General features: G+C 48.2%; 1 protein-coding gene and 1 long non-coding RNA gene across 2 annotated transcripts; both read left to right on the top strand.

Annotated features, from left to right (window-relative positions):
• The first annotated feature begins 14,251 nt into the window (after positions 1–14,251).
• Positions 14,252–17,983, top strand: LOC119086310. Its single transcript, XR_005089563.1, has 3 exons — positions 14,252–14,330; positions 15,684–15,818; positions 17,798–17,983. It is a non-coding gene; the product is annotated as an uncharacterized LOC119086310 (long non-coding RNA).
• A 17,719-nt stretch (positions 17,984–35,702) lies between these two features.
• LOC114699182 (thymosin beta-4-like) lies at positions 35,703–35,871 on the top strand. Its single transcript, XM_037197276.1, has one exon. The coding sequence runs from the start codon at positions 35,712–35,714 to the stop codon at positions 35,844–35,846; it is 135 nt and encodes a 44-aa protein (XP_037053171.1). The 5' UTR covers positions 35,703–35,711; the 3' UTR covers positions 35,847–35,871.
• The last annotated feature ends 36,218 nt before the right edge of the window (positions 35,872–72,089 follow it).

Below are 72,089 nucleotides of genomic sequence, written 5' to 3'. Positions count from 1 at the left end.
CCCTTAGCTAAGGACCTGAGGTAGCTATTCCAGAAACACTCATGACCTCTTCGACAGGCCTCCAGCACTGACCAGGGTACCAGTCACACATCATATCTCCCCCTTCCATCGGTCCTCAGCCCAGGGACTGTGGTAAAACACAGCTTTAAAAAAAATGAACCAGAACTAGGGATATAGCTCCATGATAGAGCATTTACCTCCCACGTATGAGGCCCTAGGTTCAATCCCCAGCTCAATAAAAACCACAAAGAAGTCAACAGAGCAATCAACCCTTCCCTCGACAGAGCCCTGTACAATCAAGGCTGAACCAAGAGGAGCACCTTGTTTCAGGGAGGCACCTTGACACCCTGGGCCTCACTCCCTCCATCTGGCCCAAGCCCTGACCAGCCAACATCACACCCTGGAGTGTGTGAGCCTCCGGTGGAATGTGGAACAGTTATCAAAAGCAGAAATCCTGGCTCAGACCCCAACCTCAGCAGAGTGCGCTTAGCAGTTTGCACTGGATGTTGGCTGCAGGGCTTCACTAACAGCGCTGATGTCCCAGTTTCCTGCGCATCTTTATCTCCACTGGGTGTCAAATCCCGTGACATCCCCTTTCTGTGTCCACCAGGTAATGTGACGACTCTTTCTACTTTATTTCCTTGTGGTAACAAATGACACTGATTTTGAAAGGCAAAGCAAATTTACTTCCTGAGATAAGCCCCACTTGTTTACAACAGATTGCCGTGAGCGGGTTCGATTGGTTAGAATTTTGTTGAGCTCATCTGCGCTCACTGGAGAGGCTAGCACGTCTCTGCCATCTTGAATGCACTTCTCCCGAGTTGTTACTGCTGTTATACCGGCCTTAAAGAGAGAGTCAGCCCGCCTCCTGGTATTCCAAAAGACATTGTGTGTTGTTGACATTATTTCCTCCTTAAATATTAGATAGAATTTACTAACAGCCGCCTGGGACTGAATTTTTTTCCTTGCAAATATATATGTTTGTGTGCGTGTATATGTATATGTATGTATGTATTTAGGTATGCAATTTCTTCAATCAAAACAGCACAATTTAATTTTCTACTTTTGCCTTATGAGGATTTGAATAATATGTGTTTTTCAAAAGTCTGCCTAACACATCTATGTCTTGGGATTCAATAGGAGAAATCACTCCTGGTGTGTTTTCGTGAGGGGATTCATCACCGGCTGGAATTTTTGTTTTCTCTTTTTTACCCCTTGGTTCAATTTACCAATAGTTTGCATACTATGTGAGTCTCCTTTTTAGAGAAAAATTCATATACTTATTTTAAACTAGAGCCTCCTACATGTCAGGCAAACACACTACCTTTAATCTTTACCGCTCATCTTTAACCCTAGCCCTTTTCGTTTTTATTTTTATTATTTGTATTTTTCCTAGAATTTATTTGTTATTGATAATAGCTTTTTTCATACAATATAGTCTATGGCTTCCCCTCCCCCAACACCTGTCAGATCCTGCCCGACTCTCCACCCACCCAAACCCATGCCCTTTCTCTCTCTCGCTCATTAGAATAAAAACTGGCATCTAAAGTAATAATAATAATAAAAGATAAAATAAAATATAAACAAGCTAGAACAGCACACAAGCTACCAGAAGAAAAAGAGCCAAAGAAAAAGCACAAGAATCACACACACAGAAGCAGAGACACACACATTCACACACATATAGGAATTCCATAAAAACACAGCACCAGAAACCATAATATGTGCAAAATACCTATAAGGGAAAAGAAGAAAAAAATCCAGACATTATGAGGCAAGGAAGCTTCAAAAATGCCATTGGGTTTGTTTGTGTTGGCCATCTTCTGTTGGGCACAGGAATCTGTCCATCAGAGTCCTTTGTATACCCAGTGAGGCTCCATTGGAGAAAACTAATTTTCCTTTACATGCGGTTATCAATTAGAGACAGCTTCTGGGTTAGGAATAGGGTGGGTGTCCACTTCCCGGAACTCTCAGTGCTGGGACCCCATCTGGCTTAGACCCGTGCAGGCCCTGTGCAGGCCGCCACAGTCTCCGTGAGGTCGTAGGTGCCTCAGTCTTGCTGTGTCAGAAGGCCTTGTTTCTTTGTGTCCTCCATCCCCACTGGCTCTTGCAATCTTTCTGCCTCCTCTTCCTAAGGGTTCCCTTAACCCTGGGCAGGGGTGGAGGGTGACAGAGACATTCCATTTAATGTCTAGTGTTCTAAGTTCTCTCACTCTGGCAGTATTGTCCTATTGTGGATTGCTGTGGATATCACTCTATATAAATAAAACACTGATGGCCAGTGACCAGGCAGGAAGTATAGGCGGGACAAAGAGAGAGGAGAATTAGGGAAACAGGAAGAAGGAGGGGAGACACTGCAGCCACCACCAGGATAAGCAGCATGTAAAGACTCTGGTAAGCCACCAGCCACGTGGCAAGGTATAGATTCATAAAAATGGGTTAATTTAAGATAAAAGAACAGTTAGCAAGAAGCCTGCCATGGCCATACAGTTTATAAGTGATATAAGCGTCTGAGTGATTATTTTATAAGTGGATTGTGGGACTGCGGGGCTTGGGGAACCTGGAGAGAAGCCCTCCAGCAACAGTGGATCTCTGTTCTTGTTCCCATCTGCTGCAGGAGGAAGCATCTCTGACCATGGCTAAGCAAGGTACTGAACTGTGAGTGTAGCAGAAGGTCACTAGGAGTCGTTTTACTGCTAAGTTCCTTCAGCAGAGCAGTAGTATTTAGATTTCTCCTATGTCCCTGGCTTGTCCAGTCTCAGGTTCTTGGCCAACGGAGCAGCGTTGGGTATGGCTTGCAACTCATGGAGTGCGCCTAAATCCAATCAAACCCTGGTTGGTTACTTTCACAAGCTTTGCGCCACTGCTGCACCAGCAAATCTTACAGGTAGGTCACCATTGCAGACTGAAGAGTTCATAGCTAGATTGGTGCTCCTTTTTTCCTCTGGTAGCATGCAGAGCGCCTTCCAGTACCATGAACTCCTGTCAGTAGGGGTGAAGGCTCTATGTAGGTACTTCTCTGTGTTCAGTGAGTTGTGTAGGTATTGTCTTCAGCAGTCGGGCCTTACCATAAGTTCTCACCAATTGCCTTGGCAATAGCTATTCTACACAATTACATTCAAACTACCACAATTATTCCTTATATTTTCTTGGAGGTGGTAGCCTTCTTCAGATTGAAGTTTCCTGCTACCACCTTCAGTAGAGCTGGATTTGCAAATAGATACTGCCTAAATCTGGTTTTTATCATGGAAGGTGTTTCTTTCTCCATCTATGGTGATTGAAAGTTTTGCTGTGTATAGTAGTCTAGGCTGGCTTCTGTGGTGTCTTAGAGTTTGGAGAACATCCATCCAGACCCTTCTGATTTTTACAGTCTCAATTTAAAAGTCAGGTGTTATTCTAATATATCTGCCTTTATATGTTATTTGGTTTTAATATTTTTTTCTTTGTTCTTTATGTTTAGTAATTTAATTGTTATGTGTCATAGGGGAATTCTTTTCTGGTCCAGTCTATTTGGTGTTCTGTATACTTGTCCCTTGATACACAGCTCTTTCTTTAGGTCAGGGAAATTTTTCTTCTATGATTTTGTAGAAAATGTTTTCTGTGCCTTTGACCTGGGTTTCTTCTCCTTCCTCTATTCCTATTATTAATAAATTTGATCTTTTCACAGTGTCCCAAATTCCCTGGATGTTTTGTGCCTGGATTTTTTCAGATTTAACATTTTCTTTGACTGGGGTATCCATTTCTTCTATCTTGTCTTTGATGCCTGGGATTCTTTCTTCCATCTTTTATATTCTGTTTGTGAGGCTTGCCTGTGAGGTTTTTGTTTGGTGTCCTAAATTTTTAATTTATAATTTTCCCTCAGTTTGAGTTTTCTCTAATGATTTTAATTCTACTTTCATGCCTTGAACTATTTTCTTCATCTCATTCCACTATTTGTATTTTCATAGATTTTATTATGGATTTGTTCAGTTCCTCTTTAAGGTCCCTGAATATATTCAGAATAGCTGTTTTTAGTTCCTTGTCTCCTTCTTCAGCTACTTTGCACTTCTCCAGGCCTACTGTAGGGTAGGGTCAGCACTCACTCAGTCTCTGGTGTACCAGTACGTTCTATAAACTGTTTAAAGAGGGCCCGAAAATCTCCGACTTTGATTTTAGGCTTTTCTATTTCTCCCTTGATTCTATTTTTACTTCTCTGTATTTGAAATGTCCGTTGTTATGTGTTTACATAGAGGAACCGCTACCTCCTTCTGTCACTTGAGGCTGTGGTATCCTCTCTGCAGAACATGGCACAAAGACACAATCTTAGAAGCAAAGAGAAGTCTTCACCATACCCTGAGCCTGCTAGCACTTTTGGCCTTGAACATCCAACCTCAAAACTGTGTGAAGTAAATTCTTGCTTTCTACACATTACCTTGTTACTTCCAACCTCAAAACTGTGTGAAGTAAATTCTTGCTTTCTACACATTACCTTGTTAAGGTGTTTTACAATAGCAGCGCACAACAGACCAAGATGGGTGGTGGTGACATGAAGAAGACAGTACAAATCCAGGTAAGGAAGGTCAACACAGCCAGGGGCAGGACTTCCGACAATGATTTGGGCTGTGACTGGCAGGAGCAGTGGGAGAACGGCTGTGTGTGTGGTATAGGAAGTCTCCTTAGGGTAGGACGTGCGGACTGTGACCTGTCGTGGTAGGTTTGTGAAGAGCCTTGAAGTCAGCACAAGCTCGGTGGAGAGGGCAGGAGGAGGCCATCATGGATGAGTGGGGTAGGCAAGAGGGGAGGGCAATACCCAGAGACTTCAAGGTTAGCAGAAGTCATGATAGGAGACAGGAACGGGCGCCAGGTCTGCAAAAGGAAATGCTGTGACCAGATGAAAGCGGCACCTGGCACGCTTTGAAACGTCTTAATTGATATAACACCAAATCTGGGGACAGAGGAACTTGCCACAGCTTGTGAACCCCTTCCCTTATATTAATTCTCTGCTCACAACTTAGGCCTGGAGACATTCGTTGAAAGCTGTCACATTTGCTCCTGGGATGCTATCTTCTGTAGTAGGTTAGCTTGGAGCAGAAATTTTATTGCTACTTTATAAAGTCTTTAAAATGGCATCTCCATAGAAGCATTTGACAGTAGCCACAAAACTTGTACAAGCATAATAACCCAACCCCAGTCTCAAGGCATCTTAAAGTCGGGAAGCCGCTCTTCCCTAAGCTGTTATTTTCATTTCTCTTTAAATAAATGTTTACGTGTCTCGTGAAGCAGGCTCCCATGCAAATGTTCACATTTTTAGCTGTGGAAGATAAACCGTAAGGAATCAGGACTCGGGCAGTGGGTGCCGGGTCACCGCTGAGTCAGAGCAAGGTGACCTAACCACTGTGCAGTACTTCCCTGCTGCTGCTGCTGCTGACACCAGCTGTTCTCTGAACTCAGAAAGACACGTGTCTGGGGAGACACGGGCATGGCAGGAAAGAGGTGGTTAAAGGGGGCATCTGTATCCAATGAGAGGAACCGAGACACCCTCTTAATACCCAGTAAGAGATATGGGTGACTTTAATCTTATCACAAGTGTACTTTTACATTTAATGAGTCCTGAGAGTGAGGCACTGAGAGCCCATTATTACTGGTAATTTTGAGAAATATAGATGACGCTCTGTGGCCCCCCGAGTCTCTGGTTTTCTCGAAGAAATCCGTCTGTTTCCTTCTACATCACCATCACACCATCATTATCACTGACATTAACCTCACTGATGCCACTGTCCTCGTCACCAGCATTATAATCAACACCATCAGGCAATATCACAGGACCAGGAGAACCAGGTCAGTTCGTGCAGCATGTGACTATCAACCCTGAGCCTGGACAAGGTTTATTCACACGTGTGGCCCCCAGACCTTCATAAGGTGCCCACTGTGGACAGATTCTAGGGTGAGTGAGGCAGGAGGGTCACATTTCAGGGAGGCCTTGGCCTGTTCAGACAGGCACCACCCCTGGGAGATCACTTGCAGAAGCTCTAGATGCTGCCATGCGTGCACAGCTGCCATGTGGATGCAAGGCCTCCTGTGAGCCTTGCACACACAGGCCTCCGCTCTCCTTGCTGATCCATTTGGTGCAGACAAAGCCCCAGAGGGAGCTCCCTGATCCTGTGTCCCACTGCTGAAGACAAAACTTAAGTCACCGTGTGTGCCAAAATACAGACTGAGGTGGCAATGGCTCTCCTCGACTCTCAACCAGTTGTCTGGGAAGTATGCAAGCAAAGAAAGCAGGTTGTCAGAAGTGAGATGCAATTCAGCAGCTGTGCATTTCCAAACCCCAGAAGTGGAGTTGTGGGGGCTGGTTTTGGGAGGGAGTCTGGTTCTACCCATACTGAGAGATGGTGTGGTTTGGGTGCTGCTGTGGGGGTCATAGCCAGCTAGAGCTCAGGGCTGGATCACAAACCACTCCACCTGGGAGCCAGGAGACCACGGGGTGACTATCACCCCATCATCGGCTTTCCTTATCCCTGGTAGTAATTACATCATCACTCACACAGAGGCTTATGGGAAAGGGCCCCACAATGCTGGCAGGCCCTCCAGTGTGGGTACAGGCCCGAGATCTGGTTCTCATACAAATTGGCAAGTCGGTTCCGTTGTCGAGAAGCTTGTGCAAAACGGAATAGCAGCGTATGTTAGTTCTGTGTTGATCTTATTTCTTTCCTGTTTTTGTTGTTGCTGCTGCTGCTGCTGCTGCTGCTGCTGCTGCTGTTTTCACTAACTTATTCTTCCCAAAGAAGTCACCACACATCTACAGGGGCCTCTGGCTAACGAAGAGCACCATTACCCCTGACACACCACTCCCACCCTCTAGTCTGACTACATGACAGGCATGAGCTATGGCTGGGATTTGATGCCATTTTCCTGTCTCTCCTACACTGCCCAGCCTGTTCTCAGGGGTTGGGACTTAAAGATGGCAGCAAGAATCAAGCCAAGTCTCACTGGCTGCTCGGATTTATCGCCATCTTGGAGGATCAGGGAGTCTTGCACTAAATAAAGGCCACCTTTAGTTCTGCTTCCACATGGGATAAACGCAGACTATCATCCCACCCTGATGACAAGAAGAGCAGGTAAACCACAAAATTTCACTTGTTCTGACCACTCCTGTGCTGAGTTCTCAGGGAAGCTACATAAGCTAAAGTGTACAAACACAGGCTTTCCAGAGCACTGGCAGCCAGGGATACAGGCCTCCAGGGGCACAGGCCTCCAGGGGCACAGGCCTCCAGGAACACTGGCACCCGGGATACAGGCCTCCAGGGGCACAGGCCTCCAGGAACACTGGCACCCTGACAGAGCCATGGGAAGGGAGGCAACTGCCAAGGAAAACAAAGAGACCCACTGACAACCTCAGCTAGTGATGAAAGTTGACTGTGGCTATGGCATGGCTGGGTCCTCAGGACCAGAGGCAGGTAACACTCACAACTGTGCTCTGGTGAACACAAGAGACCTGGACAGGGTGGTGTGATGGTTAGTATTGCCAACCTGGAAGAATCTCGAAGCACTTAGAAGGCACGCATAGACGCAGTCTATGTGAAGAGAACACCCAGCCTTGACTTCTAACCAGCCTGGTACCTCCTGGAACCTGGAGAGTGTGCTGGGGTGAGACAGAAATTGGGCAACAGCAGAAGGAAATGCAGGCCAGGGTCATGGGGCCACAACAGGCAATGTACACCAGCACACAGAGGCCAGGCCCTGCTCAGGAATGACTCAGCATCTGTGCTTCCTGGCTGAGAACCAGTTTGTAAAAAATAAATGGGAGGGGCACTAGAGATATATCTCAGTTGGTAGAATACCTGTATAGCATTTATGAAGCCCTGGGTTGGATTCCCAGAAACTCACATATCAGGTATGATGGTACATAAAGGAGACCCCTCGAACAGTGGGGGTTTCCTCCTGGACCCCTGACAACCCAACCCAAATACCTGTTTTCATGGAGAGATCCCTTATTAAGTGAGGAAGAAAAGTTGAAGAGGCCGCTTTCTGACTCAGGCAGAAAAACAGCAGCAGATGACCTTGCAGGTGTAATTTTAGGAGGAGAAGAAGGGGAGGTCTGTGTTAGAATGGGCTGGGATGCAGTGGAAAAGCAGGTAAGGGACTAGGGAGAAGGGGACAGGGGTATTTGTCCTGGAAGAACAAAGGACTGCCTTTGGATAGAGAGGAGACAGTAGTGGCACACGGGAAAATGGTGGTTTATAAAGGTAAAGGGGGAACCCCATGTTAGGATGAGGTGTTTAATTTTAATTGGGCATGTTAATTAGGTGAGCCAAAGGGGGCTTCTGATTGCTGGACCTTGGTAGTCAGCGTCAGGAGGAAGTGACCAAATAAGGGACTAGACGTTGGTGGCTAGCTTTAGGAGTGCAATCTAACAGATTTCAGCAAGGCAGAGGGAAGTGGGGAGAAGGGGAAGGCCAGCCAGAGCCACACGCTCCAGTGGGCTAGTATTCCTTCAGTGCACATCTATAGTTTGAGCACTCAAGAGGAAGAAGCGGAAATCAAACATTCTAGGTCACCTTCAGCTACATAGGAAGTCCAAGGCCAGCCTGGGCTACTTGAGACCCTGTCTAAAGAGCTAAGCAATATGTCAACCTAAGCTCACCTAACAAACTGACAAATTTTGTATAGCTTAAGGTGCCAATAAGCAGGGTTTCATAGATGTCTTAGTTACCTGTTTACTGCTGTGGTGAAACACCATGACCAAGGCTATGTATGAAAGAAAGCACTTAATGTGTGGCTTATGGTTTCAGATGGTTAGAGTCCATGATGGCAGTGCCAAGGCGTGGCTGCAAGAACAGCTGAGAGCTCACAACTTGAACCACAATTAGGACCACAAGCTCTCTAGCACATGAGGAATGGCATAAACCCACCTCAAATGACACACCTCCTCCAGCAAGGCCACACCTCCAAATCCTTCCTAAACAGTTCCACCCATTGGAGACCAAATATTCAACCTTAAGAGCCTATGGAGGCCATTCTCATTCCAATCACCACACTAGGCATTCTTCACAAAGCAATAGGGAAGAGGCAAGTGAACCCAGGCCCAGCCGTCCTAGGAGCCTCCATCCATGTTTGATGGATCTCGGGGAAGGCCATACTATAGCCTGGTGCTGTTCTCAACACTGAGGGCATGGTGACCCTGTTTCTGTACCAGGCAGGTCTCCCAGCCAACCTGGAGCTTCTGTTCAGTGTCTTCAGCAACCCACACAAGAGGTCTCCATCTCAGAAGCTGGAAGTCCATAAAGCGATGTGGGGGAGTCACTTCCTCCTGGAGGCTAGAGGAGCCAATCCACTCCTTTCCTACCTCTGTCCTCTGCTTACGGTCCCTTGACTTCTAGCCACGGCACTCCAATCTGTGTGTCTGCCTTCACGTGGCCTCCTCCTTGGAGCTCATGTAAAGAAAGTCATTCATCATTGATTTAGGCCTCACCCACATCCATAATGATCTCATCTCGAGTCCCTTAACATAATTACCTCCTCAGAGATCCTTTTTCCGATGAAGGTCACATTCTCCAGCTCTGTGTGTTGGGCCAGCTCCTCAGGGGAGGGAGAAACAGGGGCCTTGAAGGCTCTGGGAAGATTTCCCTAATGTGTCAGCCAAAGGGAGACCAGGGGACCCACCCTGGTCCATCCTACTCCTCAAGGGTACTAGAGGCTGGCCCCCAAGTGATCATTGGCCAACTGAAGTCTCATCGTGAAGACGACAACAAACTCACTCTCTGTGACTGAATCCCAACAGTCCCATCTAGAGGAGTAGGGCAAACTTCTGAAAATTCGTAAGTTTCCACTTCTTTAAAGATACAGTTTAATTTGGGGAATGAATATAATTTTGAAATATTAATTGAAGTTCTTTAGTAACTAATGATGTTATTACCAAATGAAATTGAAATGGCAGCATGCATAGGCCACAAAACGAAGAAGACTTGCAAGTGGCTCTCCTGGGGGTGGGGGAACGGCAACGGTACTCACAGCTGAAGAATTGAAATCAAACCTGTATATTCTAAGAGTCCACTTCGTTGGCTAAGGAAACACTTCCTTCAGCTGATCCTCATTTCATAGTTGGCTGTGTTAAGACTACCTGCAAAAGGAAGAAATGTCTCCAGAGGGAACAGCCTTCTAGATTCTCCCCTGGTGGGTCACTGCCTTATGGAGGAAGGTTATTCCCTCCTCGTTGTGGGCAACATGATAGATGAATCATGAGTCAACCCAGCTGGGCCATGTGCCCAGATATTGAGTCAAAGATGATTCTAAATGTTTCTGAGAGGGTTTGTTTCTGCCTGAAATTAGCATTCATATTAGTGGTGTTTCCACAAAGCCAGTGGTCCTCTATGGTGCTAGTGGGGGCCTCATGTAAGCAATGGAGAATAAACAGAATGGGTGGAACCATATCAACAGGGGCACAGGGACACCAGCACAGCTCGTCTGTCTGCGGTCTATCCGAAAATGCTGGGCTCTCCACTATCATTCCTGCAAACACAGAACAGGCAGGTGGATATGGCCTATTTGCTCATTCATGTCTCCTACAGGTTCTGTTCTCTGGGCCACTAGGACTAACACAGAAGAGAGGGGACTCTGCAGGCTCTGACCTGTAAGACATTCCCCTGATAAACAACTCTCCAGCCACAGCCCAGGCTCCCACACTGCCCTGATTTCCACCTGGCCACCCAACCTACAGCATGTACATAGGAATTCAAGGTGGGCAGCATTGAGGGAGAACCTATATATTTCAGGACATTCACCAAGATGCCACTGTAGGTCTGTTTTGAGCAGAGGCCCCGGGCCTACACGAGTTCATAGCAAGACACTCTGTCTAGGCCCTTCATCTGGGGTGGCAAGTGATCCCTGATGCCTCAGTACCCACTTGTACCAGTTAGTTTTTATCAACTTGACCCAAACTAGAGTCAAGCTTGAAGGAAGAGGGACCCTCAACTGAGAAGATATGCCCCCCCCTAGACTAGCCTGTGGGCATTTTCTAAATGATTGATGAAGGGATGGGCTGTTGGTGGTACCATCCCTAAGCAAGTGATTCTAGGTGGTATAAGAAAGCAAGCTGGGCCGGGCGGTGGTGGCGCACGCCTTTAATCCCAGCACTCGGGAGGCAGAGCCAGGCGGATCTCTGTGAGTTCGAGGCCAGCCTGGGCTACCAAGTGAGCTCCAGGAAAGGCGCAAAGCTACACAGAGAAACGCTGTCTCGGAAAACCAAAAAAAAAAAAAAAAAAAAAAAAGAAAGCAAACTGGCCGGGCAGTGGTGGCGCACGCCTTTAATCCCAGCACTCGGGAGGCAGAGGCAGGCGGATCTCTGTAAGTTCGAGGCCAGCCTGGACTACCAAGTGAGTCCCAGGAAAGGCGCAAAGCTACACTGAGCAAGCTACAAGAGCAAGTTCCCTGTGGCCTCTGCTTCAGCTCCTGCCTCAGCATCCCTCAACCAATGGACTGTGAGAGGGACAGACAAGCTACACAAACCCTTTCCTCACCAAGTTGCTTTCAGTTGTGATGTTTATCACAACAATGGAAAACCAGCTAGGATACCATCTGGCCCAGGACTGTCCTAAACTATGCCTCAGTGGGAATGAATGAAACCTGGTCAACACAGCGTTCCTTCCAGAGAGTAAAACCCTATACGTGGAGAAGCGTCCAAACTGTGGGATTCGGGGACCAGAGTGAAGTAGTAACCAGATGTGAGTGTTTTGTTGCGGTTTGTGTGACAGTTAATATTCTAATGTCCTTGAACATGTGGATCTTTTTAACTCCAGGCAGGATGGCGGTATTTCCTGTATGGCTCAAAGGGGAAACTGAGGCAGGGAGAGGGCAATCTGTATGAGGTTCACCTGGAGAGATGGGAGCTCCAGGACATGGGGTCCACACACTCCTGAGAACTCCTTGCCAGGCACCTCTCCTGCCAGCTGCCTGGCTCCTCCCCTGCCAGCTGCCTGGCTCCTCCCCTGCCAGCTGCCTGGCTCCTCCCCTGCCAGCTGCCTGGCTCCTCCCCTGCCAGCTGCCTGGCTCCTCCCCTGCCCTAGGAGTCTCCTTCATATGAGAGAGCCAGATGGGCCATCATGGCCCACTCCTGGCCAGGTTCTTTCCATCTGTCACAAAAATCTAAATTCTGTGACACCAAGGTGACCTGCAGGGCCTGAAGCCTCAGCATCTCCCTGGACAGTCTGTCGTGGGCCAACTGGTGGCATGTTTTCAAGCCTCTCTGAAGCTGTGCTCTGGCTTTTTGTTGATCACGGTACTATGGAGGGACCTATAGAGAGCAAACTCCTGGGGAAATGGCCAGGGAGGGAGCAGGCCATGGCCCTCCAGCCCTCTCTAAATCTTTAATCTGCATATGCCTTGATTCACTCCACATCACTGTCTGTTACGTACACAAACATTTGATTGTTTGACCCATGAATTTTTTTTTTAATCTATGAAAGTTGTTTCAATACCTCAAGTTGAAATGAAATATTTCCCTTCTGAATTTAATAAAATGTTTTTCTCACTTTGTGGTTTTCCACAGAAATCCCCACTGTGGGGGGATTTCAAGGTAGAGTCTTGGCAAAGGAAAAGGCCCAGGAAGTTTTTAGAAACCAGGCAGAGGTCAAGAGAATGGTGTGGCTGTCCAGGAGCTCAATCTGCATACAGGAAAGGGACCTGAGCCCCTGGGGCAATTGCCAAAGCAGAGGTGACCTTGTGGCTAGAAAGGAAAGATAAGATTGAATGTCTGCCTCTTTTACCTTAGATTTGTGGTCCAGGAGTTGGTGCTGAATTGATGTCTTAATGGGAACTGTGGTTCTGGGTAGGAAGGATGCTGACCCCAAGAACAGAGGCCAGCAGCAGGTCTGCAGCTGAAGTCTGGCCCTTGGGGAACAACCCAACCTGGTGAGCCATGCCACGTTCACTGCCCAGCCCAGCCAGGCTTCTCGGAGTCTATCCATCTGCAGACCTTACAGCATATTCTGACCTCAAGCAGGGAGGGTAGGATCTTTTGCCCTGAGGTGAGGAGGATTGTTGAGGTGGAAGAAGACCGACCGGGTCACATCTTAGGATCCATTTATTCATCTCTGAAAGCCAGAGAGAGAAATGGGCACTCCTGTTGACAGAGTGTCCTGGGCACTGCCAACCCAGAGTGGGCCAAGAATTGAGCTAGACATGAATACTATGAATAGGCCTCCTGAGGAAAGCCAGGCAAGGTAAGGACAGACCCTAAGGGCACTCTAGCAAGCCATTCTTGGTGCTACAGAACAATGGCAGCAGTCTGTTGTAACCCCTGGCCTTTCAGATAAGGGGGGTACACAAAGCACTCAGTTCTGTGCAGCTGAAAGAGGGAGCCCCACTGAGGTCAGACCTGGTACCTCTACCGGAAGTATGTGGCCGGGGCTCCAGGTGACTGTGACTCCCCAGAAGCAAGAACAGAGCCTGCAGCTCAACGAGTGGGGCTGGGGGTGGCCAGGGAAGCACTGAGGCAACCTTGACCTCTAGTCTGTGGGGAGCCAGAAGAGGCACTGGGTAGGAATGTCAGGAGCAGCTGCCCACATGGCAAATGCTGGTGTTTTACAGGAATGCACCTGCCAAGCCTGATGGAAACGTCAGAGCCAGGCCAAGCCTTCTCCAGACTCCTGAACCAGGAGACTGGCTGGGATTTTGATAGGTTCTCTCACTGTAGCCCGAGTGTCACTCAAGCTGTGTGCATAGTCAACAGGGTGCTGGCTCTGGACCATTCCTCCTCTGTCCAACCAATGAGTGCCTCCTCCATGACGTGCCACCGCCCAGACTGACGAGGAGCCACTGGCCCAAGAGATTTATTAAACATCCAAACGTAATTTTCCATTAACATTTCCTATTTTGGCATCTTAAAGAGAGTGGAAGTTGATTTCAGTTCAACATCCTGGGGGGAAATTAGCTCGTTTTGCTAGCGTGTCTCGATAATTGCAGTGACACCAAGGTTAATTGCTTAATCTGGACTGCCACGGTGCGGGCTGAGAATTCCCCGTACAATCTGGGCTATAATTAGTGCCAGGGCGGTGGTATTTGGAAGCCGGAACAGCAGACCCAGGCAAGGTGATTGTGGATGTGACAGAGGGGAGGCTGTGGGCGGCCCTTCCCGGCCCAGTAGCCACGCAACACCCGGAGATGTATCTCCACAGGCCGCAAAATGTAGCAGGCTGCCCAACTGCATCTGCTTCTGTTTGGGGCCAACAGAGGACCTGAAACTGTCCCTAAGCCCCTTCTACTCATTGTCTTTCACTCTAGATAGTAATGGCCTGGGCTCAGAGCCCAGGACACCCCATGGAAATCAGTAGACAAGTGACAAGGACCTAGCCAAGGTGGGTACTGATCTCTAGTTAGCCACCTCAGACACATGCTGAGGCTTATCACGCAATCACAGTGTAAAGGAATGACCACCTCAGGAGGCTAGGGCAGGGGGGTTAGTGGGGATATCACAAGTGCGAGGCCTGCCTTGGATAAAGCGTGAGTTCAAGGCCAGCTCAGGAAACTTAACAAGAAGTCAAAATAAAAAAACAGGCTGGGGATAGAATTCAGTGACAGAGTATTTGCCCAGCATGCAATGGATTCCATTCCTAGTACTGCAAAAATAATAAATACATAAATATGTAAGTAGCTAAGCTGACACAAGGCTCAGCTGCCAGTTGCCTCTGAGACTCAGGCAGATCTGCAGCATTTGAAAAGCATTCAGTCTCACCCCAGTCAAGGCCAGAAGAAGATAGAACAGGCCGATTCTGTTAGAAGCCATTCTAGGACATTCCAAGAGATGACCAGAAGCCTGGACACCACCCCATTCATCCCTAGGCTCGCCTGACAAGTTCAGGAGTTGACCCCGCTCCTACGTGAGCTGCAGCCAGAAGCCATCAGGAAGAGGCGGCTCCTAGGATTACCACATGATCCTAGTGTGACCTGTCATTCACAGGTTAAAAGATCTACACAGTGAAACTGGCCCTTTGGGGGCCATCTCAGGCCATTCTCATCCATTGCTCCCAGGAACAGCTGGTGCTCCAGCTGTGCCCTGCTGTGCCTACATTGCCCCTGTCCCTGGCTTATCTCCTAAGGCTGAATCGCCAGGAGCATCAGGGACTCCTTACTCCCAAGGGAGCAGCAGGATGGGATCCCACGCTGCCCTGTTGCAGGCTCACCCTACCCACGCAGTGAGCACAGCCACCATCAGCTCTGCATGAGAGGCGGAGTTCAGTTGGCCTCACGTACTGTTGTATGTTTTTATAATGATTCCTTCAGAGCTTGAAACAAAAGTTAATTTTTTAGCAATTTCCATCACCTGATGCTACAAAGTGTCACCAGGCTGTGCGCAGCAAAAACACATCCCCGGCAGGCACATATCTCTGACACTTTAACTAGTCACTCTCTACTCAGGTCCTCTTGTGTTTTTCCAGGGGTGTCTGTACCTCTCATCCTTCAGGCTCTGCATGTACTTTGCTAGATTTGTGGGCATCTCTTTGGCAGGCATGCTATAAATAGCGGCATGGTTGGGTGTTTTTTTCTCCTTCTTCTTTAATTTCCAATCTGCAATTATGTATTGCTCATACACCAAAGTACAGGTGGTCTTTGAAAATTGTCTTTGTATGCTGCAATTTTCCTTAACTGTCTTATTAGTCTAAAGCCAATCATTTCTCAGAATTAAGACAATTTCGTTCCTTCTCTTCCAGCTCGTCCATTTTCAGTCCCCTCTCCCCTGTGGTGCTGGCTGTTTCCAGGAAGCTGTTGGTCAGCCGTGGAGCCTGAGGTTGCCTTTATCTTGGGTCTCAGCTAAGATGATAACTGGCAATTCTCCCACAAATCAGGTACCCCTGATCCACACACTGAAGTCCTTACCCCCAATGTGACTATTTAGAATGAATCCTTTAAGGAGGTGATGTAAGTACAACACGGTCATGAGGATTAGGAGAATGGGGAGTGTCTGGACAGGTAGGACAGGAAATGTTAAAACAAGAACTCTCCCTCTGCCCTCCCATTCACACACAGAGGAGAGGACATGCCAGGGTGTGGCAGGAAGACAGCCATCCCCAAGCAGGAAGCAGGCCCTCTCCAGGAACCTGCCCTGCTGGCACTCTGGCTGTGAACCTCCAGCCTCCAGACTATGAGAAACCAGGGTCTGTCAAGTTCTGAATATATGGTACCTTTGTCATGGTGGGCAGAGCTGATGAAGGCCTTTATCAGCTTATTCCTGTGCTGCTGAAGTTTTGTTTATTTGCTTTATTGGAAGGGTTTTTTGTTTTAATTATATGAAATTTATACATGTTCTAATTATACAAAGTTTGAAATTCATCAAATGCTTTCTCGGCATCAGTTGAGATGGCCATGCGCTCTCTGCGTGACCAGTTTACATTAGCTAATGATGTCATCTGGAGCCAACCTTGAATTCCAGATGAGCCTTTGTACTTAGGCATCATCTTCTATACATATCACACCATGCACTCGCACCTTACACACATGCATGTCTGCACACACCATAACATGCATACACTCCATACACCATGGTGATGAAAAGGACCATTGTTCCACGGCTAACAGGGAGCTCACTTTAAAATCACCCTGGTCCTTTCAGAGGTTTGGAGCGTCCAGTGTCTCAGCCGCACCCGTGACTGACCAATGTGTTCAGGTAGAGGTTTTGCTGGCATATTTCTCCACAGAAAGGCAGATGAGAACCTACAGTAACTCACAAGGGGATGTTCCCAGCCTAGAAGCACCAAGGGCCTCCAGTGGCAAACCCAGTCACTCTGACACACCCTACACACACACATGCATGCACTAACGGGTGAGTGTGTCGTGGATACTGAGGTAGACTGCCCTCCATCTTGCTGGCAAGGTGAATACCCCAGCTGGTCCTCAGACACCCAGTCAGCACATTCTGTAGGGTGGATCCTACAGGGAGTATCTAAATCTGACTGATCCTCAGGAAGAACCAGCAATGTGTTAAGGGCTACACATGCCTAGTTCCTTAAGGTCACACTTTTAACTTCACTGCCTGACATCCTTGCAACATATGAAAGCATTTCTTTCTCTCTCTCTCTCTTCTCTCTCCTCCCTCTCTCCTCTCTCTCTCTCTCTCTCTCTCTCTCTCTCTCTCTCTCTCTCTCTCTCTCTCTCTCTCTCTCTCTCTCTCTTTAGATGGTTTCTCTATGTAGCCCTGGCTGTCCTGGAACTCACTCTGTAGATCAGGCTGGCCTCAACCTCTAAGATTCACCTGCCTCAGCCTCTCAAGTGTTGGGATTAAAGACATGGGCTACCACTGCCCAGCTATGAAAGCATTTCTTATACCCATGAAATGAAAAGAAAAATGTCAATAAATAACTCTAGATCAGTGGTTCTCAGTCTTCTTAATGCTGCAACCCTTTAATACAGTTCCTCGTATTGTGAAGGACCCTCAACCATAAAATTATTTTTGTTGCTATTTTATAACTGTAATTTTGCTAGCTACTAATTGCAATGTAAATATCTGATATGCAGGATATCTGATATGTGACCCCAAATGGGGATCATGACTCACAGGTTGAGAACCACAGCTCTAGATACTTGTTTAGGTAGTGTGATATCTAATCTTGTCAGGTTGACTGAATCTGGGGTCAACTAAAACATGAGCAGCTGAGCGGTCCCGTGAAGGAGTCCCTTGATCATATTATTTGAAGCAGGAAGATTTGCCCTAAATCTGGATGGAACCTTCTGGTTGCAGGCCAGATAAAGGACATGGGAGAAGGAAGCTTAACTTTGTGCCCACTTAGCCTCACTCCTGCTGACAAGTTCATGTATCCTTTTCCTGAAGATTCCTTGAAGGCCAGCCGCTCTCCAGGAATCCTCCAGGACTCCATCGTCAGATTGGGACTGCTGAGACAGCCAGCCTCGTGGACTGAACAACTACCTGATTTCTCTGCTTCTCCAGTGTGAGGCAACATGATTGAGCTACCCAGACTGCATCCTGCAAGCCAGTCTAATAAAGCCCTGTTGACTATATATTCATTCTGTCAGTTCTGTTCCTGTAGAGAGCCCTAACACAGTGAGATTTAGGTATTTCGAGATTATACACCAAAAAGTGCTCTCTGAAGCTTCCCATGATGCAAGGATGCTAACAGGGAGTATCTAAATCTATTCAGATATCTCCCTCCTCAGAACAGAGGGAGCAGCAGAGGGCAGATGGGCCTGAATTGAATCCACGTGGACTCCGTGTGAGAGCAGCAGCACACAAGCCTTTCATCCAATCACGTGGTGATCAGAGCACCTACTTAGGAACTACACCAGCTCCTGCCCTGCTCGATGCTGCCGTCAACACACCATAACCCCGAGGGGAAGCATGCTACCCCGTGATAGGGTCAGTACATATACTTGATGTATATAGTAAGTGGTCAGAGCAATGCCAGTGTTCTGGAAATGAATTAAAATGCCTCATTGACCATTATTACTTAGTTCCTTTCCTTCTTCCGGCCCGTCGCTGGCTTCCCAGCATCTACATTGCTCACTTTATGTTTGAATTTATATTGAGTTCCTCCCATACGTTCTCTAGCAAGCTGGTCAAGCAGCTCTCCCGCCAAGCTTTACCCCCAACCTCTGTTTTCAGCTGTTTGGGGGACAGAAAGTACAGCAACCAATAGGCATTGAAGGGAGGAAGGGAGGGAGGAAGAGGGAATTTCTTTGGAGACAGGGTCTCAGTAAGTAGCCCTGGCTGGTCTTGAACTCACAGAGATTCACCTCTTGCCTGGGGCCCCCCTAGCTTTCAAGTGGACAGAGCAGGGCAGGTGCCGTCTGTTGTCAGCAGGTCATGCCAAAGCAGACTTCCCCCACTCTTTCCCAGGTCTGGAGCTCCCTTGAGTGCAAGTGGCGACAGAGAGGACCCTCAGGTTCCAGGTCCTTTCCAGCCTCTGCCAGGAATCAGGGAATTCAGGAGGGCAGGATGTGGGCCACAGGGTTAGAGGAACAGCCTGAGGGAGGCATCCTTGAGAAAAGGCTGCCAGCTCCCAGGTGTGTTCCTCATAAGGCCACCTCATAGCATCAGGGACATCAGCCAGGTTCCAAAGTGACTGGGCGTCTCCCACAGACCCGATGAGCAGAGACAATCAGGGAGTTCTCGGCAAGGTGGCTTTCCAGTGCAGGTGACTGCAGAGCAAGAGGGGAAATAAATCCTGACTGACGGACCAAGGGCCAGTCTCTCCTGTCACCCTCAAAGTTTCCTCCTCTGAAAACAAGGCTGAGACCCCTCTTGAACCCAGCACTGTGAAGTCTATATGTGTGTGTCCCCTCTAAGGACTTCCAGCCATCCAAGGTCCTCAGGAACACCCAATAATGCCTATTTCTTTATTTCCTTCTTTCTTCGGTATTGTCTCAAACAGGTGCCCTGGTACCTGTGTGGAGGTCAGAGGACAGCCCTCAGGAGTCAGTTCTTGCCTGCCACCATGTGAGGTCTGACGACCAAACATCCATCATGAGGCCTGCATTCAAGCACTTCTACCCACTGAGCCATCCCACCAGGGTGATTTTCTTGAGAATAAATGAGTAGGTTCTCCTTGGCAAAGCTCTCCCCATCACCATGGCTTCCATCAGCCAGGGTTGGCTGAGGCCCAGCCAGGCAAGAGGCATGCTGACTGCCAGCCATGGCAGGCAGAGACACCAGCCTCTCTCTCTCTATTCAGGGAAGGTTCTCATTTCAAAGTGCACAGCAGAGCGTGTTATTACTCTGTATTTACTTGGGGCTTAGTGCGCAGCCTTTGGAAGCGCTCAGGTTCCTGTGCTCTCCATCTGTATTGCTCTGTGGAGTTACTGTCTCCACTGTGTAAACAGAAAGTGCATACTTAGAACAATGGCACCAAGTGACTGTGTCTACTCAGGTGACACGAAACCAACCAAGTCCACTTCACTAGACCCAGTCCAAGCTTACCTGACAAAGGGGACAGGGGACAGCCATGTGCCACCACCTCAGGGACAGTTCTAGGGCTCCCATTTCAAGTTCCAGTCATGCTCAGGAGTCTTCCAGGAAAGTCACTATGGGAATGCAGCTCATCAAGAGGGTACAAGAAGCCTCCTAGTCTTCTGAGAGGCCCATGCTCTCTACTGAGCATGTTCAGATCTTTCCCAATAAGGAGGGAGGTAGGTCAAGTGGGGCAGGCGCTCAAGGCCATCCAGCCAATCCCCAGACCACGGCGCATGATTCACAAGGTATGAGGGGCTGCTGTTTCCAGGAACATAGAACCTAAGAAAGCCCCTCAGTAGGACATGGAAGGTCTGCTGGTTCCACATGTCTTTTGGCTCAATAGCAAACCTCCCAAGGGGCCTGTCAGAGAGGGCAGCCATCCCCACTCTGAGAGGCAGAAGGCCTGCCCAGCCCTGCTGGAATCAAGCACTTACTACCCTCCTTGTGAGCTCTCATCCCCTCAGGATAGCCCCCATCTCCCTCACTGGCCCTGTACACCTCCTGTGGCCTTATTTAGAGAGATCAAAGCTATTCTGATCCTCACCTCTGCAGTCTCAAGTCTCAACCAGTCTCCGAAACCCAGTAACAGCATTCTATTCAGTTTGACAATCAGGGTCTCCCACTCCCTAGACAGGCTGCAGGGGATGATGGTTATTCAGCCCCACTGGGTGATGAAAGAGCTACCCAAGTATAGAGACTTGGGGACCAGAAAGCACTGAGGGACCCCTCCCACCCATCCTGTAGCAAAAGAAGCCTGGCAGAAGAATCCATCTTGGCTGCAGAGCCTGGGGCAAAGGAGATGGACAAGGGCCAGGAAGGAGGACCCTTCCTGCAAAGGAAAGACTTGGCTAATGCTCAGGGAGCAGAAGGGTGGGAGGAATAACAGGTGGAGACCCGGGATGGTCTGTAGTGGAATGCTGTCCTCTGACCATGACATGGCCTATTCCATTCCAGCAGCTGGGGTTACGCACAGAACTAAACAAGACTGAGCCCACTAATGCACCGTCATGGAGCAGAGGAGGAGTTCATAAGGCCCACCCCTCCAGGGGATTGAGAGGCAGTCAACAGCTTCTGAGAGAGTGAGAGACATTTTATCCATGGTGTCACCACTCATAAGTTATACTACTGTGAAAGATCCTAATCAAACCCATTGGGTCACAGTTCCTGTTCCCTTTCTGATACTATGATAAAACACTCTAACCAAGAGTAGCGTAGGAGAGAAGAGGGTTCATTTGACTTACGATGGTCATAGTCTACCATTGAGGAGAGTAGGGCAAGAACCTGAAACAAAAACTGTGAAGGAACATGGCTTTCTGGCTTGCTCATGGGTTCATGCTCTGCTAACTTTCAAGTCCAAGACCACCTGCCTAGGGAATGGTGTGCCCGTAGTGGGCTGGGCTTTCCTACATTAAGTAATAATCAAGATAACACCTCCTCCTCAAAAAAAAAAAAAACAATATGCATCTTTACTTTGATCTGCTGCTGATGCCCTGTCTGAGGTGAAATGATTGCTCATCTTCCAGGAGAGTTTCATGCAACACACTAGCTCAGGGATATGGCCAGGGGTTGGTGGATGACAGCAGATCTAAGCACCACTGGCCTCCTGAAATGCCTAGACCCAGGAACCAAAGCCAGCAGAAGCTGGGAGCCAGGGACTTAACTCCACCTGGCTCACTTCCTGTAGCTCCTTACCTCCAGAAACCAACCAAGTCCAAGTACAATCCAAGAAGCAGGTGCTTGCTATACCATCATCAGAGTTGGAAAGAAGGACCCTGGGACCTTATGCTCCCATGCAACTGATCATACGTCTATCCTCATGGAAGCCACACACCATGTCAAATGGCCCTTGCTGCCTCCATACCATCCCCTCCCTCCACTGGATTTCAGGGAGACAAACCAATAAAGACTGTCAACAATGGAAGAGCACAACAATCCATCTCCCCAAGAAGAATAATTAATCGATGCCACATGGGAAGCACCAAGAGTTTTGAATAAATGTGGAGACACAGTTACAAGAGCAAAATATTATCATTTGTCCAACATAATTATTTTCTTAGAAACCGTCGATGATTAATACAGCACATTATAAATACTCTCGTGTGCATCGAGTTTCATCTCTCCAGTCTAATTAACATGCCAGAGAATTGCTCTTTTGGTGGGGAAAGACATTTAAAATATATATTTCATGAAATCTGAGTTATTTGTCATAAGCTCCAAGAGGAAAAAAATAAAATATGAGGAATGCTACAGTTATTTAAATACTTTACCACATGACAGCTTTCAAATAATTTCATTCTTCAAGCTCTACATCGAGGGCAGGATGGAGGGGTGTGGGGCCCTGCTGTCCCTACGGCCATGGCACCCAGTCTTTTCTCAGATCACTCCCAGGATCCAGCTGTGCCATCCAGGTGATTGCCCCCAAGCCATCCAGGCTGTAGTGTGGTGTGCTCTGCCCCATGGTTAGTACAGAACCCAGTCAGCTCTGGAAGGGGTGGGGGAGGTACACAAAGCACTGTGTTTACAGTGTCTTCGTGGAAAGAGAGACTGTGAAATCAGTGTTCTCGCTGGCCCTTCCATGGGACACCCAGGGAGAGTCCTCGCCGGGGGGGTCCACACTGCAGCACGCAGGGTCCAGTGATGGTCAAGCCCAATAATGTCTCTTCCCCCTCCGCAGCCTGCAGAGAACCTTCCTGCGATGTGAGAGCTGCCTCACTCTCCTACCACCGTGCTTTCCCCTGCTGTGATGGACTATACCCCTGACCTGTGAGTGTGAGCCGGTTGCTTACCACTGCCTACAGCATGCCTGAAAGCTTCTAGGGAATGTCTCTTCTGGTCCTCAGACTTCCATGGTTAAGTGCTTTGCCCACTGGACCACCAAAACCTGCAGCTTCTTTAAATGAACACGCTTGTGTTTAACGGTGTTTCCATTGCCTTGTTTATCTGGGAAGGGAGTACAACAGAACAATGGGAAAGGAGGTGTCCGTGTTCACTTTCACACACTTGGATGTTATCTGACCTCCTAACACAAAATTGCTTTGTTTTTATAGTCTCTTTAAAAGGGGCCCACGTCTTTAATCCCAGCACTCAAGAGGCAGAAGCAGGTGGATCTCTGTGAGTTCGAGGTCAGCCTGGTCTACAGAGTGAGTTCCAGGACAGCCAGGGATACACAAAGAGAAATCCTGTCTGGAAAAGAAAAAAAAAAAGCAAAAGTCATTTAAAAACATACCATCATGTGGCCACAACAAAACAATTTTGTGACATGGCTCAAAGTAAATTCACAACCAAAGCAAAGTTAGGGAGCATCCTCTCCAGGCACCATGAGCATTCCAGCTCTGCTGGAGTGGCTAGCCATACCTTAAGCATCAAACCTGAGCATGGGCCAGGCATGGTGATACATAGCTTTAATCCCAGCCTCTTGGGAGGGAGGGACAGGCAGATCTCTGAGAGTTTGAGGCCAGTCTAGTCTACATAGTAAGTTCCAGGACAGCCAGGGTTACATAGTGAGGTCCTGTCTCAAAAAAAAAAAAAAAAAAAAAAAAAGAAATGAAAAAAAATATATATGGAATAGTGGGCAGTTACCTTCCAGTCTCAAGGGGCCTCAGGACAGAGGCAGTTGCTGGAAACAGGTCTCAGAGCTAAATCTAGATCTTCACAAATAGAACTGAAAATGCAAGCATACTTCAGTTGACCTGTGATCGAGTGCACCCATGGATACAAGTGTGTTACTTGTACCATCTTGTAGGACAGCTGCATCCTTGCATGTTTAGAACATGGGCAGTGGGAAAATTAAGCACCCTAACATCCAGTAAAGGAAACACCACAGGGAACAGAATGGACTCCAAGAAAATACAGAAATTTACAGAGTGGAAAATAAAATTAAAGTTCTGGGCTGTAGTTCAGCAGTAAAATACTTGCCTGGCATACAAAGGCCCCGTGATTGATGCTCACCTCCATAAAACAATCAATACATAAGAAATCAATAACACAAAAAAAATGCACGTCAATGACAACTGCCACAACAGACAAATTATTTGAAAATATGTAATGTTCACACACAATGTGTCAGAAATGCAGGACTTGGAAGATGACTGAGATATGCAAGCATGAAGGCCTGGGCTAAAATCCCAAGCACTGGTGTAAAAATCCAGGCATGGCCATGCTGCCTGTGCCCTCAGTGTTTTGAGGGGCAGAAATAACCTTAACCCAACTCTGTGGACAAAGAGCAGTAGCTGCTGACTAGAGAGAAGGAAAAAGGACTTGAATGCTGATGAGGACAGTGTATCTCCCTAGAGAGATGGAGGTGACCGTGTTGTGAGAGTGCCTGGTGCCACTGACTGTGGCATCAGCAAGATGGGACTCTGCAGGCAGGCTAAGCCACAGCAAGACCTCAATGAGCCAGACCTGGTGAGATGTGAAGGATGCTGAGCCTTGGTGATGCAGCCCGGCTCCATCGGGCATGTGCCGGGTTGAATGCCATAGAAAGGTTGAGCACAGACGCATCCTGCATCCCAGCATTGGGCAATTAGGCGGAGTCTGTGCAGGTTCACTGTCTTTCCATGTTTAGATGGATTGTGTTTGTTGAGCCTTTCTTTAAAATCTGAAACAAAACAGGAGCTCTTCTTTCACAAGCCCAGCGTTCAGTCTGTAAGTTGAGGGGTAAATTTACAAATGTAAGGATTGCAAAGGAAGAAAACGGTGGTCATTTACAGATTATACAAGGACCTGAATTACTTAAAAGTTGCTAGAGTTCATGAGTTTCTTTTGTAGTTTTTTTTTTTAAATCAACTCTAGCCAAATGGGTTTCTCTTCTTATAGTCCAGTAGCAAAATATTAAGGTTTATAACAAGTAACTTCCAGGATATTAAGCCAAAGTACACGGGAGAATAAATACAACAAAAGTTACACAAGTCCTAGACAGAGGTAGATCACTAGCTGGTAGAGCATTTGCCTAGCATGCTCAACTATCAAGCTGTCAACTTGACCTAGCACTACATAAACCAGACATACCTGTAATCCCAGCTCCTGGAAGGTAGAGGCAAAGAGCATCAGAAATTCAAGGTCATCCTTGGTTGTATGGCAAGTTGACAACAGCCTTGGGGACACAAAACCCTGTCTAAAAATAAAAAGTAAAGTTATACAATACACATGAGCAGGAACTGGTGTATACCCATGGTCAGAGTGTGAGTGCAGAGAGCATGTCCTCAAAAGTGCCCACCCATGCCAGGTGGTGGTGGCACACGCCTTTAACACCAGCACTCGGGAGGCAGAGACAAGCAGATCTCTGTGAGTTCAAGGCCAGCCTGGTATACAGAGCAAGTTTCAGGACAGGCCCTAAAGCTGCAGAGAAACCCTGTCTCGAAAAATTTAAAAAAAAAAAAAAAAGTGCCCAGCCATCTCTGTTGACTTAATATACAGGGTTCCCAGCATCAGTGTGTGGTTCACATGCACACATGTATGGTCTTGTCTGCGCTGTGGTGTCTATGAACCCAGCAGCCACATGTCAGCATCTTCACACCAGGGCAGAGGCAAGTTAGAAATAAAGTCAAGGGGGGTTAGAGAGATGACTCAGCAGTTAAGAGCACTGGAGACTCTTCCAGAGGTCCTGAGGTCAATTCCCAGCAACCACATGGTGGCTCACAACCATCTGTACCTGTAGTCTCATGGGATCCAATGCCCTCTTCTGATGTGCAGCTGTGTGTACAGTCAAAACATTCATATACATAAGATACATAAATAAATAAATCTTTAAATAAAAGAAGAAGAAAGTCAAGTGAAGACAGAGCACAAAATATTATTTGGAGATGGTGTGATCTTGTAGGACCAAGATTCTGGGAGAGAGCAGACCAATATAGTGCCTGCTTGCTCTGCACTCAGATCCACTCCTGCTCCTGAAACATTGTAAAACCTAACTTTAAATTGGCAATGGGTACACAACAGTAAGGCATTAGGGGTGTCAATCACACAAAACCTCCCCACTGGCCCTTCCTATCTTTCACCAGTTGGAGGCTTGTATGTCATAAAAACTGCAAAGAGATGAAAGAATTGGAATTAAAATCTACTTCCATCAGTAAATGAGAACTTAATGAAAGCCCAGAGGACCCATATCCTCGACAGACTCAAGACTCTGCCCATCCCATCACCAGCACACACAGAGTTCCCACACACGTTTCCTGGTTTAATGACTCTAGAATGGCTCACACCCAGGGGCTTATCAGAAGCAGTCTTGGGTCTGAGTCATTTTGTTCTTTCACATCCCACAAAGGGGTGGCTTACTGGACACAGACATGACATGGTGAGAAGGGTGGAATTTCGGGGGCATTCGCCCTACGGGGTGATAAGGGATGGGCTGAACGATACTTGAGTCTTGGGATCCCTGAAGGCCTTGAGACAGGTAGGGATGATGTGAGAGTGTGGCGATGGGTCTGTGGGCTGCTGCACAGGGAAGACTGATCACTCAGGGTGGGTCTGACCCAGACATGGCAAAGGAGGGAATGGCGACATGGTCAAGACTATGGGCAAAGAACAAACAAACTGCCCTCTGCCATCAGCTGCCCAATTCTGTCCATTCACTGTGACAGTCACCCCGGTGCCCAAGGCTGACAGGGTTTGGGTTTGGCCTCTATGTGTCTTCCTTTCTGTGACTGGTGTTCAAGACCCCACCTACACAGCACCCTGTCCTCTCTCTGACACATCCATCAGTGGTACATGTTCTCATAGAAGCACACACACTGCAAACCGATTTCCTTCTGGTCTATCGCAGAGACCAAATCTAGCACAACAGTGGGGAGCACACATCTACCTGGGAATCGACACCCTCTTTGGGGGCTCACCTCAAGGACAATGCACAGCCAGGTCTCACAAGAAACTCCTGAAACACCCAGGTGACCACCGGGTGTGCCGCAGACTCCTAGAACCAAGGCTGCGGCAGCGCAGACGGCAACGCAGCCCGTCCTGCCATTCTCCTGGCGAGGCGCTGACAGGTGGATGATGTGTTAACAAATAATGCTGACAGAGAACGTAGTTCCATTAATGTCTCCAGGTCCCCCTGGGGCAGGCCCACCGCCACCTCTGCATATGTGAAAGCGAAGCGTAAATAACATATCACAAGACGCCTGTAAGGGAAACTCTCCCCAGCATAATTAAATGCATATTTTATAAATAACATGCTGGGGAAATCCATGTCTGTCTTTGATATGGGGAGATAGAAGCAAGCTTATCACCCCTGGTTCACTCCAAGTGCAATTATGCGCCTGGCTGGTTGTTTCCAAATCTGGTGCTCTGGGCACCAGATTTCAATGTATATGGGTATCTCTCCTTTTCCTCTGTGGATGAAGAGATGCCCTAACTAAGAGATTATCAACAATAACAGTTACCCAGGGGTGCATGCATGGAGTGAACGTGTCTTGTGACCCCATGGAGGACTTGTCCATCCCTCAAGAACAGTTCATCTGGATCACACACACACACTGCTGACTGTTCATGGGTTCCGGTTTCAGGATTGCCATGAGACTCTGTGAAATCCTGCATGGCTACTTTTCTTTAAACAAGAAGAAAAGTATGTAAGTCTGGAAGATTGACTTAGTGCTCACGAGGTTCGCTGATGCCTGATGTGTCTCGTTCCAGACACCTGTCGATTCTACTTAGAATGCCCCTGTGGGGACAGACCTCCCTGGAGAGAGCTGGGGCGGCCCCTGAGCTGCTTTGCTGGGAGGCGAGAACTTTCGGTTGAGTCTCTCACAGGCACTACTTAGTCCAGCCGTCATTGTCAGGAGCAGGTATGTGGAAACCCAAGCATCATGTGCTGAGCAGGACAGCTGATGTCCCAGCCCTTAGGGACAGGCCATATTCAACACAGCAATTTGAGGTACCTGGTCCTCAAGTGGTCACTGTTACCAAATTTCCACCTATGGATGGACATAAAGCTCCTCCCCTTATTCCTGAGTGAATGAAATTACTTTCAGACATGTGAGAAGGAGAGCCATGTTTTCACAAGGAAACTGTTCAGTGAGAATATTAAATGTGTCTATGTTTCCCACACTATCTTGTCTATGCAGAGAGAGGCTCAGGTTTGTAGCTTACCCAGCAAGACCCCCAGCAGAGCCACTGCCCCCACACCATGGCTCAGGGTCCTTTCTTGGAAAATGGAACAAAACGCCCACCCTCTTGGACGTTAAAAAAAAAGTGATAGGCGACGGCTCTGAGAGTTGACCGCATTGCGTAAGGGCCGGACCAGAACCGTGCTCAGTGAGGCAGACTGTCTAGGCAGGCCTGAGTCTCCAAGTCACAGAGAGCCCATTGTGGTGGTATTCTAATTGTACTGAAATGTGATTTTGATTGTACGTTAATAAATAAAGTTGCCTGGGGGTCAGAGCTATTAGAGCCATAGCAAGAGCGTGGCGGTGGTGGCACACGCCTTTAATCCCATAGATCTCTGTGTGTTCAGGGATACAGCCAGCATTGGAGACATATGCCTTTAAGACCTAGGGGGCTGTACATTCAGACAGTGACGAGGCAGTCACGTGTTTGGGTTTACAACCAGTGAGAAGGCAGAATGACTAGAAAAACGACTTACACACAGGAAATAGCTCTCTTTCGGGAAGCTGGGACAGCAGGAGGAAGGGTGAGATTTTAGCTCTGAGCTCTGACCTCTCGGCTTTCTCTTTTACATTGTTTCTGTGTTTCTTATTAAATAAGACTGTTGGATACATCAACAGCCCACTGCAAACTTGGTATCACCATTACCTGATCTGAGCACCTGGCCTTGCCCTCTCACAGCCCAGGGGGTCCTCCCACCCCAGGACACCAGAGTGGCCCCAATGGCCTCAGCCTTCACTCAGATTTTGCCTGCCTGGAGACCTCTGTAGTGGCTGCAATGAGTCCCAAGTAAAGCTCTGCTGTGGGAGACGTGTGGGGCCAGGCTGTGTTCCCAAGCATCGGCTTCAAGAGATGCCAGGTCCAAGTCTCAAGCCCACGGAGGACAGATGTGAGGGGTGGGCAGCTCTGCTGATGTAATGCCACCCTTGCATTTGTTCAGGGAATGGTTGGCGAGTTCTCAGTGTGCACAGGCCCGACCCGGACAGCTCCAGGGACAGAGAGGAGCTCCCTGCTCCTCTGCTCCTCTTTGGCACCCATCCCCTGTCCCTATCTCCTATGCAGGGGACGGGGCTGCAGCTCTCGTCCCACCAATGAAGAGAAACGTCTGTGGACAACATGACCCAGCTCTCAGAACTACTGTGAAAGGACAGTATCAAGTCCTCACCCCTCCTGGAACAGGGGCTCTGAAAAGCTGTGGAGATGCCTCAAGCCCTTCATCCCGCAAGGAGCCGGGGGGCCAGGTCCCTGCCTTGCTTGGGCCCCTCAACCTCAGAGCTTCTGTGTTAGAGTGACCCACCTCCCCAGCTGGGGGAGTCTGACCCCAGAGAAGATTATTTGCCCATTGTGTGCAAATGCCTCCCACTATGGTCTGAGATGGACCCATCCAAGTCCTCTGTCTCCGTCAAAGTTAGGCTCCTCTAAAGCCCAGCTAGGCCAGCATTAGGACTTCGTCATTCCAGAAACATCCATGATTCTCATCCTCAGGTTTCCCTGATGGCAATGGCCCTTTTGAGTTGATCTGCATGAAAAGCAGACCACAGCCACAGAGACTACGAAGCTTCGAAGGGCCTGGCTAGGAGGCCTTGGTAGTCACCATGGTGACTAGCTGATCCTTTCTCCTCTCTGTACTTGTATCTTCATGAAAATGGGTGGGACAACAGGACCAGCTATCAAAGTTTCCAGGGGCACACGGGAGAAGATGTGATAGAGGCAGCTACCCAAGGTGTCAGGCTAATGCTGGTACCAGACCATATCACATCCTACCTTCACTGGCCCAAGAGAGAACAGGAATTTTCTCAGCATACACACACACACACACACACACACACACACACACACACGCACGCACGCACACACGCACGCACACACACACACACGCACACGCACATGCACACACACACACTCAAAGAAACATGTATATGCACATACACTCCCATATACATGTACACATATGCATGCACACACATGCTTCTATAAATATGTATTCACAGACATAGGCAGGCATGCACATACACATACATATATATGCACACAGAAACATACATACACACACATACCTGCATACATGCATATGCACATGTACACACACACATACACATCAGCCCCTAGAGCTGGTTGCATGCCAGCTGCCCATAGTGCTTCTTGCTCCTTATTTTAAAAAATATATCATGAGTTCCTCGTTGTTGGAATTACTTAGACATTAAATATGCTCTCACTGACTGAAAATTAGCCCCAGCCTTTCCTACCATCCCTCAGGTATGCAATTCCCACCTGCACACATCTGTTCACACATACCCATCCCCTTGTGACAGAGATCTCCATCTCTGAGTGATTGTGGCCCAGTCTAGTGCCTCCTCTCCAGGGAACCTTCCCTGACTTGACACCTGGTTTCCATGGCAAATCTGTGTCTCCCTTCAAACCCCCTCGCTAGTCCTGACATGCCCCTCTTTATGGCCTGTGGCTAACTCACATACCTCTCCTTAAAGGCTGCTAGTGGATCTTACTGTGCCAACCAAGTCCCAGAGTGTAGAGGTCTGGAGATTGGGGGGGGGGGGGGAGGCATGAAGTTGGTTTCAAAAACACTTCAAGGTGGCATAGGGCACAGAGGAGACACTCAGGTGAGACATACAGGCACACAGGCCCTGCCCTAGGGACACATCCTGATGCTGACTCCCAGCAATTGTCCATCGGCCTCTACCCTCGTCCTGCCTGGCACATTGATCTCATGCTGTAACATTGATCCGGTATTGGCTAATTAGTCCCAGTCTAGCTAATTGATCTTAGACTGGTGCATTGATCACAGGCTCACAAACAGAAATTTCACTTGAACTCCCCTCAGAAGGAGCAGGTTAAATTAAAGAGATCTATTGAGCTGAAGTGGTCAGTGAGCAGCACGTCCCCAGCTCCCTAAATTCCAACACGACCATCAACAAATCGAGAACAGACATCCTGAGATGGGACGTTGCCATCTGTCTCCTGGCTGCCTATCCTCCAGCCTCCACAGCTCCTTGGGTGCCCCACCTTGCAGAGCCTGAGTATGAAAGAATCAGCAATGGTAGCTCCTACCACAGTGACCACTAGGGAATGAGGAGGTAGGGGCTCTGTGCTCCATGCTGGAACCCACGTGTAGGTCTAAAGTGAGAGCCATCCATGAAGGCCAAGAGGAGCCAGGCATCTGTTTCTATAGGGGCCAAGCCAAGCACGTTTAGGTGTGGGGAATGCATGCAGCTGTCAGAGAGGAAGCCAGGAGGCAGACCAGACCGTCAAGTGGGAACAAACATCAGAACAGTGAGTCCCCACCACTTCAGAGCTGTCACTGGGCTTGGGAACACAAGGTGGGTCCACTCTGAGCCTCTCAATCCTTAACCAGATATATAAGCCAGAACCTCTGAGAGCTCACCGCCCATGTCCATCTGTGGTGTCAGTGACACTCAGCCCTGAATATTCTGACTGGAGGATGGAAGGCTGATGGACGTGGGAAAGGAGAAGAGTCCTCTCAAGTGTTCCCGAAATCCACCATTCACCAATGTTTATGTTGCCACCAGGCTCTGTGCTGGTCTTCTTGCCACATGTGAAATGCCCATAGTTTTCCCTCTGCTCCCTGGGGGAGGTATTTGGAGCAGTGCAGCCCATCCCAGCCTCTTGGCCAACCTGCAGGGAAAGCATTCTCTCTGCTGCAGTGTTTGCGTGGAGAATCTAAATAGGAACTGCTCAGTGTCGGCTCTAAGGCAGGGCCTGCGAATAGACTATGGGTGGGGTAAGCACAAATGCCATCAGTACATGAGAAGAGACCAAGTGAGGAGCAGCTCCATCCATACATTCACATGGGCAGCTTCATCTGCCCTGCGATGAATGCAAGCTCCAGCTCCAGTGCCCATGGTCACAGGACTCTTCTCTCCCTCTTTCTCTTCTCTCTCTCTCTCTCTTTCTCTTCTCTTCTCTTTTCTCTTCTCTTCTCTCTCTCTCTCTCTCTCTCTCTCTCTCTCTCTCTCTCTCTCTCTGAACACTGCTTTTTCTTTCTCTTTGTGGCTTTGCTATCTGGGAACTTGGGAAAGAGCAGGTGATCCTGGGTCCCCAAGTCCTGGCAAAACTGTTACCCAATGCTAACCTCAGCTGCCCCTACTTCTGATACCAGGTGCATTAGGGATACCAGGTGCCCTCACTGAAGCCATGAAGAGCTTCCACATGATAACACATCTGCAGAAAGTATGTTAAAAAAAGAAAGTAAATAAAGACACTGCTAGTTGCAGAGGTTGTCATTGCCAAGAGAGTCCCCTAATCCCATCAGAACAGACACACATGGCGCAAAGCACATGGCCAGCTTTCTGTCACCCAACAACAACATGCAGAAAAGCCTAGGGAAAGATGCACGGAAAGGCTCCACTTGTTAGTCCAACAAAAATATGGATACAGATCAGAGGAATGTTAGCCATCTGTGTGGGGAAGAGCCTGGAGGTGCTTGACGATGCTGCCAGCTGAGGTGACGCCCCAGGCTCTGCCCGCCAGGCTCCACTCACCCTAATTCTGCCTCAAGACTTGGCATGATGACTCTTTGTTCATCCGTAAATCACATGTGACTCCTGTGGCATCAGCAGTGGAATATGAAGACAACTGTCCTAGAATAGTCCAAGGCCATACCACTCCACACATACCTAATCTCATAAGCCAAAATGACCATCATTTTCATCACTGAAATTTAAGAGGAAAGAAGTAAAACTTAGAATAATAAATGAAGACAGCTGTGCTACAAACGAATCTCAAGCTAAAATGATTTTTTTTTTTATTGTGGGCAGGCTATGGAAGGGACAAATAGAATGTGAAGCTGACATCAGATGGACAGATGTGCAAGTGTGTGTCCCATGATGAATGGGGACTCTGGGAGAAAGGATGGCCCTACACCTACCAGCCTTGAGTAGACAGCAGATTTCTCTAGATGCTCCCCATCTCCAAAACCAGTTCCTCATGAAACTGAACACTTTTCTAATCCCATGAGGACAGTTGCTGCTTTTATTTTCTCCATCTGCCACTATGCATCATTTGCAGGTAGAAACAGATGCAAGAAAGGAAAGAAAATAATGGGAAAACTTTAAAAGACTGGGGGTTTTATGTGGAGAAATACCCGTCATCCCACCAAAACAGAAGTTAAAAGGCAAGCACAAAAAGAAAAAAAGAAAGAGCAGGGTTGAGATGCGGCAGCCAGGGTTCGGCAGGATTCTCACTGTTCTCAGTCAACAGAAATGGGCAGGTGGCACAGACAAACGATCAACCATACAGACATGGGGACCCACATCCCTGGAGAAACCCACAGCTCTTAGAGGAAGGCATAATACTAAACTGAAAGGTCACTTAGAGCACCACTGTGCATGGGGTAGGAGTCCCTCACATGGTGGAAGCACAGATTCAAGGTGCTGGGATGCAGCTAAACAAGACCGTCATCAAAGATGAACAGGCTTGCTTTGGAGCGGACACTATGATGGGAGCACATGCCATGTACTCTAAGGGATGTTCCAAGAGGCTGAAGCAATGTGGAGGATTTGAAGGTAAGTGAAGAGGATTGCATTAGGTATTTCAAGAAGTAACCCCCAGTTACAAGGATGGACATGAGAGAGGTGTCTCTCCTACTTGGCTTCGGCTGCCAACTTGACACAGCCTAGAGTCATCTAAGGGAGTCTAAACCGAAGGATTGCCCAGATCAAATTGGCCTGTGGCCATGTCTCTGGAGAACTGTCTTGATGGGTGATTGGTGTGGGAGGGTCCAGACCACTGTGGACAACCATCCCTAAGCAGATGGACTGAGCAGTATAAAAACTAGGAGAACACGAGCCCGCATGAGCAAGTCAGAAAGCAACCTTCCTCCAAGGGTTCTGCTTTGAGCTCCTGCTTGAGCTCCGGCACTGACTTCCCTCAGTGATGAACTGTGACCTGGAAGTATAAGCCAAATAGGCCCTTTTGTCCCCAAGCTGCTACTGGTCAGAATGTTTTATCACGGCAGATAGCATCTGTCCAAGATAAGATAAATAAGTTGCTGGGTGGGTGCCCTGTGTGGTGAGGAAGGTCTCAGTGCGCTCTGTGAAGACTATGGTCCATCAGAGTCGCCGCAATGGCCCTTGTGACCAGCACCCCTCCTCATGACCCTCCCTGCTCTTCTTACCCATTCCACTCAACAATTCTATTTTTCTCCCAGCGGCTTTCCACAAGTGCATGATTGTTGATCCAGATCCTTAGAGGGCTTTGTGTGTTCCACGTGTCAACCATATTCCTGAAAGCTCATTTTAAGAAGCGAAGTCAATGCAAAGATCACCACACAGAATTGTTTGTAGCAACATCCCAAAAAATGGTGAGAATGGAGGTAGCAAAAGAACGGTGGAGCCAGCAAAATGATTCCTAAACATCTATGCCATAGCATAAGGGGCTTACAGTTATTTTTATTTATATCACAGAGGGACATCTGGCAAGCACAAAAGGACCATGAAAACACACAAACACACACACACACACACACACACACACACATACACACATTTACTTTTCCTTCAATTATAATCACATTAAACATTAACGGTCTCTAGTGATGCATAGGTGACTCTGACTGGTTTATCTGTTAGGAAATTTCCATGGTGTAGCTCAGCTTAGCTGGTGTTCCATGATACTTCACACACAGCCCCAAGGGCTGAGACCTCTACCACCTACTGCAGACAGCTGAGAAGCTTCAGGGCAGGTGCAGGTGGGGCTGGGGCCAGGAAGGTGATTCTTTCTCTCCTCCAGTCAGGCCCAGCCTCTGGATGTACAGCATGGAACCATGACGCTTCCTTCCATGAGGGCAGATGCTCCTCAATGAAGCTTGACACTCAGAGTCCTGGTCCACTCCAGCAGCCAGTCAGCCTAGGGTACCACACATACAGCCCCTCCTTGATGAAGGACCAGCAGCACTGTGTGTGGTCCCAGCATCCATGTGTAAACAGATGCGGAGATGGGGAAGCCTCCCAAAGTGATGTTGATTATTTGGAAGACTCAGTCCAGAACCCAAGACTTTCAGATGGCACTTTCCTTTTTACAGAAAGATGTTTATAGACAATCCACTGCATAGGGAGAAAATCACGGGATAATGTGGAAGTCATTTGTCCCCAAGCAAAACCAGTGTGGTGTGGTCCTTCCAATCTCTCCATAAAGAGCTTTGACATTAAGCATAGATCTCCCTGTGTGGATCTCTCTTACTGCTCTGCTTCTTCATATACCAAGGTGGCCGTAATCATCAGTGTACAGTTGTGTTGGTTGTTTGCAATATTCAACTTTATAAATAAAGTGTGGAGGTTTGAATGAAAATGGCCCCCACAGGCTCATAGGCAGTGGCACTATTAGGAGTGTGGCCTTGTTGGAGTAGTTGTGACCTTGTTGGAGGAAGTGTGTCACTATGGGAGCAGGCTTTGAGGTCCCAGAAGCTCAAGTCAATTTACTTCCTGCTACCTGAGGATCAAGAAGTCAAACTCTCAGCTCCTTCTCCAGCACCCTGTCTGCCTGCATACTTCTCCCCATGCTGATAATGGACTAAACCTCCGAACTGTAAGCCAGCCCCAATTAAATGCTTTCTTTTATAAGAATTTCTATGATCGGACAATCCGCAGCAGCCTCTGAGCAGATCGGACCCTCCTTGTTCCCGCACTTCGCTCAGCTCCTTCCGGCAGCCATGTCTGACAAACCCGAAATGGCTGAGATCAAGAAATTTGGTAAGTCGAAATTGATGAAGACAGAAATGCAAGAGAAAAATCCTCTGCCTTCAAAAGAGACGACTGAACAGGAGAAGCAAGCTGGCGAATCGTAGTGAGGCGAGTGCCGCCAATACGCGCTGTACATTCCACAAGCATTGCCTTCTTATTTTCCTTCTTTAGCTGTTTAACTTGGTAAGATGCAAAGAGGTTGGATCCAATTTAAATGACTGTGCTGCCCCTTTCACATCACTACTGACCAGGAAGGCCTCCCCTGCCTCTCCCACCCATCTGTCGGTCTGGCTGACAGGGAAGGAAAAGAACTTGCATGTTGGTGAAGGAAAAAGCTGGGTGGGAGGTGGTGAAATACAGAGTAAAATTCAAGATGGTCCAAGTTGTCCTGCAGGATGTAAAATGCAGTTTAATCAGAGTGCCATTTTTTTTGTTTAAATGATTTTAATTATTGGAATGCACAATTTTTAATATGCAAATAAAGTTTTAAAACCTGAAGAAAAAAAAAAGAATTTCCATGATCATGGTGTCTCTTCACAATAATAAAAGTTTGACTGAGACAGAGGTCTTTGTGGGTGTGTGTCTTTATTCTTCTTTAACATTTTAATTATTTTCATTTTTATTTACATATTTGTAGGTATATGTATACCAGTGCCCCTGGCCAGAAGAGGGCGTCAGAGCCCCTGGAGCTGGAGTTACAGGCATTTGTGCGCTGATTCATGTGGATGCTGGGAACTGAACTCATATCAGCAAGTGGTCTTAACTGCTGAGCTATCTCTCCAGCCTTCTGCTTTCTTCTTGAGTAAACGCCTAGGAATACATGTGGGGGTCGTATTTTGAGTGTATGCTCATCTTCACAAGAAAATGCTAACCTGTTTTCCAAAGTCATGATAATCTCTGTTCCATCAACAATGTATGACACCAGATGTTATATCAGTCAGACTTTCCTTTGGGCCACAAGTTCACACATAACAACATGGAGACTTATTAATTATGAAAGCTTGGCCTTAACTTAGGCTTGTTCACAAACTGGCTCTTATAACTTAAATTAGCCTGTTTTTATTAATCTACATTCTGCCACATGGCTCAGTTACCTCTTCTCTATACCATATTTCCGGCTTCTTCAGTGTCTCACTGGCATCTCCTGGGCACCTAGATCCATCCCCAGTTTCTCTCTCTACACAGATGACTCACCTATTCTCTCCTGCCTCTATTGGCCATTCAGGTCTTTATTAAGCCAATCACAGTGACACATCTTCACACAGTGTAAACAAATATTCTGTAACAACCAGTGATTGTGTGTTCTTGTCAACATATTCTTCTAATCAGGCTTACAGATTTTGTCCATTCCAAGAGGTGTGTAATGAAATGAAATCAATGTTCATTTGTTCTTCCTAATAATGATGCTGAAATTTTATATGTGTTTATTATATTTATGTAGTATAGATACTTTTGTGAATTGTCTGTTCAAACTGAGTTTGGTTTTTAAGTTTGTTTGGGGAGTTTGTTGGGTTTTGGGGGGTTGGGTTTGGGAGTTGTTTGTTTATTGTTTTTTGGTTTGGTTTGGTTTTGGTTTTTCTTTTTCTTTTTTTTTTTTTTTTTTTTTTTTTTTTTTGGTTTTTCGAGACAGGGTTTCTCTGTGTAGCTTTGCGCCTTTTCCTGGATCTTGTTCCATAGACCAGACTGGCCTCGAACTCACAGAGATCCGCCTGGCTCTGCCTCCCGAGTGCTGGGATTAAAGGCGTGCGCCACCACCGCCCGGCTTGGTTTTGGTTTTTCAAACCAGGGTTTCTCTGTATAATAGTCCTGGCTGTCCTGTAACTCACTTTGTAGACCAAGATGGCCTTGAACTCACAGAGATCCACCTGTCTCTGCCTCCAGAGTGCTGGGATTAAAGGCATGAGCCATCCTACCCAGCCAAACTGAATTTTTGATCAAAAACAAATTGTTAAACTTTTTTCATGTCTTTTGTCTTAGAAAGTTTTGTTTTCTTTGAGGTCACGGGATTTTTTTTTTTTTATATGCCTTCTTTTTAGGATATTTATCTCTTTATTTTTTCCATTTAAAGTTATGATCTACTTTCAGTCAATGTTTGTATATAATATGAAATAAAACTGAATTTTTGTAGATTCTGTTTGTTCCATCACTCTGTCTGTCTGTCCTGACACCAAGGCTAGGCTGACTCGCTTGCTCTAGATTTCACTGTGTGATGTTTAATCTCAGTTATCAAGTTAATGAAATCTAGAAGCATCCAGAAAATGGGCCTCTGGGCATGCTTATGAGAGATGATCTTGGTTAATTGAGGTGGGAGAGCCACCCAGAGTAAGTGGCACCATTCCCTGGGCTGGGATCCTAGGCAGTGTAAAGAGAAGAAAGTGAGCTGAGCACATTCATTTGCCACCATCTGCTTCCTGATAATGGATATGATGTGACCAGCTGCTTCAAGTTCCTGCCATTTTTACTTCCTTGACATAACCGATTGCATCCTTAAGCTCTAAACCAAAATAAATCTTTTCTCCCTTAAGTGGCCTTAGTCAGAAGTAGGAAAAAGAAGTAAGACAGAAAAATCGGTATCAGAAATGGGGTTGCCACTGTGATGACCCTTACCATGCACTTCTTAGTCCTTTGAAAGTGTTTTGTGACTGTGTGTGGAAGAGTTGGGCACTTAGGGCTAGAAAACCCCAAGTATGCTGCAATCAGAGCTTACTAGGCAATTCTGGTGAGAGCTTATAAGATAGGAATATGACAAAAAACGTGGACAACGGAAGCCCGGCCCGTAAGGTTTCAAAGGAGGACAAGACTATTGGGAACTAGAATAGGGGGAGCAACTGTAAGAGAAATCAGCACCATTGATGAGACCCCTCCTGTGCTGTACTGGAACAATAGGAAAGCTATCTTGAGAGCACAACTCCAACTCTCATCCAAATTTTGGGAGGATCCAAATCTATTTGTAGGGAGAGGACATCAGCTGAGAACATAGCTGGGGGTTAGGTGGGGCCCTGTTCCTCAAAAGCAACTGTCCAGGCAAGTGTTTCCTCAGGACCAGCACACAGGAGCTGAGGTAGCTATGGATCAAGGGGACTGGGATGCATCTTGAGCTGTCAACAGAACTTAGTAACAGCATTCCTATGGTACTAGTTTTTAGGGCATGAGAGATACTAGATTGAGCGGGTCATGGAGTCTTGCTCCATAGTTTCAAACAGCAGTTGAGTCCAGGCAGATTGTAGCAGGATTGGAGTCCCTGTAAGAAGGTCCTAAGAAGCTATTATGTGGAGTGACAAAGATAAAGCCCAAGTTGCAGTAGAAGTTCTAGAATATTGGAGATGCCAGAACCATGGGAATGTCCACTGAGGAAAGCTACAAGCACAGAGGAGAGCCAGCCTAATCTGAAGGCAACAGATCTGGAGAAGTGGGAAGCCTGTGCTCCTGGAGCCCAGATGGTTACATTGTGAGTCGTAGATGCTGGACATGGAGCTGGTGTTTTCCCTGATGGGTTATGGTCTTTCCTTAGTCAGATCCTTCATTGCTATGTCCTGTTTTTTCCCCCATTTGAATTGGTGCCATTATATGTTGGAAATAGGTAATCTGCTTTTACTTTATAGTGGTTTATAATTAAGGGACTGCCTCGAGTCTCAGACGAGACTTTGGACTTGAATAGTGTTGGGTTTGAAAAGTCAACAGGGACTTCTGGAGTTAGAAGTAATGCATTTTTGCATCATGAAATGTCCCATTTATCAAGGCCATTGTCACACCTACAACTAGCTTAAATAAGATCACGTTCGATATGTGTGATAATTCCATCACAGTGAATGGTGAAGCCAGCATTCACTGATGAATACTGACAGTCAGTCACCCCTGCTATGAGCATGTCAGGCATGCCATCATCCAACTGACCCTGAGTTTTTCCGTGTCTCAACATCAAGCTTGGCCACAGAGGTGTGACTGCACAGTCAGCCAGGATCAGATGTGGACAGCAACTCTCCTCCAGGTGAGTGCTCTGTGGGCAAAGGTGATTATCAAAGTTGAGGAAAAGGGAGTCCGGAGGACCTCAGATCAGATGGAGTCTCTCTCGGGTCCCAAGCCCCTCCCAGATGAGAGTGCTCTCAGCCCACCCGCTGGGAATATAAATAGCCAAGAGTGAGGGCCCACCCCAGCAACCAGAGCTGGACTTTCCCCTGGTAGGTGGCCTATTTGGAAAGGAGGAGCTAGAGGGATCTTGAAATGAGCCTTGTAAGCCAGGCCTCACTAATTGCCCTCCTGCTAAGATGGCCCTGTAGCTCTGGGCCTGCACTTAAATAATTAATGCACCTCTTCCAAGAGGCTTCCCAGCAACCACCAGGGTCTCTCAGGACACAGAAGCTCCGCATTAAACACTCACTGTAGCATCCCACCTTCCCCAGGGGCTCCTTGGCTCCTCCCTCTCATCCTTCAAAAGTTACACTTCCAAGTCCCACCACTCAGCACATTGGACCTGCTTTGTGTTCCGTTTTAATTAGGGGACAATGGAGGAGCGAGAGGTGCATTTGTATTCATGGCATCAATAATTCAGTAAGGAGAGAACAGAACAGACAGCCCACATGTGCAACCTGCTTAAAATGTATTACTTCTCGTGATGAACAAACCTTTAATTGGGAGTCTACCATTCTATTTTCAGATCTGGAGTGGGCCTGGATGTGAGACCTGTGTTTGCCTCGTAACAATCCCAAGAAGGTAGAAATTCAGGGAGGAAATCCATCAAAAAAAAATTAACAGGATTGTCTCTGGACAATCATGATGGATGACCTGGATTTAGTTTTCTTCTTGGTGTGTTTCAATTCTGTCTTTTGCAAACCCTCTATAATGAATGAGGTTTTGTTTTATAATAAAGCCATGTTTTAAATTAGAGACTACATCACAGTTGAAGTCTGTTCATTGAAATGCCCTGTGCCCGGTGAGGCTAGCTGTTATCTCATGTACATCTTTCAGGGCCCGTCCAAGGCAGAAGTGGCTCTGCCCGGAACCCTGGACACTCGTTTGGAATTTGAGCAGGTGCAAAACACACAACAACTGCATGCTGAGTCGTGGGAACTACCCCTGGCTCTGTGGAGCCTGGGCCTGAGTCTCAAGTGTGGCTCCATAAAGGTGGTAAGCTCATGGGAACATAACATGTAGCCTCTCCCCAGGCTGGCAAGGGGAGAGAGAGCAGGACCCTCCCAGTACCAACCCCCCCTTGATGCAGAGTACAGCCCAGCAGAGGTATGTGGGGACGGAATTATTATGTAGTAACGAGGAGGGGCAGGCCCTACACAGACCTCCACAGCCTGGCTGGGTCCTCCTCAGAGAGCAATACAGAGCCACGTAGGAAGGCTCTAGGGCCACCTTCCTCCAAGAAAACCGGCAGGTTTCACCCAGGTTGGTTTTTTTTTTTTTTTCCTTATTTCTCCCAAGTTTTTAGGGTATAACTAACAAAATGAAATTGTTTCTGTTCAAGGGGTACATGTCTGGGGTGTCTACCGATGTAACTGTTAAATGGTCATAATGAAGTAATTAACATGCCTTGATGTCTCACGGTTGTGCTGTGTGTGTAATGAGAACTACTCTCGCAGTGGAGTCCAGGTGCAGGGTGTTACCCTATCTGTGGTCAGCATGTTGCAGAGCTCGTCTCTGGCATTCCTCCACCTGTGACCAGTCCCCTGTGCCCTTCAGGCAGCATCACTCGGCTCCTCCCCAGCTATGAGAGTCATTCTTCTGCTCTCTGTATATATGTACATCTGGCTGTTCTGCTTCCTTGGATAAGCAAGAGCGCATTGCATTCATCGGCCCCTGCCAGCTTCATCCACACTGTCATGTACAGCAAGATTCCCTTCTTTGGGGTGCTGTGTAGTATTCCACTGTGCATCTATAGCATATTTCCTCCATCCATCTGTTCACAAGCCAGCTGGCTTCCGAGGAATTTCTTGGTCTATGACATGTTGACACTTAGCCCAGCTTCTCTAAAGAGTGGCCTCTCAGGTCCTTACAGGTTGTGTTGGGGAAATTAAGAGCAGGCCCATGCAGTGTGCAGATTTCATAGTAGAGTGGGTAGCTCACATAAACAGGTAGGTGGATGGATGGATGGATGGATGGATGGATGGATGGGTGGGTGGGTGGACGGACAGATAGATGTTGTTGGGTTTTTTTTTTTTTTTTTGGCTCTTTTTTGGTGGGGGCGCCACCCAGCTCCCAAATAAATCACACACGGAGGCTTAATCTTAATTATGAATGCCCGGCCTTAGCTTGGCTTAGTTTCTAACCAGTTTTCCTTAACTTATCCTGTCTACCTTTTACCTCTGGGTTTTTCCTTTTCTTTAACTTCTATAAATCTTACTCTTACTATGTGGCTTGCTGTGTAGCTGGGTGGCTGGCCCCTGGAGTCCTCCTCCTTCTCTGGCTGCTAGATCTTCCATCTCTCTTTCCAGATTTCTTCCTCTATATAGTCTCTCTGTCTGCCAGCCCTGCCTATCCTTTCTCCTGTCTTGCTATTGGCAAGTTGTTTATGTGTAAAACATCGGGTGTTTTACACAGGCAAAGTAACACAGATTCACAGAGTTAAACAAATGCAACATAAACAAAAGTAACACACCTTAAAATAATATTCGCAGAGAGAGAGGCATGAGAGTTGAAAGCTCATGGTAGTATACTGTTCACCATAGGAGCTGTAGCAGTGGCTGATGGCACTGATGTACCATTTTTCCGAAAGGAGAAAGAAAACACCCCCAAAATCAGGTAACTGTTCCAGACCCTGGAGCACCTGGTGTGAATCCAACTGCAGGCATCACTCATGCTGACCCCATTTGAAACCCGAAGCTCCCATTGCCAGGAATCACCTCCATAGACACCAAGAACTTTCCCATTGATTGTGGAGAGGCCCTCCCCACTCTCCAAGGCATGATCTCTATGTAAACAAAGTGGTTAATTAGACAATCCATTGGGCTATTTAAAATGCATTCTGCTTTAAAAGAACAAGCAATCACAATATAAAAACCACAGCATTTCTAATATGTCAACTAATTTTGCCGTCGTATTTTTAGAAAAATGGTTTCGCATAATTTATTAATGTGCCTTTTTTAATTTCATTCATAAATAAGTAATTGCATCTTCATTCCCATCTGACAGATCAGAAAGGTTTTGAGAGCCAATAATGCAGGGATTTCTCCACCCTTAAGAAGCAAAGGGAGACCTGGGCAGCTTCAGGCGGTGACCTGCCCAGCGTGAAGAAGTTTCTGTCTGTGCAGGTTCCCCTTAACTTGGTCCTTGTGGCTCATCCTGGTCTGTGACAATCACTGTGGCCCAACTGTAAACATCAATCCAAAAAGAAAGAAAGAGAACATGAGGGGTCCTCCACAGCAATGAACACTGGCTGTGATGGGGTTAGCTGGATCCATGAAGGCCACACAGCACAGAATGGCCTTCCCCTGTAGCACCAATGCTTCAGGGTATCCTAGAGACAGTCTTAACCAAACCCTTTGCACAGAACTGCCCTCGGCTTGTCTGGGCCAGATCCCCCTGGAGGCAGCCGTATCCAAGATGCTGGTCCCAAAGTTAATGATAGCCCATACTTTCTTTTCTTCCTCCCCGTCAACCTGGTAACAGATGGCCCAGGTTTGGCAAGGTCATGTCCTGCATATCAGAGTTGTAGGAACAAGTTTCCTATACCGGCCTAGCCAGGAAGGATGGGACCCAGGACCTCAGGACAGGGAAGGTAGACAATAGCACCATCTAGATGCCCTGGTCTCTGTCCTGCTTGCAGACAGCACGGGTGTGTCCCCACCTTGCAGGGTGCAACTCCTAGATCTTCCCTGGGCAGATTTCAGACCTGAATATGAGAGCAAGACCAAGAACTAGCCCCGGCACACAGCTGGAGCCATGGTCGTCCTTGGAGAGAGGCCTGCGCGGGACATCCCAGGGAGAGCCACCTAGCTGGACATTTCCAGAACATAGAGATAGGGTGGACACTAGACCTGGGGTGTCATTGTGTTTGTGTCCCACAGCAACCACATTCTGGACCCCAGATATGTCACCAGAACTGCATAGATGGATCCTGGAGTGTAAGGAAATGAGGCTAAAGGTCTCTCCTCTGTACAGCTGAGAAAGAGAGAGATATAGGTGTCATGAACGGGTGAGAAGGGCCAAGGACAGGTCAGCCCCACCAGGAACACACAAAAATGTCCTTCTCAGGCCACTGTAATTCACTACCCATGGGGCCAGGACGAAACCAAGCCCTAGTGGTCACTGCTGAGCTCAAAGGGAAGTGGAGGAGCCTGGCCAGGTTCATCTGTATCTGGGACCTCCAAAGAAGCTGAGGGTTCAGTCTGGATGGCTGCCCAGCCCTGAGGGAGGAGCCAGAGAGTCCAGGCAGAATGAAAAAAAATATGAGGAATCTTACCAAGAGGAGGTCTGTATGGAATTCGAGTTGAGTGTTCAATGACAGGAGGGATATCCCAGAATCAACAACCACAGGACATGCCCTCAGAAGTGGCTGGTACAGAACAAGAGAACACAGCCCAAGGAGGAAGATACTGGCTTAGAGGGGAAACAGGGGGGAAGATATGACATTGGAGATTGGCAGGGGATGATGAGAGGGGTCCTGACTACTCCAGGCTTCCTTGGATAGGGTTCTGAATTCTTCCCAGAGCACCACATTCCAGGATCCCAAAGATGATTGTCGAGGAAGAGCCAGGGTATGACATCTCCCAGCTGCCTAGCAGTCCCTCAGCTCCGTGTTGGTTGGCTGTGAGTCTCAACCTGTAGCCTCCTTCTCTGGGAGAAGCTAGGTGGGCCCTAACCCTACCTTTTTATCCTTCCCAGAGTTCTCCAGGAAGGTGGGATGAGAGGCGCCTCCATGTCCTGGCATAGCCCTGGGGAGGGAGCAGATCTAGGAGGCCAGGACCCGTATCCCTTAGCTAAATGGACCTCCAGGGGTCCTTCCCCTCCCCACTCTGACTCCTATAGGGTGACTGTGGGGTGGGGTACAACCCATAGACAGACAGCATGGGTCTGAACAGTGCCCAATGTGACTGTCCCATCTCCCAGCCTAGCATCAGGCCCACTGTCATGATGAATATGTGGGGTCTCCAGGGCATGCTAACTTCAAAATATGAACAACTGCTTCTCATGCCAAAGCACCCTTGCAATTAGCCATTCTAGAACATAAATAAGCTAAAATGTGCACTCTGTCAGACTCCACGCCTGCTTTTATATTGAGAGCTGGCATATGCGGCCCAGAGAAAGTCTCCCAGGAGCTTGGCACCTCATCAAGGCCATATGTCCCAGTGGTCAGTGCAAACTTGGGGAGGCATGGTACGAGCGAGAACACACTTCACCCCTAGCCGTTGCATAGGGACCCTAGGTCAGAACAGCATGTCCCCAGCTGAGTGCACAGCCAAGACCCTGCACAATCATCTCCCAGGCACCCTAATACATCAGGCTCTCCAAACAGCAGGGCTTCCAGCATATTCCATAAACTCAACTCCCAAAAGCCATAAGAGGTGTGTCCTCAAGCTCCAGGTGGCTTGTAAAAGTACAGCAACACTGTAGGGACAATCTGGGGATTGCTCTGCCTGCTGACTGCCCAGTTCATCTGCCCTAGCCCAGGCCAGGGACAGGAGGGACCCTGCTCTTCCTAAGTGAGATGAAACATTTAAAAAAGAAAAATGACACTAAGCAGCAGCTAAAATCCAGATACTACCAAGCCACTTGTCACAGAGAACAGCTCGTATTTGAAAGACAATGAATCCCAAGTTTGTGTATTTACTTAATTTTAAGTTAGGCTTCCCAGATCCCTAAATCAACACTGGTTTCTGTGAATCCTTGTGTAAGAGGAAAATCAAAGCGTGAGAGCACACAGGTCAGGGAGAGGCCTGTGAGAAAGGCAATGGTTCAGCGCCACCTGCAGGGCCACCGCTGCAACTGCAGCACCTGAGTCACCAGCCGGGATCACCACCAAGCGCGTAGGAGACAAGACAGGGCCACACTGGAGTTGCTGGAATTCTCAAGCAAATGGGACGAATTAATAGGACTTATCAGTGAGAACTTCCTCTGAGAATGGCTGCTTCTCTGTTTGGAAGAATCCAGTCTCAGTAGCTGTTGAGGACAGACAGACTTTGCAAGTCCAAGAGCTGTGTTCAAAGAGGTAGTATGGAAGTTGAGTGCTCCCATGCCTTCCCCAAGCAGAAGCTGCAGCCTTTCCTGTTGAAGCTGAGCGAAGTGTGTCCTCGTGGGGGTGGACTTTGAGTTCTCTTATCCTCAAGCTATGTCCAGGGTGGCACGCGGTTGTTTCTGCTGCCCGCAGATTGAGATGTAGAACTCTCAGCTCCTCCTCCAGCACCATGTCTGCCTGCACGCTGCCATGAAGATAATGGACTAAATCTCTGAAACTGTAAGCCAGGCCCAGTGAAATGGTTCCCTTTATAAGAGTTGCTGTGGTCATGGTGTCTCTTCACAGTAGTGCAAACCCTAACTAAGACACCCTTCATCTAATAACTGAAGACCTGAGACCTGTTGGGACCATGGTTGGAGCTTCATATAACCCAGTCTCCTCCCTGAAGGTCAGCTCAGATTTCTCCTTTTACAGCTCTGTGGCCAGCCTGAGGCCAGTACACAGTGACCATGCCCTCGTCCCATGTACAAGGGTTTGTCGTGAAAACCACTCTGAGCTCAAAGGCTGTGTCAGCCCTCCGACAGACCTGTTGACTTCCCTTATAGTAGGAGGATCCATCTGTTGAAAAATCTGTTTACAAATTCATTCTCAAGGGAGGCTGGAGCAGAAGGTTGCTTGAGCCGAGAGTTGCAGGCCAGCCTGAGAAACATAGGGATACTTTGTCTCAAAACAAAGAAACAGTCACAGATGCACTGCATGCTGACCGGAAATTCACAACAATCTTCCTACCATGCCCTGCCAAATCCCAGGAGTCGTGAGCCACCGCCATACCTGGGTACAGATTCAGTCTTAAAACTTTCTCTGACCATTTTCTGTGGCAAGAGTAGGGGAAAACAGTCTCTCTCTGAGCAGCTCTAGCATCCAGACATCTGCTTTTAGGCTCTATGAATGAATGAATGAATCCATCAATCAATCAATCACTTACACCAGTGCCGGAGCTAAGAGCTGGACTCTGATTACTGGAAGAGGAAAATGGGGGTGGGGGACATGAAACTCAGTGACTAGCCTTGGAGAACCAGCCATCTGTCCCACAGCTTTCTGCTAGTGACGCTTAGGTCTGGCACAGTGGCCTTTGCCCTTCAAGCCCTGGCCGAGAGAGAAACCAAAGCCCTGGTCTCCAGTGACAACAATCACTTCCAGGGCGTGCTCACAAATCGCTACTGAGGCTCCTACTGTCAGGAGGTCCTGTGGAGAATCCAGGCCCAAGTACTACCGGATTGTAGCTAGACTCTGAGGTAGGTGGCCACCATGGAGCAGCCAGGGTTGGGGTGAGAATATCAGACATTTGTGATCTGCAGGGCACTGGCTTTAAGGGAAACTGTTATTTTCACAGGCTCCCTGCGTCCTGTACCCCCAAAGACCAGCACGTACCCTAGATCTCTGATAAAGGCAGCCACAGCCCTGCCCTGCCTACACTTCTAGGAAGAAATGCCTCTATAAAAGATTCTTAGTCTTCCTCTGTCTTCCTCAAAATCCCTCTCACTGGTATCATGCCAAAATTAACTCGGAGCGACCAATGATCCAAACTCGAAGGTCCACAAGCTCAAAGCTTGGGAGTAAACAGGAAAGATAGCTCTATAACCACAAAACAGATCGTGGTTTCTTGGTTGAAATACCAAAAGTCCAAAAGCAAAAAAAAAAAAAAAAATTAGTTAAATTAGATTTCACCAAAATTTAAAAACTTGTACATAAAAAAAAAAACACTGCCAACAGAGTGAAAGATGAAAGGTTAAGTCTCCTGAGTCCACAGAGAACTTGACAGTAAAATGACAGACAACCAGATTCAGACATGGGCCGAGACTCAATCCCCCAGGCTACGGCCCCCATGGGACAATATTTGGAGATGGGCCTTTGGAAGGTGAGTCAGGTGTGACAGACTCATGAGAGCCAGGCTCTCAAGACAGGACTCGTGCCCTTGGAAGAAGAGATGCCCAGGTGTTGGCTCTGCCTGTCCCTCGGCCGTGGGAGACTCTGCGTGAAGGCAGCCATCTATAGCAGTGGTTCTCAATCTGTGGGCCGTGATCCCCTTTGGGGGTCAAAAGGCCCTATCACAGGGGTCACCTAAGACCATCAGAAAACACAGCTATTTACGTTACAATTCCTAACGGTAGCAAAATTACAGTTATGAAGTAGCAATGAAAATAGTATTTATGGCTGGGTCTCACCACATCGTGAGGAACTGTATTAAAGGGCCGCAGCATCCGGAAGGTTGAGAACCACTGCTCTGTAGTCAAGCCGCACTTGGTGTACCGGTGCCTGAGCTCAGACTTCAGCCTCCAGAGCCATGAGAAAATGACTATCTCTAGTGCAATCCTGTCTGTGGCGCGATACTACCCAAGAAGACTTGGGCAGACCCAAGCAAGAATTCCTCCAAAAACAGATACATTAATAGCTTCAAAGCCCAAGAGCTACAGGCTCCCCAGCCACCGTGAGGCAGGCAGCATCCACGATCCATTGGGCTGCTGCTGTTTTTTTCTAAGAAAATAAGTAAACCAGAACACGGCAAATTCTGCGGAAGCTGTGGAGAAATTAAAACCCTGACACTGTTGGAGGAGCGTGACAAATGGCATGGGAGCTGTGGGAACAGCATGGTGGCTCTCAGAAAGTTAAAAATAGAACTACTATGTGATTCGGCAACTCCGATGCTGGGCTTACACTAAAAGGAATCAAAATGGCCATGGGAGCCAGCATTTGCAACCCAAGTGCCCGCCTACAGATGAATGTTGGGCTGACCACACACAAGGGTCTGTCTTTAAAAGGGGGCTGAGGCTATAGCTCATTCAGCAAGGGGACCAAGTTCAGGGTCCCCAGAACTTATATAAAAGCTAAGCATCAAATTCGGGGGGGGGGTGCCGACTGGCAGTCATGGGCGCTGGGGGACAGTTTTGGTTTGTGGATTTACAAAGGCTCTGGAGTGGCAGTGGTGATGGGGACACAGCACTGTCTGTACACGTGACACCACCTAGCTATGCACTTAAAAATATCCTTCACAGCTGGGCAGTGGTGGTGCACACCTTTAATCCCAGCACTCGGGAGGCAGAGCCAGGCGGATCTCTGTGAGTTCAAGGCCAGCCTGGTCTACAGAGTGAGACCCAGGACAGCTAGGGCTATCTAAGACAGGGAAACCTTGTCTTGAAAAACCAAGTATATGTACGTGTGTGTGTGTGTGTGTGTGTGTGTGTGTGTGTGTGTGTGTGTATCCTTCACAATAAATATTTCCTTGCTACAAAAATTAAAATGGTATTGATTTTTATTTTTTTGTTTGGTTTGGGGTTTGTTTGTTTGTTTGTTTGTTGATTTGGGGAGTTGTTTTTAATCTCCCCTGTTTGAATTTTTTCCAGTTGTCTAAAGAAGATTTAAAGAAATTTGTCTAAACTCCAACCTAATAATTTTGCTATGTGGTGTTCCAAGCTGAAAAGAAGGAAGAGAGAGAGAGAGTTCTAGGGTGCTTGCTGGGTAGAACCCCAATAAAGTAATATACTGTAAATACCATTGTCCAGTCTCTGATCTGTTCCCCACTCCAGGACTGTGCCCGGGGTGGAGGCTCTGCAGATAGAGCCCTACCAGGTGCAGTGTTTGGAGCTAGCATTTGGTTTCGAGGAATACCCGTGCAGGTGCATAACAGAACTCCACAGCAGAGCTGGCCATGTGTATCCCAGACTTCAGCTGGCTCCTGAAGACCTAGTGCCTGGTGTGTGGGAAGATCCTAGGAAGGCTCCCATAGTCTCTGTCCCTGTAGCCCAGCCCTCATGGGCTGCCCTGAAATCTGGCATCCCCAACAACCTAGGTCCCCCTTCTGCCAGCACCCTCACTACATGAATGAGGATCCAAGGACTCCTTCAACCCTGCAGGTGGTGTGTCTGACCAGAAGTGGTCCTGAGGGGAAAGAGTACATCAATTGCTCGTACCCAGAAGTGTCCTCTCTGCCTGCCCCGCTCCCAAAGATCCCTGCCCACCACCTGTGATTTTCTGAGTAACTAAAGAGACCCTGTTCAGAGAGCTCTTGGCCCTGCCGGCCTCCCTCTGTTACCCCAAATACTTCATTCCACACCAGCCCCTCCCCAAGTTAAACACTAGATCTGGGTACCCTGACTGTCTGTATTCTAGGCTCATGTTGGCATCACGGGTGACAGAGTGTAGTGATAGAAACACAGCTGCTAGTCCTGGGGACCTGCCAGTCACAGGGCCAGGGGAAGGAAGACCACTAATTCTCCCTGCTTCCTCTGGCCCTCCGCCCCACTCAATGCCAGGGGAACTTGCCCCGTTGTGATGGGTACTGTTAATTATGGACTGGACAGAATCCAGCATCGGCTGGGAAGGAAGTCTCAACAAGGGATTGTCTACATTAGGTTACCTGTGGGCGGGCATGCCTCTGTGGGTAAATTGGGGCAGAAAGACCCACCCTAAATACAGGTGGCACCATTTGGTGGGCTGAGCCCCAGACTGAATGAAAAGGACAGAGAGACAGCTGAACACAGTACTTGTTTCTCTGTCTCTTGACTATGGGCGCAGCGTTCCTAGCTGCCTCAAGCCTCTGCCACCGGTGACTTCCTACAGCGATGAACTATGTCTTAATTACTTTTCTATTGGTATGATGAGACACCATGACCGAGGCAACTTATAGGGAAAAAAAAGAGTTGTTTATTGGGGGCTTGCCTACAGTTTCAGAGAGTTAGAGTCCGTACTCATCATGGCAGGGAGCATGGCAGCAGGCAGGCAGGCAGGCAGGGTGCTGGAGCTGAGAGGCTCACATGCTGATCCACAAGCACAGGGCAGAGAGAGAGGAAAAGGGAGAATGAGAGAGAGAGACTGAGAATGATGTTGAAACCTCAAGGGCCGCCCTCAGTGACACACCTCCTTCAGCAAGGCCACACCTCCTAATCCTTCCTAAACAGTTCCATAAACAGAGGACAGAGCACTCAAATATATGAGCCTAGAGGGCATTCTCACTCAAACCCCCATAGACTATATCCAGGAACTGTAGGCAAAAATGCAGCCTTCCTCCTCTTTCTTTGCCCTGGGTATTTTTATCGCAACAGTAAAAAAAAAGTTAAGACACCCATCTCCACGGGGCCCTATGGTCATGTTCAGCCTAGATTAGATGTGAAGCTGTTGAGACAGAGAGCTCAGCCCCTCCCTGCTGCCCACCACTGGACATGTAATCACAGGGTAATGCGTTCCAGCAAGCATCGCATCCACCTCAACCATGGGATCCAGGTTTGGAAGAAATTGGTAGGGTCCCTCCTGGGTGCCCAGTTCTGGGATGGAGGCAGAGAAAGGCAGAAGGTAGTCTGGGTCTCTCTCTGGACACCCAAGACGCCTTGATTCCTCAGTTAAAGGGAAGTCCAGCCTGACAGGGCTCTGTCACAGGGCACAATTTCTGGGCGCTGTGCACATGAAGAGTAAGGGGGTGGGATATAGATGCTTGGAGCAGGACTTAGCACATCTTGCTCCATTCTCTACTCTCGGGTCCTTCTCTCTGAGTCGCAGGGTTTCAGGGTGAGCAGACCTGTGCCACCATCCTCATCAGTCAGTGTGGACACCGGAGCCCAGGGCTCTTCGAAGGAACTGGGTTGATCATGGGGCTCAGCCTACTTCCTCTCAGGGCTTTGCTTCCTGGGCCTGGGTACTCTGCCTGTTTCTGAGTATGCCCAGCCATCCTTAGGGTTCTTCCATCTCTGCCAGGGATGCCTCATGCGTCAGGGCCATGAAGCTCAGGACAGCTCAGGACACCATGAGCTGTCCCCAAAATAGGACAGATGAGAGTGCTGGCCTGGCTGGGGATTCCCACCTTCCATCCTCACCCATGTGACCTTCTGCAGCCACCATAGGCTTCAGTGGCATCTTCCCAGCCAGAGAGCAGTGAGGTCTAGTCTTGCTGGGGTCAGGGGAGCCGTCTAATGTTAAGTATCTCTCCCTGTCTCTCTCCCTCTCCCTTGCCCTATCCCTCTCCATTCCTTCCTCCACTCCTCTTTCTCTCTCTCCTCTCTCTCTCTCTCTCTCTCTCTCTCTCTCTCTCTCTCTCTCTCTCTATCACCCTCACCTCCTCCCTCTCCTTCCCAGGCCCTACACCCAATGTGACACCGCCAGCCTCAGTGAGGATGACCTCCCCAGCCCAATGCCCCTCAGATGTGGTACTGAGGGAAGGGAGCTGGGAGAGACTATCAGCTCTTGATTTGGAAGGTGTGAGGCTGTTGGCAGATGGAGGACGGGGCAAGTTCTCTCCCTGCTTCCAAACGGCTCCATCTATTACCTGCTGAGAATTCATTTGACTCTCTAGTGGTTCAAAACTTTTTTTTTTTCATTTTCCTCTTTATGAAGAAACTCAGTTCCTGACTAGAGCAGTTCATAGCTGCACAATTGGGGCAAGAGTGGGTTTTCTCTGTAACTCTCAGCTGGGCCTGCAGAAGTCTGGGCAGGGAGAGCCAGGGCAGAGGAGACCCAAGTCAGGAGAGATCCAAGACGGGGGAGACCCATGACAGCGAAGACTCAAGACACAGGAGACCCAGAGAGGGGGAGATCTGGGGCAGGGAAAACTCAAGGTGGGGGAAATCCAAGGATGGAAGATCCAAGGGAAAAGCTAGAGAGGGAAGACCCAGGGCAAGGGAGACACAGGGAGAGGAAGACTCAGGGTAAGGGGTCCCAGACTCCCAGGATACCCACCATGAGATGTCTCTATAGACGAACAATGATCAGAACAAGCACTGCATTCTCCCTCCCATCTGAAGATGGTGTCAGATGTGATGGACCTCCCCCTTCCCAGGACTTCACCCCAAATGAGCTTCCAGCCCAGAGCTATAGGGCTACCTGTGCCTACCACAGGACCGCACCTGACTGAATCTGTGGGTGTAATACCATCAGCCCTGAGTTTCTTTTCAGCTGAGCAGTTTAATTCACACCGTACCACATCTGATGTGCACCACAGCGCCGCTACCGCCACCCCACTTGGCAGCTAACACACAGAAAGCATCGAGAAGCTTCAGTTACTGCCCAAGATCTCACAGCTCTTTAGCCATGACCTGTCTCCAGGACCACCCACCCCAGGAGAGCCAGCTCAGATATGGTGTCTTCCATTAGGGTTTCTATTACTGCAAAGAGACACCATGACCACAGCAGCAACTCTTACAACGAAAACATTTAATTGTGGTGGCTCACTTACAGTTCAGAGGTTCCGTCCATTATCATCATGGCAGGAAGTACTGTGGCATGCAGGCAGGCATGGTGCTGGAGAGGTAGCTGCTACATGTTTGTGTAGGCAACAGGAAGTAGACTGAGACACTGAGAGAAGCTTGAGCAAAAGAGACCTCAAAGCCCACCCCCACAGTGACACACTTCCTCCAACAAGACCACACCTTCTCCAACAAGGCCACACCTCCTAATAGTGTCACTCCCTTGGGGGGGGCATTTTCCTTCAAACCACCACATATGGGATGAGGGTCAAGAGCAATGGGCCTATCTACAGTGATCTCCGGGGCCAAGCACACCACAGGTGCCTGGGTGGGAAGTGTGAATGGAGTAGCCACAGGACCCGGGCTCATCCTGTACAAGATGGAGCTTGGCAAGGACACAAAAGACAGTACTTATTTTTACTGTGGGAGCCAGGAGGAAATGAGACTCATCTCTGTCAACCACCAAAAGTGACAGGGCTTGAATAAAGGACAAAGGTGATATAGAGTGAGGCCAGCCTCTAGAGCAGGGGTTCTCAGCCTTCCTAATGCTGTGACCCTTTAACACAGTTGTCATGTTATGGTGACCCCCCACCTGTGAGACAACTCAGCCTTAACAGGCCTGAGGGCCAGCTGACTCAAACTAGCAGTGAGAGCATGCCCATAACATACTTCCTGAGAGCCAACCGCCTGAGGGCCTTGACAATGACATCTGAGTGGTGGCATGAGATGACCTGGACAAATGAGGGGGAGCCACGTCACATCAACAGATGCCTATGCAACAGACCCCTCCCCAGGCAGGGTGGAGGGTATATAAAGGTTGCCCCTTCCAGAATAAATTGAGCTTATTGTTCGAGACCTGACTCCCAGCTTCTGTGTTGTTGGTGCCGCGCCTTCCGCTAGGACCCAGCCACACCCAACCATGTAATTATTTCTGTTGCTACTTCACAACTTTAATTTTGCTACTGTTATAAATCGTAATGTAAACATCTGTGTTTACTAATGGTCTTAGGCGACCCCTATGAAAGAGTCATTTGATTCCCACAAGAGATCGTGATCTATAAATTGAGAATCACTGCTCTAGAGCAAGCCTGAGTGGCCCAAGGTAGAGAACTTGGCTGGGGCTGCCAACTCAGAGCTGGAGCAAGATGAACCGATCTGAGTCTCAGACACAAAACAAGGCTTCAGAGTTTTAATAAATGGAAAAACAAAACTTTAAGCCCCAGCCCCCTGGGTAACTTTTCCTGGGAATTAATTTCTAAGATAAATTGTTTTGGAATTGCTTGGGCCATCTCTGCTAAGCCTCAATGTTTTTCTGATTAGACATTTTCATCTAAGCCATCCAGACATCTGAATGGCACCTCAATCCCAGCCGTATTGACATCTGCCAGGGTCCATGCTTTATGGGGAAAATATGAATTCCTCACCAATGGCTTTGCTCAAATTGAGCTGATTCTCAGCTAAATGAGATGTGGTATGTAGCCGTGCAGAGAACATTCTGGCTCACCTCCACAGCTTCTGTCAACAGCAGGGCTCTGGGTAAAGGTAAGAGGGTACCGGCAGGTACTAGGTAAGGAGGGGACCCTGGAGACGAGAAGCCTGAACAAAGGAAGACCCACTCATCCGGTGGGGGCACAGAAAATTGGAGTTCTGCGACTGCATGGGTACCAGCCTGGAGCCACAAAGTAAGTGTCAGAGCCCAAAAGCCTACACCAACCTCCTGAGCCCATGAGCCAACTACCACCAAGGGCACCATGCCAGGGAGGCCACATGGGGGCCAGCACTGGGGACATGCTACCCAGAACTCTGTGCCCTGACCTTTTCTACTTTAGATGTACCTGTCCTTGGCGAGAGAAAAACAACCACTAAAAACTGTAAGAAGGCTAAAGAAAAGTTGGCTCAGGGTGCCATGCTCCAAGCCTCTGCATGAGCCGCCCTGGGGTGGTACTGCACCCAAGATCACCCAGCACCCACACAGAATCCCATGAAGCATAAATATTGGTGGATCTTATATATGCCTTGTCGGCCTCCCAAGTAACCCAGACCAGGCAAACCTGCGAGGCTATTTTGCAGGTTTGGGAGAACTAGTCTACCCCAGGCTAACCTGGAAAGCCAGCCTGGGACCTCACAGTTCAAAGACATTCTCTGCCCACTCCCTGGCCCCTAGGGCTGTCTAGTTTCCTTGCCCAAGCCCCACATTCTGACAGGCCACAAGGTATTGTCTCACCCAAGGGTCCAGCACACCTGAGCAAGCAGCACAGCACATAACACAGGGCAGCCTGGGCCACGCACACACAGCACAGGGCCATGCACCCCTGCGCCTGTGTTCTTTTTTAATGTTTGTTTGTTTGTGTGTGTGTGTGTGAGAGAGAGAGAGAAAGAGAGAGAGAGAGAGAGAGAGAGAGAGAGAGAGAGAGAGAATCTTACTCTGTAGCCCAGGCTTGCCTTGAATCTCAATCCTCCTGCCTCAGCCTCCTGAGTATTGGGATTGTAGGCATTTGCCAGCATACCCAGCTTTGCTCTTGTTTTTAAAATCCCCGCCTTGACAGACTCTTGTCCCTCAGGAACCATGAGCCCAAATAAACTCCTCCATTTTTTTAAGTGGTCACCATAGAGAAATGATAGAGGCTTGGGTAGTGGATACACCAGTTCCTTACCCTGACCACACCCCAGAAACTAGAGGAGTCAGAACATGACACTATACCCCCCAAACCACATACAAATATTGTGTGTATCAAAACCCCAAGGAATTCATTAATCATCTGTTCAGACTCTCTGCCAGCCTCCTGGACAATGGAGGGCAGCCCCTCAGGGAACAGGGTCTCTGAAAAGGAGCCACTGCCCTTAATACAGCTCTCAGTGAGGTGTGACGTAAGGTGTCATCAGGGCCAAGCCTCTCCATGTTGAGTGCACCCTGTAACTCCACCCTGGGTATCTAATCCATCCCCCTCTTCAGAGGTGGGGTTTGACCATGAACTTGGAGATAGGAACCAGCAAGATGCTCTGCCAAGAGGGATTGAAGGAAACATGCAGGTTCATGCACCATGAAAAACCCAAGGGTGTCAAGGTCTGTCCTACACGATCCAGGTGGTGATGCAGAAATCTCACTCCCACTGCCCCTCTTTCCAGACCTGTGCCTTTTCCCCAACACTACTAAAAGAGCTGATGCTGTCTAAAGTGTGACCCTGAGTCATTTGAAAGCTCAAGTCTTGGGTCAAGAATTTGCAGGAACATTCAATGCAGGGTTGGGCAGGTCCTGCATGAGTCCGGGAGAGCAGCCTGCAGGGCCGCCATACCACATACTACCCCTTCCTCCTAACACATCTATCTGCAGGCCACTTACCACCTCCAGGAAAATTCTAGAATCTTGGCCTCAGGGGCCATGCTCTTGTGCCTGTCAGGAGCAGAGCCTGCTCCAGGGCTCTCTGGACAGCATGTCCTGGGCTTCGCTGTGGCATTCACATTCCCAGCGCTGGGAAATAGAAACCTGCTTCCTAAGAGCCAGCCTAGAACTGACTTGACCAGGGCCACAGTATTACCGTTCTCTAACACTCCCTGCAAACAGGAAAACCTCTCATTATAACCCACTAAATACGAATCAAACAAAAGCCAGACAAGTTCCTTACTCCTCCTCACCACAGGAATGGCTACTTTCTAACCTAGGTCATTGTAAGATAGATAGATAGATAGATAGATAGATAGATAGATAGATAGATAGATAGATAGATGACAGGCAGGTGGGTAGATAATGATGAATGGGTAGATATGTGGGTGGATAAATGGACTATGGATGGGTGGGTAGACAGAGGAGCAGATGGACAAATGGATGGGTGGGTGGGCAGATGGATAGAGACAGGTGGATAGATAGATGTGTGGTGGGTAATGGTCCCCAAGATTAGTAGAAGGTGAAGAACATGCTGCTTATGAACCCAGAGAGCAACATGTAGAAGGCATGATCTTGCCACCACCTGCCACCAAAGGCCTAGAAGAACCCATCCTCCTGGAAGAAAAGACATGATGGTGAGAGCCTTTTAAAACATGTTGGGAGAGAAAGAGACAGTGGCACAAGAGTCTCCTGGTTATGGATGGGACGTGCAGTGCTGCCCACTGTAGATGGGATTGCTGTGCCCGCCTGGGAAGGAACAGATGGTCCTCTCTGCAGTGCTATGAATCACACCCCAGTAGTAGGTGACGCACACAAGCATGAAAGCAATGAGAAATAAATCATTAGTGCCGAGGTGCGCATATGAGGGGTGCCTAGATGGGATGCAGCGATAACAAACCTGGTGCAGCCTCACTCTGCAGTATGCTGGAAGGTTCTGGTTTAAAAAAAAAAAAAAAAGAAAAGAAAACACTTTTCCAATGTTTATCTCAAGATGGATAGGGCCGGTACACCTTCAACAACAATGTTCATGGGACCATCCCTTCAGTGTGTGGAAACTACAGGTAGAGACAATGTGAGGATGTCACTCCTGTCCCAACCCTGGGGATGGACCACAGCAGGAAGGAGAGGTTGCCTGTCAGGGAGCAGGGCCCCAATTTCACCAAATGAGTCAGAGCTGCCATAGCACTGTGAGATACGAGGGCTCCTCATCCAGCCAGCCTCCACCCAGCAGCACCCTCATCTACACAGACAGCTGACTGAAGTCCCACAGCCAGCGAAGCTGCTGCCACTGCCCCAGAATGGCTTTGAGGCTCCTGTCTCAGACAACAGTTAAGTCCAACACACTCAGAAGAGTCCTCTGCCTACCCCCATTGCATCGTGGAGCCCAACCCAAGGTGCTGGATCTGAGCTAGCTGACAGATGCAGTTCCATCAGTGCTGGAGTGTCTCTAGGGGCTGTGTCACCATCCTTGGTGTAGACCTGAGAGGTGCCAAACATACACACCCAGAGTCCCTCAGTTGGCCCCAGCTCTGTACTTGATTGCATCCTGCTGGAAGCAACAGAAGTCAAGCTTGGACTCATATCCAACATGGACCTGACAACTCAACCCATCTTCCAAATGCAGAAGAGAATATTGAAAACATGTAAGAACACTCACTAGGTTTCAGATATGAGATGTATCCCTATACTGCATGACCGACCTGTCTCCCTGATCCAGAGTTGGGGCATGAAGCCCTGGTAGATGACATCTTGGGTACCACTCCTCCACAGTGTGGGATGGAAAGAAACAGAAGCCCCAAAAGTGAGGGGTTGTGGGATGCAGCAGTCCCAAGGTGGGTAATGGAACAGGTATATCCATCCCACAGGTGAGGGGGTGGACAGGTTTAGGAATCCCACAGGTGAGGGGTGGATACATCCATCCCACAGGTGAGGGGTGGATACATCCATCCCACAGATGAGGGGTGGACCAGTGAGCCATCTCCTAGGTGAGACATGGACAGGTGCAGCAATCCACAAGCGAAGGGTGGACAGGTACAGGTCCACAGGTAAGAAGTAGGCGGATAAAAACTATGACACAGTGAGATGCTGAAGTTTGCAGGCAAATGGATGGAGCTAGAAAAAAAATCATCCTGAGTGAGGTAACCCAGACCCAGAAAGACAAACACAGTATGTACTCACTCATAAGTGGATATTAGATGTAAAGCAAAGGGTAACCAGGCTACAATCCACAGCCCCAGAGAAGCTAAGTATCAAGGAGGACCCTAAGAGGGATGCATGGGTCATCCTGGGAAGGGGAAATAGATAAGATCTCCTGGGTAAATGGAGGAAGGGAGAGTAGAGGGGAGGGGGAATGGGAACATGAGGGATCGGGATGGTCGACTTGGGGGAGGGATGGAGAAGCAGAGTAATGAAAGAGATATATTGATAGAGGGGGCCATCATGGGGTTAGGGAGAAACCTAGTGCCAGGGAAACTCCCAGGAATCCACAGGATGACTCCAGATAAGACTCCTAGCAATAGTGAAGAGGGAGCCTGAACTGGCTTTCTCCTGTAATCACAATGGTGACTACCCTAACTGTCATCATAGAACCTTTGTTCAGTAACTGGTGGAAGCAGATGCAGAGATCCACAGCCAAGCACTGGGCTGAGTTCTGGGGATCCAGTTGAAGAGAGGGAGGAGGGATTATATGAACAAGGAGGGTCAAGATCATGACGGGGAAACCCACAGAGACAGCTGACCTAAGCTCGTGGGAGCTTACAGGTTCTAGAGTAACAGCTAGGGAGCCTTCATGGGACCAACTTAGGCCCTCTGCATGTGGGTGACACTTGTGGGTATGAGTTATGTTGCTTGGTCTGTTTGTGGGTCACTTGGCCCCGAGCAGTGTGACTGGGACCTGTCCCTGGCACATGAGCTGGCTTTTTAGAACTTATTCCCTACGTTGGGATATCTTGTGCCCAGTCTTGATGCTGGGGCCAGGGGTGGAGGGAGGAGCTTGGTCCTAACTCAGCTTGATATCCCATGCTTTGTTGACTCCCATAGGAGGCCTTATCCTTTCTGAATGGAGACAGAGGAGGGGTAGATGGAGACAGAGGATAGAGGGAAGGTGGGGGGAGGGGACAGGAGGAGAGAAGGGAAACTGTGGATGGTATATAAAATAAATTTTAAAATTTAATGTAAAAAATTATAATTAAAAAAAGAAGTAGGCAGATGCAGCAATCAACATCTGTGTGCGGCCTTGCTCTCCACCGACCCATACCCTGGACTTCAAGAAGTTCGCAGTGAATCCTAATGGGGTGTCACATGCCTGTAATCCCAGCATTCCGGGTGTGGATACAGAAGGATCTGGAATTCAAAGTCATCCTCTGAAACACAGCAAGTTGGAGGCCAACCTGGACTACATGATTCCCTGAATCTCACACACACACACACACACACACACACACACACACACACACACACACACACAAGTTCATGGTGAGACTGGGGGGGGGACAGCATAACTATTATATACTGATGAATTCAACAAATTCATTACACAGAAGCAATGGTGTGTGGGATCCTAAGAGGGGTTCATACACTGCTGCGATGCCCAGGTTCCTGCCCATAGATATGGATAAACGGGGAGTGTGAACCAAGGGCCAAAACAGCTGCCCAAGACCAACACCATGGCAATCACGTGTTCTTGGTCCCCCAGGTCTCCCAGAGCTGATGCAAGGCTGCAGAATGAGGGCTTTGAGAGGACCCCATTACTGTCTCCACACGGCATGGTATCCACACATTATACCATGGAAGGGCATCTCCAGGGTGGAAGCAGAGCCTGCCCTTCTCCAACACCAAAGGAAACAAGCAACCCTACCCTCACCTGGAATCTCGAGATCCATCACATGAGCCATTGCACCTGAGACCCCTACCCATCCCAAACCATCTCACTGACATGGAGTCAGCTACATGACAGGTCCCATCCGGGACACTGATTCTGCACACCTAAGAGAAAGTTTTGCACCTTTCTGGAAATCACAGGCAGTGTCTGAGCAAAACAAGAGTCAGGCCTGGAGGTAAGGGTGCCAGCCTGGTGGAGCCCCACACCTTGAGAATCTTGTGCAGGCCGGCAGCCATGGAGTCCTTCTGGAGAGATGTCTTGGGCGGGTACCACCACGGCTCCTGTCAGTTTTTCTAATGCTCTTCAATTTTTGTGGCGAACCTGTAAGCCTAACAGCTTGCTCATCAAGCTTATTTTTTACAGTGGCTGCCATCGAGGATCAAGGCAGGGATTGTGAGGATTCCATGGAGGATCAGGGGACCCAGTAAACTTAAAAGCACACACACACATATATGCAGATTTCACCTCATGTCTGTGCCTGGAAACTTGCTAAGGTTGCATGTTTTTAAATGTTATGCAAATGTCACCACACTGCGCAGGACGGCTGCCGCTTCACCCGGTATTTTGTACAAGTGAGTCTCATTTGTAACCCTGCTGCTCCAGATGCTGGGAGTGGCTGGGCCTGGACTGAAGCACTGAATCTCACATGGGTAAATCGCAAACTGCACAGTGCCCTCTACTGGTGAACACATGGACACGCAGGCACAGCGAGCTCTTTCCAGACCGGTGTCCTCCGGGTGGGGCCATGAGCCCAACAGATGGCCTGTTGATACATTCCGATTTACAAAGACACACACAGGGGTCCACCCAAGACACCAGCTCCTATTTCACACACATGTGTATTCAGAAAGCTGATCTTAGCTTCAACATATTACAGTCTCAAGGTTTTGTGGATTTTTTTTTTAAACTAAATGGTCTCTTTTTGTTGGTGTACTCTATTTTAATGTGATGTTACATGGGATATAAACTCCTTTACCTCTCTCAGCTGGCCTGTACCCTGGGCTTCTAGCCTGGCAAGATTATCCCCCTCCCTACTCCAATGCTAGTCTTGCCAACATCAAAAGAAACAAGCTTTTCAAAATGTTTACCGTTTCTGACGATATGACAGACGAGAAAACTGCCTCTTGATTCCCGATTCTCCTGAGGCCGGTCTTGCTGTTTTCCACCGTTTGTGTGTTTGTGTGACTTGCCTGAGAGTTACCCTTGCTCCTGTGGCATTATTGTCTTATAAATTAGGATTCACTTGCTAAACTCGGGAGGGTAACTTCTTGTACATTCTGTAAACGCTCCCCTCTTCTGTTTCTTTTTTGTCTGTTGTGAAATTCAATGCTGGGGGTGAACCCCAGCCTCGTGCATGCCAGGTAATCGTCCTGCTGCTGAGACGCCCCACTCCAAGCCTTGGCCGATGCTGCTGTTCATGCAAACTTCCCGCTGGAGTCTTTTGCATCTAATACATTTGAATGCATTCACTGTTTTCCTTGTGGGGTCCTGAACCAAGTCTTACACGGGAGGCCCTTCTCACACAAATCAGCTCCTCTTTCTTCTAATAGGATTGGGTTTTTTTTTAATGTGCTCAGCTCTTTCATATTTTTTTCAGACAGGTGTGGCCTCTGACCCCTTATTTCAGTCTCTAATCAAAGGCCCGATGAGCCCAAATCCTTTTGTTAAGCCATCCGTTCTGTGCCCACATTCAAAATTTCCTATTAATTATTTACCAGATTCCCGTGGATTCACCCGTGGCACTGCGTGTTCAAGCATTCTAAGCAAGAAAGCTCCGTGGTGCATGCATCTGGTAATAGGACTCTGAGTTGGGAGCTGCATCCCAGGTGGTGTGGGTGGAACCACAGGAAAGTATTGCTGAGGCAGCCTGTGACCCCTCATGGCTCACCTATTCCTCTGCACAAACTCCCAGGGTCTGTCACCCGTCAGAGCCAGTTTCTGAACAAACTTCACATCCTTTCCAGAGGCAGCAACAACCCAGTCTTGGTTGTTTCTTGGGTGACCACGGCCCTCTTCTTGGCCTTGCCAAGACATATCTCACCCAAGGAACAGTTAAATGGAGTCCCCACGTGGCCCCACAGCACTAATGTGTCCTCGCTGCTGCCCTGTTCCAAATCCCTGCTCTGCGGGTCTCCAGCTGCTTCCTCGTCCTTGTCAGTGGCCCAGAGACCCCGTTGTCCCACACCACGGACAGTACAGTGGCCTGCGTGGTTTATCCTGTGGAGAAGGAAGGACAATATCCCACGGTCTTCTGGCAGTGTCACTGATGTGATGAGCTCCTTCTGCCTTTGAGAAAAGGGTCAGAGTACACCTATGTGGGGCTCAGCATGGATCTGTCCTGCTCACGAGCTGGGAAATGCACAAGCTGGCAGGCTCCTCTCAAGGGCAGTGAGCAAGGAGTTTGGTGATGAATTGGCCGAAGAAGAAAAAGTCTTTCTCTCCTGTAAACACCTATGAGTGGGTGCTTCGCTGGGAGCCCACCGGTTGTGGTGCATTAAAGACAGAGACGAGTGGGGGTAAAACGACCTCGGTAGGTTTTCAGTGAGGTGCTGGGAGAATGGTAGGTCCACATTAATTACACATCTCATTTAGTGTAATACAGCTAAACATTATCGTTTCAGAGGGGGGAAAGTGTTAATATTCTGATCCTGCCCCTTGCCGCCACCCTGCGTCCTGATGTAGAAGCCTCTTCTTAAGGAAAAACTGTCCATTTCTCTCTCTCTCTCTCTCTCCTCTCTTCTCTCTATCCACTTTCACAAGGTGTGCACCCCTCGACCCCCTCTTCTCTCTCTCCTCTCTCTCCACTCCCACAAGGTGTGCACTTCTCTCTCTCTCTCTCTCTCTCTCTCTCTCTCTCTCTCTCTCTCTCTCTCCTCTTCATCTCTCTATTATAATAAACCATTTCCACGCAGATGCAGCCTCCGGGTTGTGAATGTCCACCCCCCGCCCCATCACCATGCCCACCAGCCCGCCACTGCATCTGCCCAGAATGCCAGCATGGTTCCCTGCCCTCGTGGGATACCCTTGGGGCCCCTGCATAATAAATCATAGCAAAAAGGGCTCCGACCTTGGGCAGGAAGGGAGTAGGCACAACTTGGAGAACGTGGCTGGGAGCCGAGTTGGTACATCAGGGGGACAAGGTTGCTTGGTGTGCACTGACGGGCACACCTGGGTAGACAAGGCTGCTTGGTGTGCACTGACGGGCACACCTGGGTAGGAGCCTGTGTGAGTGCCGCCTCAGCTCAATAATGTCAGGTCCTCTGGTGATTAGATAAAAAAAAAAAAAAAAAAAAAAAAAAAAAAAAACAGCTAGCCCTCACCATGCCCTTTTTTAGCTATCCCAAAGCAGAGTGCATTCACAATGCTACATATTACTTGTATAAACTGTTGGCGTGATGGCTACAAGGTATGGTTTAAGGGAACTTAAACTTGTGAAGCCAGTTCCCCTTACCAAAGGAGCCATTTCCTTATCACAGACAGGAGGGACAAATGGCTGTCTGTGGTGCCTGTTAGCACATGCTGGCCTCCAGGCTCCCTCAGTACCACAAGGACCTGTTGCACATTTCAGAGTCCATGCTGGCATCTGGCTCTTCTCACCCCACACCCTTACCCTAAACTTCCCTAGCTGTGGACTTCTCTTCCCACAGCTTCTTATTGTCCTTATAACCCCTCTGTTTCAGCTACACTCCCCCTTTTGCCCATCTCTCCTAGCTCCTTTACCCTCTCTTAGTTCCCTCTTTCTCTTCACCTCTCTCTCTCTCTCTCTCTCTCTCTCTCTCTCTCTCTCCTCTCATAGCCAAGCCCAATCTACTGACCATGTTCAGTCTACTACTCTCTCTCTCTCTGCTCTGGAATCCTCCAGGTGCCTCTGGCTGTTCTCTACCTCCTATCTACAATAAATACCTTCCCTTAAACCATACCGTGGAGCCATCACGCCAAGAGTTTATACAAGTAATATGTAGCGTTGTGAATGCACTCTGCATTGGGATAGCTAAACAAAGGCATGGTGAGGGCTAGTGCAGCCACAGAGGAGTTGAGGGTACTGTACAGCGCTATCCACCAAGCATAACAGCCACCATCTTCATTAGAACAGGGTGATGACTTGCAAGAGACCCTCAAGATCAAGCCTGTTGACTGCTACCATTTCCTCAGAGAAGGGAGAGATGGGAAGGGTCATAAGACCCTCACTAGAGACTCCCCCCTGCCTCTGGCCATCTATAAACAATTCTGCCCTAACTGTCCCTAGTCTCTCGGTCTCAGGAAGCACTAGATTACAGAGTATTGTCTTAGCCGCTGTTCTATTGCTGTGAAGAGGCACCATGACCAAGGCAACTCTTGTAAAAGAAAGCATTTAATTGGGGGCTTGCTTACGGTTTCAGAAGTTAGTCTGTAATCATCATGGTGGGGAACACAGCAGCACACAGGCAGACATGGTGCTGGAGAAGCAACTGAGAGTTCCATATCCTGATTCATAGATAGACCCTCTGGGCCTGGCCTGGCCTTTTGAAACCTCAAACTCCATTCCTGATGACACACCTCCTTCAACAAGACCCCACCTCTGAATCCTTGTAATCCTTTCAAATAGCTCCACTCCCTGATGACTAAGCATTCAAATAGATGAGCCTATGGGGGCCATTCTCATTCAGACCACCACAAGTATAGAAGGTTAACTGAAGGCGATCATCTCTATCCGTGCCTCTATGGGGAAGTTGTCATCTATACTGGGGGTGAGACTTTCCAGTGGTGCAGTGCTTTGGGGACACCCACACTTTTGTGAGTAATCCCTCAGCCATGGTCTGTAAGGAAACCCAATAAACTCAGCCATTCCTCAGGCTGGACGAGCACTTGGGTTCATCAGGAGAGCCCTATAAGAAGCGGGTAGGTGTTAAGTTTACATCTAGCTAGGGAAAAAGATCCAGTAACAAGAGGGAGGCCAGCCTCCAGGTCCTTAGCTTGGGGGTCATCTATGCAAACAATGAGGAGGCAGGAACTGGGGATGAGTCTGGACTCGGTGAATTGCTTCTGAGGCAAGGTGTGGATGAGCTGCAGAGCCAAGTGTTGAGGGACCATCAGTAGCAGCCCATGAATGGCCCAGTCTCCTCAGAGGGCTCCATGGAGTCCTAGGAACGACGTCTCAATCCCAAAGAACTACTTACCCATGAGGAGACAGATGTGCCTGCCAAATGGATTCTTTAACCCCAGATGGAAACATGCGTCCACACAGAATTGCCCCAAACTCAATAGGGAAGGTTGGGGCTAGGCACCATGCCCCTCACTGCCCTGCACCCTCCACAGATCTCCCTGTCTCTGAGCACCCTCAACAGTCAGCCAGTCGATGCTGAGGTGAGGGTGACTCCTTAGTCCCCATGCCTGCCCAGAGGTGTCAATCCAAAAGAGGTGTCAACTCAAAAGCCCCTTGTGGCTTCCACCAAGCTACTGCCCTGGTCTATGAAGCTACATTGCCACACTCCCAAGGAATAACTCAATGCCATTCCAGATGTTTGGGAGAGAAGCTCTCTCCTCCTCATTGATCACCAAAGGGCAATTGTCTCCCAGAACAAGCCAAGCAAAGATGTCCACTGTCTTTGGGCAGGCCAGATGGGCTGGCCTCCTGCCCTTCACATCCTCACAGCTTGGGTCTATCTTCACAGAGACCTCTCCATCCCCTTCTGTTGGGGTCTCACGACCTCTGCAGCAGGGACAAGGGCTGTGCTGAGACACACACACAGCAGAAGCCAAGGCTCGGATCATGAGTGTCTAAATGCCCCTGTTCATTTGAGCACCATGACTGGGGGATGTCAATTCCTGGTACCCACAGAGAAAAGTCTACGCTGGAGGATCTTGAGGGGGCCCTACCATCAGGAAGGGTAGGGTATGGCCCTTCAGTCAGGGGTGCAGCTGGCTAGGCTTCCTAGAAAGCCTCAGAGACACACCTCACACATTAGGTTCATCTTCTTGGGCTATTTTTAAAGCCTGATAATGAGAAATAAATTTATTTTCCTTGCAAGAGCAGTTTGTCTTCCACACGCTTCTAACAGCTGTTTGACATTTATTCACTATCCAGTGAAACTCCTAATTAATCTAGGTTTCCTTTTTAAACAGAAAAACTAGAGAAATGGAAAGGGTTTGATTGCCATCCCAGCATCGAGAGGTGGGTGCTAGAGCCTGCAGACCCTCTCCCTGGGTCTCAGTCACTCACCATAGTTACCCCAGGCACCAGCCAGTTTCGGGGGGAGGCATGCTCTTCTACGTAGTGGTGTCTGGGGTGTTCTTCTGAATCTTGTTTCTGGATGAAAGCAACCAGCCACTGGAACAAAGCCCCAAAGAAACCTGGGTAGGATCCCTGCCAAGAATAGACCCTTGCTTAACGGTTGTGTCAAGGAGAGATTGAATGACCCTCATGCCAGGAATGGCCATTTATATATCAGAAAATCAGGGCCTCAAAGGAAGGACACACTGTGAGCACTCACACAGTCCGCTACAGACCTGCAGAGACCCCCTGACACCATATGACTGAGCCAGACAGAGGTCAGAAATGAGCTGGGTCCCCTAAGCTCACATGGCGGTGCAGAGATCATCAGCCCCACAGCAGTGTCTGGAGAGTGTGGGCTCATCTCAGAAACAGCAGTCAACCCCCTCTGTGGGGGTACATGAGGGTACCAGTGTGTCACTTCACCCCATGGAGTCCGAGTTTCCCACATTCTTGGACAAAGCAATCCATCGCCTGTAGATGCGGTCATTTAGTAACTGAGTTGAGCACCTTGACAGTAATGCCAAGCTTCCCCCGTGGATACATGTGCTCCGGGGGAAATGCTCCTGCCCAATATGCTGTCTGCACCCTTGATATCATGCTGACCTACCCAGACCTGGATCCTTGGCTTTAGTGTCAAGAAGGATACTGCAAAGCAAGAGTGTTGCAGACATTATTCCAAGTACAGCCAGGGGGCGCCACACATCACCTTTTACCCCTCCCCCTGCCTTAGGCTGGAAGAGTGCTAATTAAAATGCACAGGACTCACTGGAGTTTATTGGAAAGGGATCCGCTATCTGTTAATTTACCGTCCTTGCCTCATCGGGGACATTTTCTGTGCTCTTACAGACAGTCAGAGAAGATTTCCTGCAAAGGGCAGCCTTGACCCCTTTGACAGTGTCTCCCAGGCAAGACTCCTAAATGGAGTAATTAGCACTGGAAATCACAAGCCCCCCGCCCACCGCACTGAGTGGAAATGGAAGCATCTGCTCTGAGGCATCTTCACACGCCGCTGAGACGAATCTGGCTCTTCGCATCCCTAACCTTTCACCGTGCATCCCCCACTCCAAGCACCAGAGACGCGAGTGCCGCACGTTTGTCTCATCTTGATAAATGAGCTGTCCGTCCGGACTTCTGATTGTCTGACCTTTATTCAACTCAAAGCCCAGGGCTCCTGGTGTTAAGTGGATGCCACTGCAGGATAAAAGTGATCCTAGAATCGGGTTCCTCGGCATCGTCTTAGGTAACATGATGGGAAATCTGCTTAGAAGGCGCGACTCAAGGGTGAGTTTAAACAAAGCTCACGGCAAAACCATCATCTCCCTAGTGACACCATGCACTGCAGGACTGCACTACCCACCTCATTGGAGAAGCCAGTCTTCAGAGGTTAACAGCATCCCACGGGTCACAAAGGAAAACTCGGTACAGTCCTGTTACCCAAGCCACACACTGGCAAGAATATGGCAGGTGCCAGCACTTCCACCCTAGAGTGGCTTCACTCACAAAGAAACCAGAATTTAAAAAAAAAAAAAAAAAAAAAAAATCTATGCAGCAAAAGACCCAAGAATGTTCAGAAGTTCCTGATGTAGAACTTGCCACACCATGATCAATATGTGATGTCCAGTCTGAGATGATATGAAATCGTGGCAGGAGGCAAGCTGGCTGCAAGGCTCTGCCCACAGATCACGACCATAAAGACTGGGAAATCAATCAGACGACACTAAGGTCTCAGGACAGTTAGCCAGCACACAGAGAATCCAGGAGGATCAACCTCAGCCTCATCTCTTCCCTGGCTGGGAAAGCAAGTCCAAGCCTGCAGTTTCCCAGACATCTCCACCCCCCCTGGTTCTGTCTGCAGGAAATGCAGGAAGTGCATTGCTGGTCGAAAGTACCGAGACTAGGGCCCAAGGTGGGAGCAGCTGGGGATATAGAAGGGGAGCTGTGGTAGCATGAGGGCCCCAAGAGAAGCAAGCACTGAGATGCATGCTTCCCTGCCCATGGCCACAGCGCGCGCATACACACACACACACACACACACACACACACACACACATACACACACACATACACACACATACACACACACACACACATACACACACACACACACACACACACACACACCACACCACACACACACACACACACACACACACACGAGATGCCAAAGGGCTGGTGGGATGCTGCTGAGGCCAGAGAGAACCCTGTCTGAGAAGCCCTGCATGGCCAGCCCTGTGAATCTCCATGGATTGTGACTGAATGCATTCCCCAGAATGAGCACTAAGCCACAGGAAGCTGTCAGCTGAGGAGTATCAGAGCCACAGCCAGGGCTGTGGGCAAATGCTTGGAAGTAAAGGAGCCACGGATCTTAAATGATGCCCATCTCTGCCTCTCCAGCCTTAGTTGGTCCTAAAATTAAGCTCAGGAGGCCGAGGTGAGGAAAGAGCACCTATAAGACGTCACAAAAACAAATGAGACATAAATGCCTGCCTGCTGCAAGAAATATGATGCAGTAAAGAAAGAATTCTTCTTCAGAAGAGCAGAAAGAATTCCAGAGATACTGCAGCATTCCACCTGCAAAGTCTGGTTCTTAATCAAGAAGCAAGATAGCTTCGCAAAGAAACAATAAATTTTGACCATAAGCAAGAGAAAGCAAAGTTGATATAAACTGATACCAACTAGACTCAAATATTAGACAGAGCAGATACAAAGCAACTATTACAAATATGTTCAAAAACAAATACAGGATATATGCAAAGAATAAAAATAAAATGTGCATAGTTAAGTGGAGGAAAGCATCTCAATAAAAAAATGATGATAAATAACAAAGGAATAGAAATGAGAGGATGGGGAAATCTAGAACTCGTAGCCATAGCAACTAAGAAGGACTACTCTAGACAGTGTGTCTGGAGATTGGAGGAGGCCAAGGAAAAGCATCACAGACCTGAGTCCAGCTCAACAGGAAGTACAGAAAAGGAAAGACTATAATAATAGTAATAATAATAATAACAGAATCCAAGAGCTCTATGAAGTGTTATCCAGGGATCTAACATTCAACACTGGAGCTCCAGAGGGAGCAGAGGGAGGTATGGACAGATCCACATATGATGGCCAAAGGCCTCCTAATTTTGCTGGAAAATGTTAACCTACAGATGCAAGAAATTCAACAAACTGCAAACAAGATAACTAAGAATAAAACTAACACAGAGTACGTGATGAGTAACATTTTAGTGTCAAAAATTAAAAGCCAGTATTAAAATAAGCCAGAGAAAAAGGTGTCAACCCTACAAAAGTCATGAAAGATGCTTTGAGAGATGCTGGGAAAGTAGCTAGATAGATTGTTAGCACATCTAAATAGCCACAAATGTTCATAACTACTTAAGGTAGTGTAGCGTGAATTCTAATTGGTCTTAATAAAAACCTGGAGTCAGACATCAGGGTGAAAGCTGACAGATCAAAGAAGCAGAACAGCCAGCCACTAAAGACATTTTTTTTTTTTTTGCTTTGTTTTGTTTTGTTTTTGAAGACAGGGTTTCTCTGTGTAGCTTTGGAGAGTGTCCTGGAACTCATTTTGTAGACCAGGCTAGCCTTGAACTCACAGAGATTTGCCTGGCTCTGCCTTCCTAGCACTGGGATTAAAAGCGTGAGCCACCACTGCCCAACTGAGACTTCTTACCTCTACCGAATCCTCAGCCTGAAAGGGCTGTGCTCCCATCTCCACTCTGCCTTATCACTTCCTCTCTCCACCTAGCCACGTCACTTCCTATTTCTTCCTCCCACGTGCTGGGATTAAAGATGTGTTGGATCATTGCCTGGCCTCAAGTGGCTAGCTCTAGACTCTGATCTCCAGGCAAGCTTTATTTGTGAAAGCACAAAGTATCACCCCAAGGTAGTATTTTTATTTTTAGAGTCTACCATGTTCAAGGTGGGTTTGTCCCAGGGAGCACAGCATAGCACACCATTAGACCTGAAGGGCAGCTTTCTGTGTTTCAGAGGGAGGAGGGAAGGAATATCGCCCTCTCAGCAGGAAAAGGCAGAAACAGAGTTCCATATCTACTCACTGAGAGAATCTTCTAGAAAGAAACCACCTTAAGTTGGTTTGGGTGAGAATGTCCCCCATAGGCTCAGGCATCTGAACCCATGATTCCTGGTTGGTGGCACTGTTTAGGGAAGTTTAGGAGGTACAACCTTGTTAAAGGAAGCACATCACTGTTTAAATCGGTGGTTCTCAACCTGTGGGTCACAACCCCTTTGGGGTCAAATGACCCTTTCATAGGGGTCACCCAAGATAATCAGAAAACACAGATATTCACACTACAAGTCATAACAGCAGCAAAATTACAGTTAGGAAGTGGCAATGAAGATAATTTCACAGTTGGGGTCGCTCCACCCTGCACCCTGGGGAGCTGTATTAAAGGGTCACAGCATTAGGAAGGTTGAGAACCACTGGTTTAAATCTTTGGACCACTTCCAGTTTGCTTTCTGCTCTGTGCTCACAGTTGAAGATACGAGCTCTCAGCTTCCTGCTCCAACGACAATGACTGTCTGCTGCTACACCTCCCCACTACGGTGGGTTCTTATCCCTCAGGAACTGTAGGCCCCAATAAAACCTCCCTCCTGTAAGTTCCCTTGGTCATGGTGTTTTATCACAGCAACAGAAAAGTATGTAATACACACAGTAGTTACCAAAAGCCTAAGCAAACTACTTACTTGGAGAAATTTTATAAGAATTCCCATCCATATCTGCCAAGGACCAAGGTGCTGGCTGCCCCTATCATCATCAGTGTTTGGTGGGCATAGCAGTCAGCCAGTGAGAGAGGCAAAAGTGTGTGTGTGTGTGTGTGTGTGTGTGTGTGTGTGTGTGTGTGTGTGTGTGTGTGTTTAAAGAAATGCTGTCTATGGAGTGAAATAATTATCTAAATGTCCAATTCAAGTTACTAGAATTATTGGACAAATAGAAATGACAGCCTTGGATGAGGTCATGAAAGCCAGGGAGCCAGGATAAGCACAGCCCAAGGCAGAGGAGGTGACATGGCAGCCCTGTAGAGATGTAGGAGCCAGGGCTAAGGCACTTGGCTCCTCAGAAAGTGCAGTAAAAAGGTGGATCCCTACCCACCCCTCCAAACACAAATTAACCATATTAAACACTTTTTTAAAGACTATAAATCTACAACATGGAGAACATCAAAGAGAATAAGACCTAATACCATAACAACTGTATTTGAACATTTCTTTAATTAAAATATCCATATCAATTTGAATGGATGAGTTATTTATGGTGAAAAAATTTAATGCATATAAAAAGATGTAGTAAAACTACCCTAAAATCTGCCCCATAAACAAACAAACCAGTCACAGAGGAAGCTAGCTAGTGAGTACAAACAAACATCTTAAAATAAGGGCTCAGCCTATATGTGAGGCTGAAAACCCCATAAGCTGCCAAGAGTCAGAGGCAGGGAAACTCTCACAATGAGACTAGGAACAACTCA

Source organism: Peromyscus leucopus, chromosome 20, assembly GCF_004664715.2.
Source record: "Peromyscus leucopus breed LL Stock chromosome 20, UCI_PerLeu_2.1, whole genome shotgun sequence".
Taxonomy (NCBI): domain Eukaryota; kingdom Metazoa; phylum Chordata; class Mammalia; order Rodentia; family Cricetidae; genus Peromyscus; species Peromyscus leucopus.
This window is presented reverse-complemented; position numbering and strand designations above follow the sequence as displayed.

Excerpts from the sequence above, each read along its gene's own strand:
- LOC114699182 (XM_037197276.1), top strand. The coding sequence starts at position 35,712 with ATGTCTGACAAACCCGAAATGGCTGAGATCAAGAAATTTGGTAAGTCG.